The sequence below is a fragment of the Chinchilla lanigera genome, unplaced genomic scaffold (genome assembly GCF_000276665.1).
Source record: "Chinchilla lanigera isolate Chin_1 unplaced genomic scaffold, ChiLan1.0 scaffold00120, whole genome shotgun sequence".
NCBI classification, from domain to species: domain Eukaryota; kingdom Metazoa; phylum Chordata; class Mammalia; order Rodentia; family Chinchillidae; genus Chinchilla; species Chinchilla lanigera.
Genome location: NW_004955521.1, coordinates 4,580,109 through 4,652,197, shown reverse-complemented (window position 1 = coordinate 4,652,197; position 72,089 = coordinate 4,580,109). Strand labels below are relative to the sequence as shown.

At 44.2% G+C, this 72,089-nt stretch overlaps 2 protein-coding genes across 2 annotated transcripts; one reads left to right on the top strand and one right to left on the bottom strand.

Moving 5' to 3' along the window:
• The first annotated feature begins 9,638 nt into the window (after window positions 1-9,638).
• Window positions 9,639-16,864, top strand: LOC102022630 (E3 ubiquitin-protein ligase MARCH3-like). The gene is made up of 2 exons (XM_013507094.1): window positions 9,639-9,912; window positions 15,938-16,864. Exons 1-2 carry the CDS (start codon window positions 9,754-9,756, stop codon window positions 16,094-16,096), a joined length of 318 nt encoding a protein of 105 aa, XP_013362548.1. The 5' UTR covers window positions 9,639-9,753; the 3' UTR covers window positions 16,097-16,864.
• A 23,062-nt stretch (window positions 16,865-39,926) lies between these two features.
• Window positions 39,927-68,507, bottom strand: Lmnb1 (lamin B1). The gene is made up of 10 exons (XM_013507092.1): window positions 68,351-68,507; window positions 67,490-67,615; window positions 64,160-64,330; window positions 62,751-62,876; window positions 56,115-56,335; window positions 54,904-55,129; window positions 52,949-53,053; window positions 51,549-51,668; window positions 44,903-45,010; window positions 39,927-40,750 (listed from the first exon to the last, which is right to left on the bottom strand). The coding sequence occupies exons 2-10, from the start codon at window positions 67,499-67,501 to the stop codon at window positions 40,709-40,711; spliced, it is 1,131 nt and encodes a 376-aa protein (XP_013362546.1). The 5' UTR covers window positions 67,502-67,615; window positions 68,351-68,507; the 3' UTR covers window positions 39,927-40,708.
• Window positions 68,508-72,089: the final 3,582 nt, after the last annotated feature.

Genomic DNA, 72,089 nt, shown 5'->3' with positions numbered 1-72,089 from the left:
TACCGTGGACCCCTTGGGGGTTCTAAGGATTCCAGCATACAAACACCTAAGGCTAAACCATGCAGAGTTTTGTAGACATTGTAGAATTTTAAGCAAGAGAAGTGGCATGATCTCTTGCCACTTTACCGGAACTAGCATCCAAGATAACAGGAATGGAAGAGTCCAGATGAAAGGTGAGGAAACTTGGAAGAGTAATGGCAATAGGGAGAGAGATGTGAGCACAATCAAGATGTATCCTGGAAGAACTGACAGTTCTTACTGATTGATTGGGTACGGCCAGGAGAATGAGGAAGGGAAGAAATAAGGATGATTCGAGGTTTGTTTGTGAACTTCACAGGTGCGGGTGTTGCCACATGCAGTGCGGCGCGATCTGGGAGAGGAGTGGGCTTGCTGGAGGGCTGGGCAGTGAGCTCCGCTGTGGGCACTGTGGCGCAGTACTGTTGCTGCGCACATGGAGCGAGGCCAGGTTTGCTGAGGCCCGAAGAGGGAACGTGCACGCACTCTTCAGCGGAAGCTGATGTTTGGAATGGAAGCGGGAACTAAGTGTTCTGTGGCATTGCCCTGGCCCTTAGCGGGAGTCCTTCACCACTCCCCTCAAAGCCGTGCCTTCCTGGCTGCAGCGAAGGTAACTCCCAGGTTTGGCTCCCCTGGAGGTAAAGGAATTTGATACAGCATTTGGGGGACCCAAAGTGAGGCACAGCTGGAAGCAGTGACCCATCTCCTGCTTGCAAGCCCTTGCTTCATCTCTGCACAGTGCTGCTCCCCAGCTCTAACTGCTGTGGGAAGGACTGAAAATCTCGGAATTGTAGAGGATACAAAACAAGCAGAGGGAAAATGCTTTTAAAAAAGTATTAGGCTTCAGCTTTCAAATACCAGCTCAGTGTAACCTTGAACAAGTGACTTAACCTCACTGAACCCTAATATCCGGATCCAAAATGGAAATAATAATACTGCCCACTATTACTGTATTCAGTAAAACTATCTGGCACATGATACATATTTTTAGTAAACTAGAGTAGTATAAGTTTTAAATGGAGTTTTGGTATCGTGTTTTCTCAGCTATTTCAAGGCAGTTTAAAAAAAGAGTAATTGTAAGTAAAACAGTGCAAAGAACCTTGAATAATTCACTGTATTCCTTGTGCTCTTTCATGATCTGTGGAAAGACAGCTAGTATTCTGTGGTCATTTTCATCTTAGAATAAAAGCTTGAATAGAAGATACAGGTTTTTCATCTTGTAGCAACAAAACAATGTGTAGCTGTTTCCCTTGGGGGGGGGAAAACAATGTGTAAGGAATGCTACTCTAGTGTGGAAGGCTAAAAACAATGAACTCGGCGAGTTGGTGGTTACGCACCAACAAAATTGCTCCTTTCCAATCAATTTAATTAGTGTAACTAATACTGTAAGATGATTTCTGATCAGGGCTACTGTCGCCTGAATTTTTTATTCATTCATTTGCATTAAGCATCTGCTGTTTTCTAGCATTGTTCTTAGGTCAAGACATAAGACTGAAAAAGATCTAAGCCCTTGCCCTCATGGAGCTTTCAGTAAGTGGGCAGGAAAACAGGTAAATGAATGAAATCCTTTCAGAGGGTAGTGTGTGCACTGAAGGAGGTATAACCAGGTCGTGCTCAGGGGTGTCAGCAGCATTCTCAGGGAGAAGGGGCCGACTGGGCTGAGACCTGAGTGACGAGGCCGCCATTCAAGAACGTGGACAAAGCTCGTTCAAGAATATGGGACCAGCCGCAGGGCAAGGTTGAAAAGGAAAGAAGGGTGCATAGCAGACACGGTCAGAAGGGCAGGACGGGAGGAGGTCAGGGTCTAGGCACAGAGTTTGGACTTTGTTCTTACCAAGAAGCAACATGGTCTGATTTATATTCCTGTAAGTTCACTCTTAAGTGCTACTTGGGGACTGGACTGCAGGGTGACCAGAGTGACGGGTCAGGGTGACTCAGGGTGACCAGAGTGCGAAAGGGAGGGGACGACGGTGCCCGGGCCGCAGTGGGGTGGGTGTGGAGAGAGGTGCCCAGGCCGCAGGTGTGTGTTGCGGGTAGGGCCAGCGGGACTTCCTGGCGAGCTGGAGGCTGGGGTGAGACGCGGAACGGAAACAGGATACCTGAGCCACGGAAGAACGTTGCCGTTTACTGATCAGGAGAAGACCTGGAAACAGTGGGTAGTGAGTGACGGGCTAAAAAAAAAGCAAAAAAAATTAAAAATTTTAAAAGGGCTGGGGGTATAGCTCAGTGGCACAGTGCCTGCCTGGCAAACGCAAGGTCCTGAGTTTGATTCCCAGTACCAAAAAAAAGAACAAACAAACAAACAAAAAGAGTTCTTTGTTGGCCATGTCAAGTTTGAGTCCCCCACTAGTGATCTCAGTGGTGGTGTGAGCGGACTGTTGCTTATGCACATCCAGGGCTTTGGAGTGAGGCCAAGCCTGAGCAAATCCTCGGATGCGTTCTCACGTGAGGTGCCTCTTTATGGTTATCTCCAGCATCTTTTAGGTCCCCTGGACTCAGAATCACCTTCTGTGCAACTGCAGCTACCCTGGAAACTCACTGGCAGGCGTGGAGTTCAGGGACTTAAGCCTGGCAGCAGTTGGTTTGCTTTGTTCGGTTCTCTGCTTTGTTTCAGTTAACTGAGAAGCACCATTTTCAGGTCGCATGTTTGGTATTAAATCGTGCAGAGGACCTGTCACTTACTTCCTCGTCATCACACTGCCCCTCTCACGTTCCCGCTCCACGACAGGCAGGGCAGTGCAGTGTAGAACGTGTTGGGCTTCCAGAATAAGAACCAGCTCTAGAACGGCAAGCACTTGGTTAATAACGCTGCAGAGTGTCAGGTTAACAGGGAACACTCAGGCAGGTAAAGCCAGGCAAGTAAGCATTGTGAGACCGTGCTTTCTGTTGAAATTCCAGCTCCATAAATTGGTTATGATTCTCCTTCTCTCAGTTTCTTTGGTTTTTGTGATGGCTTCTCATTAAGGAGATTCATGGGGAAGCTTGCGATGGATGAGAGCTCTTAACCACCAGAGCATAATCTGGTTCTAGTGCAAACTGACCTGCATGGTGTCCTGTCTGCCTTGGGGATTTAAGCCGATTAACTCAGAGTCTGGGAGGCAGAATCTACTGCTGGACTCCCACCTCCAGGCAGGGATTTAACATGTTGATGCTACAATTAGATCAAACCCGGACAACCCATCCGGGTCCCCTCCTGTCTCTCAGGAGCTATTCCTGTTCCCCATTCCCGCACTCCTATTCCCCATTCCTTTTCTCCAATTTTCGTTCTCTTAAAAAATAAGTAAGTAGATATAATTAGATCACCCCATAGTTAACCCACCTTGAAAGCAGCCTCTGGTGCCAGATCACTTTGGATGTGCACTGCAGCCGTTGAACACTGCCGTGTCCTTGTGGCAGAACGCTGCTTTTCGTCCCTCAACCATATGAAGCCCTACACTGCTGACAGTGGGGTTTCCGTTTGGTTGTTTGTTGAACTTATTTCCAATAGTAGATCAACTGCATAGTTCAGGAACAAGTTAACGATTGGAGTAACAGCTCTGCAGAAAAATAGGCAGTGTATTGCCAGGACTTCTGACAGAATGATCTTCGTCTGCTTCATGTATTTGATGGAACTGGAGAACAAGTGGTGGGAAGAATGCCCAGGGCTGCCCGCGGAGTTCCTGGTGGCCACACGGGTGAACCAGCCCAATGAAAGATGCCATACAAATTAGTATTCTCAGTTCTGTTAACTTTGGCCTTTAAAATACAGTTAACTACCAGACATAAGCTGAGGAATAAGTTTAAAGGTTTTCAGGAATGATATTTTAGCTGCAAAAGCTATGCACAAGTGGCAACATAAATTAACGGTGACTCCACTGAGGGAACCATTATAGATAAGTATCCCTTCTTATGCTGATAAGAGCAGGTAAGGTATCCTCTTCTCTCTTCACTCTCCCCTCACCACTCCATTTTTACCAAGAACTAGACTACATAAACCCAAGCCAATCTTATATATATTTATATATATATATATATATTTAACCTCCCGGGCTTCATTTTCCCTATCTATAAAACGGTGATGCCGACAATGGTACCACTTTCCAAAACTACTGAAGAGTAAGTGGATTGTTACGTGTCATGTGTAAGATAATGCTGGGCTGTAGTAAGGGCTGAGGAAGCATAGCCGTTGTCATCTGTTCAGCATTAAGTACCTACTGTGCATCAGAATTGTGCTCGACAGTATGCAGGTGAGGTCCCACAGGAAGACAGACACAGAAACAGGCCGTCTCCCACCTCTGCTGCCCTTTACTGATGGGTGAGGAGGTGAGGCACTACAGCAGAACAGGTACACCACAGTGCATGGTAAGTGTAACCAATATGTGAACAGAAGACAGAAGAACCAGGAATGTAATAGAATGGCAGTTGAGATCAACCTTTTGTCTATTATGAATAGCCAGTATGCACACTAATGTACCTCACATTAAACACCCAGAAATTGAACCGCACTGTGGTTTGGTAAAAGCATTAACAAAAAATAGAATAACAGGCTAAAAACTTGTATAAAACTGTCATGATAACACCCTGGCTAGCAACCATTCAGCTACCTGATGCACTCAATAAAAGAGCAGACTTACCATGTCCCATGTGAGAGTTTGCAAAAACTTTTCACAATGCAAGTGTGTGTGCATGTGTGTGCATGCACACACACACACACATACACCACTGGTGCAAAAAGAAAATGTTAATATGGAAAGCAAAGAGCAAAAAGGCTGGTTTGAATCCCCACTGAGTTATTAAATGCTCTGCTCCCCATTATCCACATCTATGAAATGGAGATCCCAGTAACACCTAGTTACAGGACTCAGTGACATAGTACATAATGAACTCCAAGCTTCCAGCACTGAGCCTGCCCCAGCCACAGCTCAGTAATCGTTTGGTCTTTTTACTGCTTTAGCTTGCTGTCCACTAGCTAAACACACCCACCTCCCCTGATTACTCACATGTCTATCATTGTCATGCTATGTATGTGTGCATGAATGTTTTGTATACAAGTTACATATTTATAGTTACACAAGTAACCCATGATGATTTTAGAAAAATAAAAAGATAAATAACAAAAATATTAAAGACCACTCGTAATTCCACCACCAAGAATAACCACTGTTTTGCCATATTTCCCTCTGGTCTTTGTCTATATAAAGCACTATGTAAACGTAAATGTCTATGTCTGTGTAGATACATTATTACATATACAGGATCATAGTGTGCATTCTGTCCAGTAGAATTTTTTCTGCTGAAAAATATTTCATATCAGTAAATTTAAAATTACATTATCACTTGAATTTACAATGTGATACTCTAATTAAATTCCATAATTTATTTTGACAATTCCATACTGTTGGAAATTTAAGCTATAATCAAGTGTTCTCTTCAGGTATGCAAAATGCTCTAATCAAACAGAACACTCTTAAGGACTCAGCTCTTTTTTCAGGAGACAGCTCAGAGCCAGTCATGCAAACGTGCCTTTCTTGGGAATCTGCAGGGTTCGAGCAGCACAGCCCTGCTGGGTTAACTCTCCTCTGCACACATTCTCAAGGCGAAGATCCTGGAAGGCTTTGACCAGACTTCTCACATGTCAGTTGTTACTTTATGTGGTAGTCAGTTTCACATTACTACAACAAAGTATCTGTGGAAGTGAATTTATTAAAGATGAATGTTTTACATGGACATGAAATAACACCGTCCTAAATAACCAGTGGGTCACAGATGAAATTAAAGAAAAAATTAAACCATATCTACAACTAAACAAGAATGCAGATACAATATACCAGAACTCATGGGAGGTAATGAAAGCTTTTTCCCTCCTAAGAGGGAAATTTACAGCGGTTCATGCTCACATCAGGAAAACAATGAGCACAATTAAACAACTTAATATTGGACCTCAAGCTTTTACAAAAGACCAGGACAAGCCCAAAGCCCATACAGGGAAGGAAATTATGCAGATCAGAGTAGAAATTAACACAATGGAGACTAAGAAAACAATAAAAAAAAAATGAATCAAAGAGTTGGTTCTTTGAAAGAAGAAATGAAATTGATAAACCCTTAGCCAAGCTTATGCAAAAAAAGGAAAGAAAAGACTACAGTTCATGCATTGAGGAATGAAAAGGGTGAAATAACTACAGATCCTGTGGAAATTCAGATCATCAGTACCTACTTTGAAAATCTTTACTCTCATAGGATGGAAAACACAGAAGAAATGGGCAGATTCCTAGATACATATGAATTACCAAGCTGAATCAAGAAAATGTAGAAATTCTGAATAACCCAATATCAGTTAATGAGATTAAAAATGTAATTAAAAACTTACCAACAAAGAAAAGCCCAGGTCCTGATGTATTCATGGCTGAATTCTACAAGAAATTTAGAGATTTAATGCCAATACTCCTCAAACTCTTTAATGAAGTTGAAAGGGAAGCAATACTCCCTAATTCATTCCTGGACGCAAGTGTTACTGTGGTACCAAAACCAGAGAAACACCCACCAAAGAAGAGAACTACAGACCAATCTCCCTGATGCACTTAGATGCAAAGGTACTCAATAAAACACTAGCAAATAGAATGCAGCAAGTCATCAAGAAGACTATATGCCATTACCAAGTTAGATTCATCCCAGGAATGCAGAGATGGTTCACATATGCAAATCAGTAAATGTAATACAACATATCAACAAAGCCAAAGACAAAAATCACATGATTGTCACAATAGATGCAGAAAAAGCTTTTGACAAAGTCTAACACTCATTCGTGATTAAAAAAAAAAAAACCCTACAGAAAATCAGAATAGATGGTCTTTACCCCAACCTGATAGAAGCCATCTATGACAAACCAACAGCCAACATCATACTAAATGGACAAAGCTTTCATTCTAAAATCAGGAACAAGACAAGAATGTACACTATCACCACTCCTATTAAATATAGTTCTGGAAACAGCCAGAGCAATTACACAAGAGAGAGAAATAAAAAGAATAAGGACAGGAAAAGAAGAAGAGAAATTACCATTATTTGCACATGACATGATAGTTTACATAGAAGACCCCAAAAGCTCCACCAAAAGGCTTATAGATTTAATAACCAAATTCAGTAACTTCACTAGATACAAAGTCACCACTCAAAAACCAATAGCATTCCTGTATACAAACAAGAAACTCACTGAGAAAGAAATTAGGGAAACCACACGCTTCACAATAGCATCCAAAAAATGAAATACTTAGGAATCAATCTAACAAAGGAAGTAAAAGATCTATACATTGAATTACAATACTCTGGAAAAGGAGGTTGAAGAGGATTTCAGAAATTGGAAAGATATTCCCTGCTTATGGATAGGAAGAACCAACATAGTAAAAATAGCCATACACCCAAAATTGTTGTACAGATTTAATGCAATCCAGATCAAAATATCATTAGCATAACTCACAGAACTAGAGAAAATTTTCCTAAAATTCATGTGGAACCAGAAGATGCCTAGAATAGCAAAAGCAGTTCTGGGCAACAAAGCAAGGCAGGGGGCACCACAATCCCTGGCTTGAAATTATACTACAAAGCTACTGTGATAAAATCAGCATGGTACTGGCAAAAAAATAGATCTGAGGGTCAGTGGAACAGATTACAAGATGGAGACACAACTTCAAACACACTCAGCCACCTTATCTTGGACAAAGTGTTCACTGGAAAAACATGTTCATTGGAAAGAAGATAGCCTCTTTAATAAATAGTGCTGGAAAAACTGGCTTTCCACATGCTGAAGACTAAAACTACCCATGTCTATCACCATGCACTAAACTAAAGTCAGAATGGATCAAAGATCTAAATATTAAAACAGAAACACTAAATCTACTGGAAGAGAAAGTAGATAGGAATCTTAAAGACATAGGGGTAGGCAGAGACTTAATGAGCAAAACCCAAACTGCATGGGAAATACTCCAAAGAATCAACAACTGGGATCTCATCTTATCAAAAAGCTTTGGCACATCGAAAGAAACCATCAACAGAGTGAAAAGACAACCCATAGAGTAGGAAAAAATTTTAGCCAACAGTACCTCAGACAAAGGACTTCTATCTAGAGCACATAAGGATTTAAAAATATCAGGCCCCTCAGTGATCCAATCCAGGCCATTCAATGATCCAATCCAAAAATGGGTGAGATGAAGAAATACAGGTGGCAAATAAATACATGAGAAAATGTTCAACACCACTGGTCATTGGAGAGATGCAGATTAAAACAAAACTGAGATTCCATCTCACCCTAGAAAAAATGGCTGCCATCAAGAAATTAACCAATAACAAATGCTGTAGGGGCTGTGGGGTAAAAGGAACCCTTCTCCACTGTTTGTGGGAGTGTAGACTGGTGAATCCACTGTGGAAATCAGTGTGGAGATTCCTTAAAAAAAAAACTAAGATTAGAGGTCCCATTCCACCCAGCTACTCCCCTTCTGGGTATCTTCCCAGAAGAGTTAAAAACATAACCACTGTGATATATGTGCACTCATGTGTGTAACAGCACAATTTGTAATAGCTAAATCTTGGAAACAATCCACATGCCTATCCACCGAGGAATGGATAAAGAAGATGTGGTCTTTTATACAATGGAGTACTATAAAGAAGGATAAACTTGAGACTGTTATAGGTAAATGGATGCAACTAGAGACCATACTCATAAGTGAAATAAGTCAGTCTCGCATGTGTAAACATGGTATTGTGTCCCTAGTGTAAGAAACTGAAAGACTAAATAAGAGCCAAAATGTTACAACAGACATTGGGCAATGGGAAGAAACTGTTCAAAAGGAGAAAAAAACTGGGATGGGGAAAAGAGAAAAGAAGGAAGGGAAAAGATAAACGTGTGTGTGTGTGTGTGTGTGTAGTTAAGATGGCTATACTACTAATTTCTATTAGTTCACTGAAAAGAAAAGTTTGTGCTTACATCATTTGATCGATTTTTCCTGCCTATATCTTATAATCTGAGTGATTACTTTGAAGATAACAATAAGCAATGTACTTACCGTTGTTATTCTCTACTATCTTGTTTTAAAATTTTGTAAAATTGTTGTTAGTGTTTTTTCTCTTTAAAATAAAAAGAGAGAGAGAAGAAGTCTTTTCTGGTTCCTGGTTTGACAGTTCAGGCCTCAAACCCAGTCCCATTGTTTCTGTCCTCTGGTGAGGGCAGCACATCATGGCAGCAGTGTGCAACAGAAAATTGAGTAAGCAAGCTGAAAGATCAGACTTGGGTCCCCAGACTCCCTTCAAGGACCAGTCCCCAATGACCTAAGGACCTCCCATGAGGTCCCACTTCCTACAGGCTCACAGCATCTCCTGTACCACCACCCCAGGGAGCAAGCCCTTCGTGTGGTGCTCTAGGGATGCTATCCAAGGTGTGCCACCTTCCAAGAGTAACATCCTTCTGCCTTCACATAGGAGCACTGGGATTCGGATGTCCCTACTAGGGTACTGCAAGCTCTCATTGTTATTATTATGGTGATCATTAGTATTCAGGGGGTGAGGGCATGGGAATGCCTGTATTTGTCCTGTTCTCAGAATAGCTCAGAAGTGCCTCTTCCGGGATCCTGAAGGCAAAGACCACTTTAGAGCAGTGTGTCTTCACTCCACACTGGCACTTAACCTTCTCCTTGCTTTTCTGTCTCCCTTTTCCGGCAGTGGCTGAGAAACCCTGGCCCACAGCATGAGAAGCGGACTCTGTTTGGAGACATGGTGTGCTTCTTGTTCATAACCCCCCTGGCCACCATCTCGGGCTGGCTGTGCCTGCGGGGCGCCGTGGACCACCTGCACTTTAGCAGTCGGCTCGAAGCCGTTGGACTGATTGCACTCACTGTCGCACTCTTCACTATTTACCTCTTCTGGACACTAGTAAGTATGGCCCGTGGCGGGGGTGCAGGCCAGCAGCCACCAGCGAACTCACAGCCGGCAGAGCCTTTCCTCGTGTCAGGGGCACATCTCACCTGCCCAGTAGTGATTTGGGTGTGTGTGTGTGTGTGTGTGTGTGTGTGTGTGTGTGTGTGCGCGCGCGTGCGCCTGAGAGAGAGAGAGAACTGCGAGAAAGAACAGATGGAAAGCGCAGCTCTTCTGAGCAGCCATTGGTGGCGCACGCCTCGGGTGTTTCTCTCCTCTAGTCATGCAGGGCTGCCATCCCTTAGGAGCCGCGGCGGTGTCTTCCTCGTGCTTGTGTTTCTCCCTTTTGCTGGCATTGTAGTATATTATGAATGATGCACTTGGCGGCCGCTGCTGCCACCGCCTGCACAGGTCATGAATCCTCCCTGCTGGTTCTTCTCCCCTGACGTCCTGACGAAGCCTGAAGTCTTTGTCGGATGTGGAGCTGCACTTCGCCTGATGATTATTCCGTGTGTTGGGATATTGACTCTGCTGCCCATAAAAGCACTCATTTATCTAGCTGAGAAGCTGCCACCAAAGAAAAGCCATTCCCTGACAAGTGCTCCTGCTGGATATGAGGAAGAGTTTTTTAAACATTTTTTTTTTTCATTCTTTTAACTTCATGCAGCAAGTTGATCGCTTGGGCCCCCACTGGCAGCACCCACAAAGGGCAGTTGCTCTCTATTTACGCTTCCCTATGGGAGCTGTGGGAAGGGAGGGACATCCCCATGTCCTAGGATATGTTCCAAAGCCAGCCCCCCACCTCCTGGCATAGCTCTCCTGTGCCTGGCTGCTACTGCTCCGAGCATGCTGCATTGCTGCTCAGTAGGTATTTCCTGTCTACAGTGCATTGCTCCATATCACTTAGCACAGCGTCAGCATTCGGAAGCTGCTTCCAGGCCTCACACTTCCTCGCTTCCTCTGTCTCCCAAGCCCTGTTCCATCAGCTGCCGCTCTCAGGACCCTGTTCATTTCTCTCGCTCATCCCAGGGCTCTACCAGCTCTGTCTCTCCCCGCTCCTCGGAGTGTTCAGATAGTCAGGGTACACATTTCAGTCTTAGGAAGAGAGCATGGCTTAAGCGCTGGTAGACTGGCAATACTCTAATGCAAAGCACTTACCTGTGTCTCCTGGCTCATTTCAACATTGTGTTCCGAGGCTAACGAATCCCCGAACGAAACTAGCATTGCCTCCTTTAAAAGTGTGTGCTTCCAACGTGAGTCCTGGCTCACTGTGAATCAAACAGTGAAGCTGGTCCACTGTGATGAGAGAAGGGTGGGAAATAAGAAATTAAATAGTGTAACTACATTTACTCCCCGTCCACTGCCCCGCCCCGGGAAGTCACTTCAGGTCTCTGAGCATCAGTCTCCTGTCTGTGAAGTGGTGACGTGAGGAATGGCCATCTTCCCTAGTGGTGTGTGATTAACGTGAAGGGACACATAAGGAAATACTTTAGAAAATAATAATTAAGTCTAAGTTTTTACCATATTTAGACATTTTCTAGTATGTGCCTTTTCTTAGAAGAGTTCAAGTGATGATGGGTGGGTGAAAGTGAGACCGGCATGCTATGCTTCGGAAATTAATTTAAAGTCCTTTTGAAAACCTGCTTTGTGGAGTGCACATTCACCTAACAAGCAGGAAAGGGGGAGCAGCAAGGAAAGGGGGAAAGGGAGAAAAGGAAAAATAAAACGATGTAGAAAAACTGGGTGAGACCCTCTTTCATCTCCCATCGCAGGAAGATTTGGGTGGAAAAGGCACCTAGACTAGGCTCTTTTAGGAAAATAAAATACTTCATTCCAGAAGTATTTCCAGGAGGCAGTGCTGTACAGTTACAGCACATGTACTTAGAATCCAAAGGGCCGGTGTGTAAGCCCAAGATGTAGCATCCTACTAGCTGTGTGCCTTCAAATAGGACTTAACCTTTTCCCTCATCCTTCCTCTTATACAAAACACGGAGAAAAGCATCCCATGGGTCAGGGTTATTCTGCAGGTTTGCTAGGACAACGCCTGAGAACACATATCCCAGCCGCCAGCACTGTGCTGGCCTGAGCTTTCTGTGGTTTTTCTGCCACCTGACTTCCACCCTCCCCCAGCCTTCTATAAAATGCAGAGTGGCAGGAGGGAAAGAAAGGCATTTCTCCCCTTTGACGAGCGTGAAGACCGTGTTGTGGAGTCAGCTCAGCAATAGGTTACCGAATATAGAATAACTCCTTCCCAGATAAATGCTGTACTGAGCAGCCCTGGCAAGCGCAGTAATTCAGGAGCTGACAGCACTTGGAAACTGCCCTACGGCAGAAACCCATTGTAAACAAGCTGTCAAGCTTAAGGAGAATATGCTGTGAAAATGTCTTAGATAAACAAACACGGTGTCAGTCCAAGCCTGGCTCCTCAGAGCAGCGTTCCTGGAAGGACCTCTGTACCCAGTGCTACAAAGAGGGATACGCATCACGCTGCCCATTTCAAAGTGCCTTCGGACGTGCTCCCTGGCTCGGGGGCCACGAGCTCTGGGAGTCCTGTCCTCTGTACCCTTGTGTGCTCCAGAAGCTCACCCGGGACCCTGGAAGCCAGACCTTCAGCCATGTGCACCCTAGGGGAGTGGTCCTGGGGTGGGGGACCACTGTGTCAGGAATGATTTGAAGGCCACGGACAGCCACAAAGGGAGCTGGCAGAGAGCTGAGTCCATGTTAGTGTGGAAACCCTGAAAGGACGTGGTCTCAGCCCCAGCTCAGGCTGCCAGCCAGGCCCCACAGTGTTGGAAGTCTTTTCATTTACTGTGTCACACTGTAGCCAGGGCCTCACACAAACAAAACGAGTGAGGGGCCCAGCTGCTCGAAGGTGGGCTCCAAGTCCCAGGGCTGATGGTTTCAATTCTTGCTGTGCAGGGATGTGTCCAGGGTGCGTGGCGGAACCCTGGCAGGTGGTTCAGACACCTTCCCCACAGCCTGCAGGCAGCTGCTCCACTGAGCAGTGTTTCTCAGCACCAGTGTCCTCCGACAGTCCTCCTCTGTCTCAGGGAGATGTGAGCTAAAGCGCAGGGAAGGCAATTTACCGAGCCCTGGCCCATCCGTGCTCTTAAGTCGTACCATTGTTTTCCAAGAGAAAGGGCAAAACAGAAAGATGTAGTTAGATTTCCCAAAGCCTACACTGGCTTCACAGCAAACCTTCTCCGTGGCCTCAGTTACCTCCCTGCTGGGGAGAGGTGGGCACTTTCTCTACCATTCAGGTGATGGCAGCTTACTGTAAAGTGACCTTGTACCTGATAGGCTAGTGTCCTGTACAAGAATAAATGAGTTAACTTCAAGAAATTCATCCCATATGGATTAATATTTTAAAAATAATTGTCCTATGCCCTTCTTCCTGTATCCGTAAAACCAAAAATTTAAGATTTACTTGAATTCTTAATGTTACTAGTATTACAGCAGTTTTTAGGCTTCTGTTGCTTTTTCCTCACTGCCTCTTTGCTAAATGAAACCTTGTCTATGGTAGTGCGCTGAGAGGAGGCAGCGTCTTAGAGCGTCTAGAGATGGGCGTGCGTGAATCCAGGACAGCTGCAGCCCTACGGTCTCCTCTGCCCTGTGCTTAACTTCCTTCATTTTCCCGATTAGGAATTGTCCTCAGATGATGCTCTCTTGTTGATTCAGTTTGCCTGTAGACTACGGTAGTTAACAGCAACTAGACAGATGAATAAGATCTCATCTTTTTATCTCCACACACAAAAGTCTTCCTGGCCAAGGGACAGGGAGACCTGCTAAGCCAGTGTCGCCTGGTGCTCCTTGAAGCAGCACTTCTCAGGCTTGGATGTACATGCGAGTCACCTGGGGATCTTCTTAAAAGGCACTCTGATTCCTCGGGTCTGGGTGGGCCCCAGAATTTTTATATTCTAACAAGTTCCCAGGAGATGCGTCCTGCTGCTGCTCCATGGCCACACAGCAGAGCCTTAAAGGAAGTGGCTCAGTCTCTCTCTTTTCAGTTTCCCTGCATCTAACACATTTATATATTTAGCGCACGAAGAATAAGAGACCAAGCACATGAACATGTGTGCAGGACTCTCTGCTAAGTGCTTCATATTCATTATCGTAGATAGCAATATGCATATCTTACAAACAAGGGAACTAAAGCTTGCTGACGACAAACACCCTCACCCAGTCTGCCAAGGGGCCTCCAGCCCTGTGTGCCCGGCCCCAGAGCCCGTGGCCTCTTGTAGCCTCAGCATCTCGGATTGCTGAGGCCGAGTGAGCACCAAGCCTCAGCCTCAGGGAGGGAGGGGCTCTTGATTTAAAATCCAGCTCTCCTGTGGCATTTCCAGACTGCAGACTGCTTTTACCGCCAGAGTTCTTCATTTGTACTTGTCTGCGTTTCACCTCTTGCCTGTTTCGGCTCTGGACAGCAGGCTTTCCAGCCCGCCTCACCTGTTCTTGAGTAGCACGAAGCAGCAGAAGGACAGAATAGATATATGAGAATCAAGTTTAAAAGAAAGAAAGAAAAGAGAAGAGCTAATCCATTGTGGCACATTCAGGGCCTTTTGGAGAAAGCACACCCGTGTTAGTTTAAAAGCTTATATTTTCCTACCCAAATCTCTCTGGAACTTGGCCTGTGGCATGTACTTCTTTGCCTCAGTCATTTGAGCAAGTGGCCTTGAATTACATGATCCTGCTATAAGAGGTAACAAGCCCTTTCTGGTCAAGGTCAGTACGCTACTTGCAGAAACACTGAGCCTAAAGCATTGTGTCAGCCCACTTTCTGACCTCTGTGGACACTCACTGGGGTCTACACAGAGTGCCTGCCCGGAGACAATTGGATAGCCTAGGTAGGGGTGCTGGCTCACTCTGAGTTCATGGGCACCTTCTTTTCCAGCACTTACCTAGATATCTGTAATCTCAAACTGTAATCTACCTCCTTGTTTTTAAAGTACATCTTCAAAAGTATAAACTCTGAATTTCCTGAGCAGGCATCCATTCTTCTGAGCCTCTCCAAAACAAGCAGGCTGAGTGTCTCATTATGATGTATTTACATAAAAATAACAAGCATTGCCAGGCGTGGTGGTGCACGCCTGTAATCTCAGCACTGGGGAGGCTGAGGCAAGAGAATCCTTGCAAGTTTGAGACCAGCCTGAACTGCATAACAACACCCTGTCTCAAAAAAGACCAAAAAAAAGAAAGAAAAAAAAAAAAGCACTTTGGAATGTAGGCATGTCACAACTGACCATAGGATTCACTACTTGTACTGTCAGGTGTTTACATAAATTAAGCTCGAGTTTGAGGAAATCGTTGTGATCAGAATACATAGGATATTCATTCTTTCTTTCTCTCATTCTTTCTTTCTTTCACTCATTCATTTAGCAAACTGTCCTGAGCAACTTCTTAAGTGCCAAGCACTGCCAAGTACGTGCTTGCTGGGCATGCAAAAATGAGTACAGCACGTCTCACTGTCAGGGTGCTCCTAGTGCAGGGAAGAGAAAAACAAGTACGGTGATGTACAGAGATCTCGGTCCCATGCCGACCACCGGATATGGCTTTGCAAGTTGTCCACAGTCTGGTACAAAGGAGTCCTTTGAGTTGTGCAGTATCTAAGCTGCAGGAGAAACACATGAAGTCCTAGAACACCTCTCTGTCCACATAACTGGACAAAGGCCAGTGGTGTATCTGTTGTGTCCTCCTGCCCCCAGCCAGCCTTCTTCAGTATGGATAGTTTGGAGCTCCAAATATTACTACCCAAAAATAAATCCAAACCCAGAAATAACCTCGTTTTCCTGTTCATAGCCTGATTCTGCCTACTGTGTGGCGTGAGCCAGCATACAAGCCCTGCTGTGTTTGTACATGTGGTGCCTGGGCTGGCGCCAACCTCACAGCACTCAACTGCTGGCTAGAACGGTGTTGCCAGGGCTCTGGCCCTGCTGTCCGGCTGCTGGCCCTCTAAAGCTATTTGTAATGACGCCTGTGTCTTGAGTCGACTGTCTACTTCGGCCTATCCACGTACCGTCTCTTTTTCCTCCCCTCCCTCCCCCAGGTGTCATTTAGGTACCACTGTCGATTGTACAATGAATGGCGTCGGACCAATCAGAGGGTGATTCTCCTCATTCCAAAGTCTGTCAACGTACCTTCTAACCAGCAGTCCTTGCTGGGCCTTCACTCGGGCAAGAGGAACTCAAAGGAGACAATTGTTTAATGTTCGTGTGGTTGTGTGGTGGATTTGTTGTTTGGAAGTTTCTGTACTGGGGCCATGTACTGAGCCGCCCGAAGCCCTCCCTTAATCTTGTGGGTCAAAGAACATCCAGATCCGCATTAGCACATCGCCCGAGCAATGAACTCCACCAGAAGAAAGTGAATGCTGTTTTACTTCAAATCATGGATGCTGCAATCATATGATATTTGCTAAGCTGCCAAACATGTTTATTTAGCAGATACTGTATGGAATTTTCCGAACACCTCTTTAACATGTGAGGAGGGTTGTCCTGCTAAGGATGCAGTTCAATTCTTCCTTTTTTACTCTTTCAAAAAAAAAAATATATATATATATATTAAACTTAGATGACAAACAGAATCAAAAAGCCAATGTAAAAACTGGTTTCTTGGTTTGGATGAGTTTTATTTGGGTTAGTTTATTTGTTTCCCAGTTTCTAATGTGGATTCTCCGGGGGTAATTTGATAGCTTGAGTGGTCTTTTTCATCTCTTTCATATCCTTTATTCAAAGAGACAGCATAATGACTGCAGAGTAAGTCATATTTGAAGGATGTTTTGTACTAAACCTCATTTAATTACTCAGTTTTTAAAGGGAAAAAAGGTGTGGCAACTCTCCACACGGTGAGCTGTTTATTTAAATATCATTAAAGAAAAAAATTATGGTGAGAAGCACGCTCCTTCTGACTTGTTTGGTACTGACAGCTGATAGAAGCTATTTTCTAATAATAAATATCCAGTGTGTGAAAGACAAACCCTACTGATTGCAATACTCTTTCTTTTTTAATCATAAAACCTGTGAGCTCTCCAAAGGAGGTTTTAAAAAGGAGAAGCGAAAAGGTTGGTGTTCCCACTCCCATCCCATTTAGCACATGTCTTAATTCCGCATTCATAATGAACTGGAGGATCATTAGACATTTCTAGGAACCTTAGACCTGTTTTGCATATCAATTAGCATTCTCATTGCTCTATTGAATTTCTAGCTTGACAGGTAGATGTGGGGGGGAAAAAAGCCTGTCCTAGAAGCCCTGCACTTAGTCTAAGACCCCTTTGTCTGATTTTTTTTTTAAAAAAGCCCCACACAGCGCCTTGCCTGCCCATGAGCCAGTTCTGTGGCAGGCCCACATAGATCCTTCCTGAGCGCTTCACGTAGCCCTTTCATCGTCTCGGCGTCCAGGGCCGCCCGGCGCCAGCTTTGGTGGCCTCGGAGGAAATGCTGGCTGTCACCCCACCCACACTCACTGGAGGAGCGGGAGCCCAGCTTCTGGGCTTGCTGAAAACACGGATTTCTAGAACATGACCCACATTCTGAGATCCCCTTGCTCCCCCGAACGGGAGCGTGAAAAGTGCAGAAGCGCAGGCAGCGGGCAAGGAGGGTGAGAGCTGGCCTGCGGCTCGGTGAGCCAACGCAGGTGCTCCCTTTGTCGGACTGAGCCCTGGTTCTTGTGCACAGGCGCCCCCCGCGATGCCCAGGGGAGCAACAGCTGTACTGCTCGCCCCTGCAACGCTCAGAAGTGCTTTATGGCTCGTGACAATAGATTTCCTCCCCACCACACTTCACTTCGACACTTCAATTCCAGGAATATACGTCTCGGCCCTTCTGTTTACGTGGCCCTGCTCACCCCTGTGGGCTGTCATTAGCTGCACCACCATCAGCCGTTTCTTAATTGACCTTTTTAAAATGCTGGACACCACTGGCTGCACGCAGCTGTCACACATTAAATTTCCAGAGCCAAGAGTTCAACTTGGTAGTCTGTGAGCTGCAGCCCAGTAATATACTTGATAAATGACGCGTCCACCCAGCCTGGCCCCTGATCTGCCAGTTGAACGAGCGACCCCTCGCAACCCAAGGGCACAGCCTTCACTAGAGGACCATACTCCTCCTCTTCCCTGCCCCTTCCACAAATTGGGAATCTGGATTGGGGGGATCAGCCGGTCATCAGGGATGTGTGAATCTGCCTTCTGAGAATTCCTGTCTTGGGTCAGGAGATGAGGCACGATGACACTGGCTATCAAGGTCCCAGGCAGCTCTTGGGCTCCTGTGCTGGGAAGGGTAGCCCTAGTGCGGCACCCATGCTGTATCTTTTTACCCCAGATTCACATCCCCACCTTGGGAGGGGAGCGCAGTCCAAGCTGAAAGAAGGCTGTGCGGGGGTCAGGACCCGCCCAGCGCTGGCAGCCAAGCACCGCTTCAGGCTTCCTTTCCCAGGCCATGTGTTTGCACCTCCCCATGAGAGGCTGTGGTCTCCATCAGCAGCACAGCCCATCTGGGGTTCTGCCACCCCCTGAATGACACTCATCCCCTTATCTCCTATCCCTGATGTCGTTCAAGGTCACAGAGTCTAGGGAACCACAGCATAGGCGCGAGGACACCCGGCCAGGAGACACGGGTAGATGGGCGGGCCTGCAACTCAGGCTCTGCTCCCCGTCCCCGAGGTGTGGCGTGGAAGGGGCTGGTCCTCCTTGCGGAAGGGTGTCCTTTGCTAGTTGGCAGGAAGGTGCCGTGCAAGCTACCAGCTGCCTGCTAACTTGGGTTCTTCCTTCACATCTTTGTTTTTGAAAGGTCAAGAGTGACACAGACAAAAGGACCAGGGGTGGGAGCAGGTGAAGGGTCCGAGTGGCTCGCTGTGTTTCTGCCCCTGACTTTTTACACTCCTCGTTGTGCGTCCATCCTAACCATTTTTCATGGGAATGTCACAGAGACAGATGTGTGTCATGGTGAAACCAGAGATGGAATTAACTAAAACAAGCCCTGTGCGCTCTGCCGGCCCAGCGTGTGCATGTGTCTCTGACAGAGGACAGAGGACAGAGGACAGAGGACACAGAGCATCCACAGATTCTGCAGCTCCACAGAGAACCAGGCAGACTCTCCAATGAGCTGTAAAATCCAATTAAGGAAAAATAAATGGCATAATTTGGAAGTTACATTAATGTGTCTTTTGTCATCCTGGTCCCCTCCTTGCCACAAGTAATGGGGCTCTACCACAGATTTTCACATTCGGCTGGGCTGTAGCCACAGTCATATCATTTTCCGTGAAAGAACTCATCTGGGGCATGGTGAAGACAAAGCAGAAAATGGAAGAGAAACCGCAGTGCAGCCAACCGGGTACTTCGGAGAGCAGCCGGCCGCAGGGCCCATTTCCTCTGGGGGCCCCTGTTTCCCTCTGGACACCGTCCTCAGTCCAGCTCTGGGTGCGTGCCTGCAGCACACCTCTGTCCCTCACTCGGAACTGTCCAAGACCATCAGAACCGAGGAGGGGAGAGAGCTGGGAATGAGCTCAGCTTCATTCCAGAGTGCCCAGAAGCTGCCTAAAGATCGCCCACGCAATTTGTAGTTCCCAGTGCTAGACGAGAGTGTGGAGCTGCTGTCCAGAAGCCTCAAGTGGGTTGGGATTCAGGCCATTGGCAGCGACAGGGCTAGGGATTATTTCAGAAGAAGCAGTAGGGACCACAGTGACACCATCCTAGTAGGCAGCCTCATGAAGCCTGGTGCTGCCGAGGCCGTAGCCATAAGTCGCCGTCCAGGTTGGGGACGGGCAGCTGCGAGCTCTCGGTGTGTCAGCTGTGCAGAAATGCATGGGCTGCCACCCGCCTGTTTTGGCCTTACAGTAGTCTCAGCGTCAGGAAGTTGGCTTTGTGACACTCTGCCTTGGCTGTTTCAGTCCTTCTGGTGTGATTCTGGCTCTGCTTCCCAATGCAAGAGGAATGCATGAAAACCAGCTATGGGGTCAGACCATGAGTTCAGATGCTGGCTCTGCAGTGTCCTCCTGCCAGTGGTGGGAAAGTGATCCCCCTCCGAGCCTCACTTTTTGCCTCTGCAAAGTGGAGATACAGCTCCCTCAGCCGTCCTTATAAGACCCGCAAGGCCAGCTCCCTGCGATGCTGTGCGCTCCCCTTTCTCACCATCCGCTCTGTTGCTACCATCTGGGTTACTCTGTCCTAGCCTGAAACTCAATGAATACTTTTGATAATTCATTTGAAAGACCATAAACAAATAGTTTTAAATTCTTTTCAGAAAGAAGAGTGGCTAATTTCAAACAATCAATAGATATTTATCGAGCATTGTATGTGGGAGCAAAAAGAACTGTAGAAGACTCTTCTGAAGACTGAAATTATTGACCTGTTTGAAATCTTTGCATTCTATGTAGATTTTATTTTTCCTTGAATTTCCTGATACTGGAGTGTATGGCTAATTGAGAATTCATTACAGATAAAAATCTGCTAGTTCTGAGTCTAGTGCTACAGAAAAGAACAAATATAGCCCGTCAGCTGTCTGAGTTCCCAGGAACGAGGGACTCGTGAGCCGCTAAGACCATTCAGCGAGGGCCTTCCTGGAGGCTCTGCCTCTATGCGGGGACAGCAGAAGGACAGTCGGGTTGGGGAGCCTGCTCCGTTTGGGACACGCATGTCTGGAATACACTTTTCACCTTCCAGGGTCAGAGTTTCCCCAGCAGAGGCGATATTTAATCATAACCCAGATTTCAAGTGGTATATGGCCTGGCACCTTATAGACATTTGTAGGATGAAAGAGAACAGGGGCCTGCCCAGCCTGTATATATTGTATATATATATATTCACGTGGTATCATATACCACGTGAATATCTGGGTGCAAAGAATTAAGTTAATCATGTATTTTGGTCCATAACACTATTGCTTCTCGATCACTCGCTCCCTCCTCTCTGCAGGGAGAGAGGGTTGGGCATAAATTTTTTATTTCACCAGCTTTAGCTTGCACACCAGTGACGTTCCCATGTCCCGGGCTCCTGGATGCTGGTTAACCCCGCTCACGTGGATTTGTTTCAGGGTGTTACCATGGGGGCGTCCATCAGTGTATGCTCCTGTATGTAATCAAAGAGCAGTTTTTCCCTGGTTTGTCATAAAGACACCACAGGGGGGATGGATGGGCTCTCGATGAAGAGATGCGGGCAGGCGTGGAGGCCGCAGTGAGGCCCCCGCTGCCCCTGGGGTGCGCTGCCCTCTGGGACCTAGGTCGCTCAGCTGTCTGGAGGCGGTGGCCACTGCCTCTGACCATCGGGCTGGGCAGGCCCCTATTCTCTTTCATCCTACAAATGTCTATAAGGTGCCAGGCCATATACCACTTGAAATTTTCCCTTGTAATCCTCTTAGCAACTTTAATCTGTGGCCCTAAACACAAAGCTCCGTGGCCTACAGCAGCACCGTATCTCCCATCCCTCTTCCCGGGTCTTACACACCCACGCATGGCACACGGGACGCATCTGTCCGCACGGCAGCGCAGCTTTACCAGCTTTACTGAGGCTTTTCCAGTGCCACTCCGGCACCCACCAGACACCCTTAGCCGGGTTTGTACCTCCGGGGCGTGCACATCCCGGAGCAGCAACTTCTCTGCAGCCTATTGGTCAAAGCAGGCACAGGCCCCGCCTCTCCTGGGCGGAGCCTCACGCAGACGGGCAGGGGCAGGACAGTCTGCCTGCAGATTTCGTAGCTCAGCCACAATCCTGTTTATGGGCGGGACAGTTTAACTAGAGAAGCGGTCGCTTGCCTGCGGCCCGGAGACAGCCGGGCTGGGACTCAGAGCCACGCGGGAACCGTGCTCCTGACCACTGCGCCGGGACGCCCGGGAGCCTCGCTTTCAAGACCTCCTTTCCTTGATCTCCAAACTTCTTCCTTCCTGAGGCACGCAGTCTGCTCGGTGCCTGACCTGAGTGTGTACCTCTGGACACTGTTTTGGGGGGAATCTTAAACTTTCTCTTCTTTTCACTTAGTACGTTTTTAAGAGCTCTCACTGCTTCTCAGGGCTACGGTGACCTATTTTACACTTCTGTTCCCTTGAAGCTGTAACCTGCAGGTCCCGGGCCAGCCAGCGGGGGTGACTCTGGACCAGTGTCCTTCAGGGCTGCAGGGTTATGGATGCTGGCATGTTTCACTTCAGTCTTTGTATTCCCGGGGTGATAACTCGATACCCACCGAGAGCGGTCAGCTTCCCCACTTCTCCATACGCTTTCCAACACTAGCTGCTGTTTATGTGTTCATTTTCAACCTGATCGTGTAATCCTGTGTCCTAGTACTTACATCTCTTCAGATTTACATTGTCTGCTTCTGGCTGAGTTCCTTGCCTTGGTTTTGTTTCCTTGGTCACTTTGATGTGCTGAAGTCTTCTCTCTCCTCTCAATTCTGGCTTAAATGTACCTACAGCGCACTTTGCTGAATACAACCGTTTCACTTTGATGTAAGCAATTCTAGGTTTTGTATGGTGGTTCTGTCTCATTCCAAAATCACAAAGCTTTTCCTCACATTTTCTTCCTTTAGCTTTATAGTGTAATCTTTCGCCCTCAGGCCTTTAATTCTTCTTAGTGTACTCTGCATTTCCCCACGGGGGCGGGGGGGGGGGGCAATTTCCGTCACCATCTGCGGAAGTCTCCCCTCACTCTTGCTGGTGCACGGCCCCCTGCATCTTCCCGTCCCCGGGAACAGGGTCGTCTGGGGTACTCGGCTAGGGCTGTGGTCCGCGTGTCTGTCCCTGCATTACCACACTGGGGCCTATGGCTTCGTAGTACATCGCAATATACAGAGGAACAAACACCCCTAACTTCACTCTTTTTTTCAAATTGACTTAGTGATATGTGATGGAGCTTTGTGTGTGTGTGTAGAAAGTTTAGAATTGGCAAGTGATTTAAAGGTTTGGATGGCATTTTTATTGGAATTGAAGCAAATCTGTATATTCATTTCAGAAAATTGGTGTCCTTACAGTTTTTAGTGATCCCAAATAATGACTATAGCATATCACCATTCACTCAGCTGTGTTTTGTGTTCTGTAACAGCCTTAATCCTTGTCCATAAAATGTTTGTGTGTCCATGTTAGCTTGCTTTCTGTTTATTTGTTTATTTGTTTGTTTGTTTATTTGTGGTACTGGGGATTGACCCTAGGACCCTCACACCGAGTTACACCCTTGGCCTTTTTGGATTTTCTATTTTGAGACAGGACCTTGCTAAGTTGTCCAAGTTGGACTCCATGTGGTCTTTCTGCCTCAGTTACCCGGAGTGTTGGGATTGCAGGCGTGTGCCACCACATTTGGCTGCTTTCCAAGTGTTTCAGAGTTGGCGCTGCTGTTGCAGATGGTACCCCGTTTTCTAGCTGGTTGACGCTGTGTGGAGGAGCACTGGCCACGCTGCGCCTTGGCTCACTGTGGCTTCTCACCTGCAGAACCAAGCACTGCAGCCTGTCAGCAGGGGTCTGCGGGCTTCCCGGGCAGCACTGTGGCCAAAAGAATATGGCGTTTGCTCACATTTTTCTTATGCAGCTGCATTTAATTATCCTACTTCCTGATTCTAATATTCTGACTTCTTAAAACATTATTAAATAACACTTCATTATAATACATTTCATTAATGACATGGAGAACTTTGTGTGAAAGTCTATTTTAATTCAGTGCAGTAAGATTCACTAATATTGCACCCTTCTTTCATTCCTGGATAAATTCTAATAAGATGTTGTATATCTGTCTACGTATATTGAAAACCAAGAGTTCATATGGACGTGGGCAATCCCAATCCCAGAGGTGGACCTTGTTTTATTCCCATTTCTGTATTTCTGTCTCCCTTTCCTGATGTGAGGGTCTTGGCTTTCTTGTTCGGCTTTAGTTCCATATTAATCAATCCCTCTGCATGTCAGCAGCCCTCCTCCCTCCACAGGCACCGTGCCCCCCTTGGCATGGAGTTGTCCTTGCTGCGTGGGTTCCAACACCCATGCCAGGCCACCTCCCCGGACACCTCCTCCAATGAGTGCCCCTCACCTTCACTCAATCCAGTGCTCTCCCTTCTCCATGTGGTGTTCTGCATCTCTGTAGTCTTGCTTTCATTCTTTTGTCTTGCCGGTATGGAGGAGTGGTATATTCAGTAATTTTTAAAAAAACTTTTATAATTTTGATTTACTCCTAAACATGGGCTTCCTTTTAACCCTGAACTAGTCTGGCAAGTTTTCTCATAATCAAAATGTTTCATTTGAGAATTCATACATATTAAGTTTTAAATTTTTAGTAGCAGTAGTACATATATGCAGTACGTAGTGATTATGTTCAGCACAGGGAGTTAATACATGCACACAAAACATCGTAACTCTTTTCATATGTCCTTTCCATTCCTTCCCTTCCTCTCCTCCACCTCTTGGTCCCCTACCCTTTTGCAAAAGTTCTAGCTCCCTATTTCCTATTATCTATCTTTTATTTTGCTTTTTAAATTATTTATGTTTTGGGTTTCTCATATAGGAGAAAACGTGTTTATTTAACCTTGTGTGTCTGATTTATTTCATTCAAGTAGGGGTCTTAAAGTGCACCCATTTTCCTAAAAACGACTCAAATTTATCCTTTATAGCAGAGTAGCACTCTGTTGTATAACAATGTTACATTTTCTTTATCCATTCATTGGTTGATGGATATATAGGGCACTTCCAAGATTTAGCTCTTATAAATGGCTGCTATAAACATAAGTATGCATGTATCATTGTAACATGATGTCTTTACCTTTAGGGGGAAGATACCTAGAAGGTGAACAGCTGGGTCAAATAAAATCAATTATTACTTTTTTGGAGAATCTCCAAACTGATTTTTATAATGTTTGTACTAGTTTCTAGCCCCACCAACAATGTAGCAGTGTTCATTTCCCTTCAAGCCTAGCCAGTACTTGTTATTATATGTTTCTTTATGATAGCCATTCTCTCACAAGATAAAATCTCAGTGTTGTTTTAATTTGCATTTCTCTAATGGCCGGGGATATTAAACATTTTTTGATGTTTACTGTCATTTGCACTCCTTCTTTTGAGAAGTGTCCTATCATTTCAGTTGCCTATTTTTTAATTTGGTCTTTTATATTAAGGCATCTGATTTTTTTTTTTAGTTCTTTATATATTCTAGTATTAGTCCTCCGTTGGAGGAGTAGCAGGCAAAATTTTTCTCTCATTTGGTAGGTTGCCTCTTCACTGTTGGTTGTTTTCTTTGCTGTGCAGAAGATTTTTAATTTGATATGATCCCATTTGTTGATTCTTGATGTTATTTCTTGTGTAACTAAGGTTTTGTTCAGAAAGTCCTTGCCAATGCCTATGTCTTCATTTACCTATTTTATATTCCAGTAGATTGTGTTTCTGTTTTAATATTTAGATCTTGGATCCATTTTGATTTTCATTTAGTAGATTGTGAAATATATGGGTCTAGATTCACTCTTTCCCATGTGGATGCCCAGTTTTCCCAGCACCATTTGGTAAAGAGACTACATGTCCTCCAGCACACATTTTTCTCCTCTTTGTCAAAAATCAGATGCTGAATGTGCCTGGGATTCTGCTTATGGTTCACCCTGCCTGGTGTGTTCATTCCATTAGACTTTTTGGCACCATTGACATCATTGTCTCTTTCTAGGATATCCTTAAGAATTTTCTGAAATGCTGGTTTGATGGTTATTAACTTCTTAACCTATTTTTTCTTTTTTTCATGGAAAGACTTTCTTTCTCCATCAATTTTGAAAGGTAGTTTTGCAGTGTGTATCAGTCTAGGTTGGAAGTTGTTTTCTTTTAGGACTTGAAACACTGGCTTCAAGCTCTTTGGGCCTTTAAGGATTGTATTGAATAGTCTGTTGTAATTCTAATGGGTTTACCTGTGTAAGTGATTTGTTGCTTTTCTCTAAAGCTTTTACAATTCTGTCCTTGTGCTAGATATCTGGGATTTTGACTATAATGTGTCAAGGAGAAATTCTTTCCTGATAGTGGTTCCTTGGGATTCTATATGCCTTGTTTATCTGTATGCTAAATTCCTTTCCCATCCTTTAAAGTTTTCTGCTATGATTTCTGCAAACAGATTTATTATGCCATTCGTTCCATGTTCTAATTTTTTACTAACTTCAAATAATTTTACTTCAGTCTTCTTTGCATTATCCAGCAAAGATCCATGTTCTCTTGTTTTTTACAAGGTGTCTCTGAGTATATGGTATATGCAGTACCTGCACCAGACCTATCTTCTAGTGCCATCATTCTGTCCTCACATCAGTCACTTCTGCTGCCCATACTTTCAAAGGAATTTTTATCTACTGAATTTCTGTTTGATACATTTTCAAGGGCTCCTATTGTTTGCTAAACTGCTCATTCATGTTCTGCATTTCTTTTTTAGCTCAGCTACCTTTTTATTACTTTCTTCTATAAGCTCACTAGTCATTTTGTTTATTAAGTCCATTATTTGTTTAGTTATGTTATCTGTGAGCTTGCTGAGTGTTGTGGCTTGTATCTAGGTGTTTCCCCAAAAACCTCACGTGGTCACAGGTGAGGATTTTTGGAGGTGGCTGGATCTAGGGTGTGTGATGCTGAGATTAAGGATGTGATGCTGGGATTAGTAGTGCGATGCTAGGATTAAGGGTGCCCCACCCTGGGTGTGAGTGCTACCTACCCTAAGGGCAGGAAGCCTGGATGGAATATAAAGGACAAACAGGGTTGCTGCCACCACTTGCTGCTTTGCTGCCTTCTGCCTACTCTGCCTACTCTGCTCTGCCATGCCCCTCTGCCATGCCATCCTGCCTTGGAGCCAGTTGACTACAGACTAAAACCTCTACAAAGTGTGAGCTGAAATAAACCTTCCCTCCTTTAACTCTGGGTGTTGGATATTTTGTCTTGGCAGCAACAAAAGTAATTAAGACACCAAGCATCTTATTGATCTTTTTTTTGTCTCCTCTTTTATCATTTCATATAATTCATCTGCTTAGCTTTTGATATCCTCCCAGTGGATCAAAATTGAAAGAGTTGGGACTTTTTGGAGGCATTTTATTGCCTTGTCTTCTGTTTCTACTGTTTTATTTCATTTGTGCTGAGGGCTGTGGGGTCATTATAGTGGAAACTTTGTTCTCAGTGGGGAGATCTCTTTAGTTAGTGTCTGCTTTTCAGTGCTGTACTCCAGGCATGGCTAACTATGTGAGACAAAGACTTTTGCCCCTGTCCCAGGATCCAAACACCTTTATTAATTTGAGGAGGGGTCTAGCACTCGGTTCTCTGAAAATAAACTGTAGTATTGTTGATATACAAAGTCAAACCAGATATTGCTATACAATAAAAACCAATTGATAGCAATAAATATGCCACCTGGGAAATATAAACAAATCAGCATCAGTAATAGAGTCAAAGACAAACAGGATATTGACTACCATAACAACCAATAAACACCACCGCTATACCACATTAATAGATGAAATCTGTAATTATAATATAGACATAAAGACAAGTCAAATATTGACATACAATAAATATCTACTAAATACAACTATACCACCATTAATAATGGAAAATAATTCAAACTATAGCATAGAGTCAACTAAATATCTAAAGATGCATAAGGCTTAATAATACTACACTAGACCCTTGACTTATGGACTCAATTCATTTGCAAGGGCTGGTTGTAACTCAAGTTGGTTACAAGTCAAGACTATTTTTGCCATAAGAAATAATGGAAATACCCATAATGTGCTCCAAACCTCCCATAGCACCCCTTAACTAACCTTTTCATAATAAAAAGTGTTGTATAATGTGTGTAATTTGCCAGAAACACCAATAATTTTCCTAGTATACTCATCAAAAAGTTATACAATGTGCCTAGTTTACCAGAAACAACACTTTCATACTATTCAAGTTGACATCTTTGGCTTGCAGGAAGGAAAGATGAAATGAAAGGTGGTTACTGTTTGGCAGGAGAGTCCCCTTCCTGAAGAACATCAGGAATCTGGCTCTCTGGTGTCTTTTCTCTCCTTGGGAAAGTCTGTAGCCCACAAGGGCCTGCTTCTGAGTCACTGGGTCTAAATATTTTCATAACTAAAAACTGGTCTAAGGTTGTCTATTTCTCTATTTTCTTTAACACTGTTCTTTTTTATTGCTTTTCTCACCTTGCCTTCCTTTCTTAGCTTCTTTTCTAGCTTTCTCAGAGCCATGTTGATAGCAGTAATTATAGTGATTACATAAAACACAGACTGAAATCACATCCACAAACCGCACATCTGGGCTCAGACTGATGCTTATGTTCACTTGCATATGCCTTTCTGGCACCGAGAGTCTTTGTTTACAACCACATGGCTAATGACATTTGGGTTGTAACTCAAGATTTTCTCATAAGTGAAACCTAAAATTCCAACTGTGACCCAAGTTGTTCCATGGAAAACTGGTCCCTCAAGGGTCCACCGTACTAGGAGAAATAAAGGGCAGTGGGGAAGGGGAAAATAAGAGTAAAAATTGAAAAATAAAAGATGAGAATGAGAAAAGTGAGATAAAGTATCCTATTAAGTAGTAAAATAAAACTCAGAATTAGATAAAAGAAACACAAAGAACAAAAAAACACATAGCAAAATAATAAAAAAAAAAAAAAAGATAAGTCCCCAAATCCCCCAAAACAAACCAATAAAAAGAGAAATGAGTAAAACATTTTTTTTTCTGTCTTTTTGAATGAGTGAGGTTTCTTTTCAGGGTCCACTGTATTGGAACCTACCAGATATGGGGAAAGATACACTAAGACCTATTTTGCTGGTGTGTGTGTGTGCGCGCGCGCACATGTGCTGAATCCTGCCCAACTCTTCCTGCTGCACATGGTTTTGCAATGGTGTCTGCCCTGTATTCACTCCAGCCACTCCCAGCTTCTACATCCCTCTGCGCACACCAAGTCACGGGTTTCACCACCTACCTTCTCAGCCTGAAGGTTCATGCCTTCCCCGCCACCCCGCTTCAGAGGCTCTCTGTCCATGCACCCCAAACTGTGGAAACCATCCAAGCCAGGGCATTTCCCTGATCACATTAGCAGATGGAGAAAACAGATCACTGAGCTGTGTTGGATGTAGGCTCTGGGCAGGACAATTGAGCAGTTTGGTGGATTTAATGCCAGATCGTTTCTTCCAAAAACACAGAACTTTTTGGCTTCTCAACTTGGAGGCTAGGACCTTCATGTCCTTCCTAGTCTGAGTTTGAACTTCTTGAGGGGTCTTTGTCTTTGACTATCTCTTGTAGCCATTTACTACCCAGTTATTGTGATAGGGTGACACCAGAAACCCTGAGGTGTATTTATTCTGTAGCTCAGATGTAAATATCTTACCCTTGCCCCAAATGGCACCTGATTAAACACTCAAATATGGTGGCGCTGGAGTGGATTTCTTTTCCAGCTCTGACCCTGCAGGAGTCACTGCTGATGCATAATGTTTTTGTGGCTTACAGTAACTGTGAGCTCTTCTTGGGGCTAGCACTGCTGACCCAATCCACCAGCAGCTGCTATCTGTTTACCTTGTGTTAGCAGAGACTGCTCCCCTTCCTCCAAAGCATGGATTAGACTCTCCAGACTGCTTCATTCTTTTCCCTGCATTGTGCTGTCCCTCCAGCTTCTCTGTAGTCTCTAATTTTCCTGTCAGTCCCTTCCCAATTCCCAGAAATCTACTTTTTTTCTTCACCAAGTTGTGTTCCAGGTGTCCCAATTCTAGATCCCAGAGAGGCTGTGTTTTACTGCCAGTCTTTACTCCACCACTGTAAACCTACTACCTTATTTTGTGTCTTGTTTTTCCCTGTGATCTCAAACTCTCCTACGGATCTTGACTACCTTGCCTGGTGATGTGGATTCATAGTGGTAGGGGCCATATTCCTAGTGGGTCAGCAGAGAGGGTGGGGCCACATGAATTCAACCACTCTCCACCTGCCACACCTTAGTACGTGACTCTGCCTCCAGGAGACCCTGCGCACACCTGTATACTGGTCAGTACTTTCTAGGTATCATCTCCCTGAACTGTAATCAGCTTGCCTTAGAGAAGCAGGGGGCTGGGGAAGGGGAAATCCCACAGAGCTGGCATATCTACTGCACACATTGTGTGCACCTATCCAAGTGTGCATGGAATGTAGCCTCGTCTTCCACACTGCTCTGGGGGCACTGGGCTGGCACTGCAACTTTGTTTTGGAGGTGCGATTCTTCTATCATGAAGCACTGCACAGGAGAGAAAAAAGGACATGACTGTCCTCCCCAGACCCTCCCGTTATGGTTTGTGTATCACAGAGGTGGTGCTCACAGCCAGGGCCTTAGCGAGGTGATTAGATCAAGGCATGTGAGAATCACCGGTGGATTAGCTCACTGATGAGTCTGTAGCAAAATGTGAGGTTGGGAGGTGAAGCTGGAGGAGGGGGTGACTGGAAAGGCCTATCTTCCCTCCTCCTTGATTACTGCCATACCATGAGCCGCTTCTCCTCTGCCATGCTGCCCCGCCGTGGAGCCACCTGACTATGGACTGAAACCTCTACAAACTGTGAGCCAAGAGAAACCTCTCTTCTCTTTAAATTGTGGATTTTGGATATTGTGTCTCATGACAAGAAAGTAACTAAGACACTGCCCTCCCACCCCAGGTGTGGCGTCCCACTCAGCTCTAGCTCATGTTTTCTGCAGCCCAAGTGCCCTTGTTTTTTCTTTATTTTTTCTTCTTGGATCCACCGATCGTTTCCTCACTCATTCAGTCCTTCCAGGGTTGAACAGAGCAGGAAGCATAAGGTCAAGATGAATCTGCCATACTATCTTCCATCAGCACATCTCAAAAGGCCCTGCTGAGTGCCCGGGGTTGCTGTGGGGATTAGGACACAGGAAGAAACCATTGGCCTTGGCTTTGATACCAGGGCCCCATCCAGCCACCTCCTCCTGCTTCAGAGTGGACATCTGGGCCAGGTTTCACTGGGGAAAGGGTTGGATTTGCTGGAAATGAGTGTTGAAGCTGTTATTTCTGGAGACGAAAGTTTTCAAGACGAAAATCTTCCTATTGTGGTTCTGGGTAGCCTCACCAGGCTGTCTGGCTCTTGGGAACTCTGTTCATTGCAAAGAGTAAGGAAATGCTTGGTAGGCAGTCCTGCTCTGGGTGGGTCTGTTCTGTATAAAAACCACTGTCACAAGTGCTGCCCACTCACCTCCGTTATACAACGCCAGAAAGGAGGCAGCCGTGGTCTCCACCCCGCTCCAAATAAGTAACTGTGAAGGCATGTGAGCTGTTTACTGTGATAGCACTCAAAGGCTGCTAACATTAGGTTTTTATTTAAGTCAGTCTCGATATTTGTGGACAACATCTGGAAACTCCTACGAGGTACCACAGAGCAGCCAGCACTGTGGGGACCACTGATGATGTCCCGTGATGTGGGTCACATCACTTTTACAGTATAATGATGAACTGTGTTCCCGCCCTTCTGGAAGCCCGGACAGGCTTTTCTGCACTTCACTATTAACTTTGTTAACGTGAAAAATGCTACCAGGCTTTGTCTGTTACTGACCCTCCTTCCCACTGCCCCACCTAGTAGAGCAGGACTGACCACATCTGGTGCCTCCAGTTTGGCACCTGAGCGTGCTGGGCATATGGGCTTCATCCACAGAGTACCACAGGGTAAGCTCCTGCCCCTGCAGGGCTTGCCCTCTACAGAGCCTCTCAGCTGCTGGGCCCAGGAGGGCAGGCAAACCCGGCCGTAGGTGGGGAGGTGGGTGAAGAAGCGTCTATGGAAGTGATCTAAGACTGTGCCATCATGCATGGGGCGGGGGTCCTGTTGTGTGTGAGAGCCCCAGACTCCAGTCTGTGGGCCCTGTCTGCAATAAAATCAGCAGTGCAGAGTCAGGAGGGCCGCCAGTGAGAAGAGGTCCCCTGAGGGCAGGTACCATTCTGGAAAGGGTTGTGTGGCGGTTGCTGGACTCTCAGGACTTTCAAACACGGACTGTTAGGAGAAGGGGGTTCTATTATTAACTCACCTGGTGCAACGTGCAGTGGCATTTGCTCAGGCCCACATGCAGGTCTCAGGTTCCCTCTCTGTGTGAATTTCATAAGCATCCCTATTTATGCAGACGAGTCTTGCAAAACCAGGCATACCTGGTTGTGGTCTTAACTCTATCACTTTCCCACTAAAAAGAACCAGGTGTCTGTCCTAGGGGAAGATCCGACTCTAGGTCAGGCACAGGAAGGCAGAGGAAGAAGCTGGAATGCACACTGCAAACTAAGGAACATGACTGGGGCACGTCCAAATGACACAGGATGCGGCTGGGAGGCTCCCACCCGCGCAGGGTGGGACAAAGGAACCCTGGAAAGGATGACAACTGCGCTGCGCTGTTACGCATAGTTGGTGTTAAACTCTTCAGCCTGTGTGATCTTTTTTCTTTCGCAGTACTGGGGATGGAATTCAAGGGCATCACACTGAACTACGTCCCCAGCCCATTTCCATTTCTGATTTTGAGCTCTGTCCAGGCTGGACTTGATCCTCCTGCTTCAGCTTCCCAGAGTGCCAGGGAACACCCCCACCCACTTACAATGACACTTTAAGGAACCTCACCAATCACTATTAGAGCTGCTAAACAACTGAATAATCCTGATACCTGCTTGTGTGCATGATCCTTTGCGGTGTTATTTAAGGAATACTCTTTAGAGAAGAATTACACCTAACAAATACAGAAATAATGATAAAATCTATGTGAAATCATTACCTACCTAATTATCATTAACAGATGTGGATGGAAAACTTGAAAACGAAGAATTAGACCTTAACACCTCTAGCCGCAGAGCTACCTTAACATCACAAAAAAGGGGAAAGCTTACTGTGACATCATGTGTCTGGTCCTGACACCAGGACTGGAAATCCATGGAAACACATGAGATATTCTTGCCAAAAAATCCTGATCATATGAGCTACCCATTTGCAGGAGGGGAAAGGACCAACTGTTAGATGACACCCTAGCAGTTCCTCAACAGCAGTGCTATTACTGGCCCAGCAGCAAACGTGTGGACTTGGGATCCTCATTCAGACAAATATTAAAAAAACAACAGCATGAAATTACCAGGGAAATTTGAACTGTACATTTAGAGTACTGAGGAACTGTTACAGACAGAAGAGAGTGTCTTAGATAGAACAGCAGCTGTCTTCTAAAGGTTCCTATCGCTGAGTCCGAAGCATTTGCAAAGAAGTCTGTTAGAAAGACACGAGGCGGAGACGCTGGTCAGGATACAAAGTGCCTCACGGCGAGTGCATCCATCTCAGTGCCGTGTGCGCCTGAGGGTCGCCATGAGAGCGCATCTTCAGTGTTCCTGCTGTGAGACAGAGCGACCACAGTGGTCCCTTGGTTCATGAGCTTGTTTCCATGATTCTGGTCACAAACCGAGTAACAGAAAAGAACGACTCCTGGGACAGGTCAGCCCAATTTGCTATGACTATCAGCCAAAGTGAAGCCCTCTGACCTTCAGGGCCTCCCTCGGCCCCTCCCCACACTGCCAGCTGCCCGCACCACACAAGGAAAAGGTGCCACGACAGGGATGTGGGAGAAGAGAAAGGCGCGGCAGCCCAGGGAGCGGCTGGGGAGGAGTGGCCACGGCCCTCCAGACCCGAGCATTGCTGAGCAGAGGTCACATCTCTCCCCACAACTCCAGCCGCTCTTCTCAACACGCATGAGTCACAAGCACAGACGTCTGCCATAGGACGCAAGAGGGGGCAGCACACCTGGTCACACTGCCGTCTCTTCTGGCACTGAGCACCCCCAGGCCCCAACGGCAGCCCCCCGGAACCCCATCAGTTCCCCAGGCTGCCTCAGAGCCCGCAGCGCTGCGCACTGACTGGTTTCCCGAATCTGACTACCCAGCCCTTCCGTCCGCCAGCCGCTTCCTCCCGAGTCTGCTGAACACCTGTGAAGAGCACGGCGGCCGCGGGCACCAGTGAAGGAGCCGATCTCGTTACTGGAGCTCATGGTTCAGGTGCCAAGCAGGACGAAAGGCACTGCCATTCCTGCCGTCCCGTATTTCACAGTTTGGTGTCTTCCAACTTTTTCTCACACATGGTGGCAAAAGCTGCGGCAGACCCAGTCGTTTCTGCGGAGCAGCCCAGGGGAGGAGAGAGCCGGGAGGGCCCTTGTCGGGTCACTCCAGGCTTGGCCTGTCGGCGAGTCAGTCCCGCTTCAGGTGAAGGTTCGCTCATTTGTTTAAACGCAAGCTTGACATAAAACTACAGCCATCATCAAGGACAGGCAAGACGGCGGCACGTCAGTTCTAGGCATCGAGCAGAGCCGGCACTTGGCCTGTCGGGCAGGAGCGCGGTTCCCCATGGTGGGCGGGCAGCTCCGTGCAGCCCCACGCAGACCATGCGCCCTGGGCAGGGCGGCCAGGAGGCGAGGGCTGGCCGTTTCCGTGTGTTCAGGCCCCAGGGCCAAACCCAGACTCGTTCCAAACTGTTTCTCATCTGAACCCTGGGCACAAGGGGGACCTGCACAAGTCGTTGATGTCTCCAGGTAGCAATGTGACCAACCTGTCACAAGTATTGGCAGTGTTCACAAATGCCTCTTTCCTGCCAGAAATGTGGAGACCCAACAGGGACGGTGGACCTTCACCCAGTGGAGATAAGCTATATAATCAAATATTTAAAGCAAAGGGAAGTGAAATTACCTTGAAACATGTTTGGAATATGAGCTGCGCATACTGGCTCACACCTGTAATCCCAGCACTCAGGAGGGAGGCTGAGGCAGGAGCACTGCTGTTGAGTGTGAGGTCAGCCTTGGCTACAAACTGAGATCAAGACCAGCCTGAAGTGCATAGTGAAATCCTGTCTCAAAAAGACCCAAAAGGAAGTTTGGAATAATTATGTACAATAGAGACTAACCAGAAGCGGGGGCATTCCTCTAAAATGGAAAAGTCCAGGTGCCCTTTCCTAAGCATCTAATTGGAAAATAGTTGTCATTCTTCATGTAATAGTCAATTTTCAAAAGATGAAAAGCAGATCTTGCTACTATTCATCAGATTTACTATTGTTCTAACATATTTCTCATTGGGTGAGGGTAGCAACGCAGATGGGCTATGATTCCCACTCAGTGAATTACTTAATTGATGTTTCTTGAATTAATGTTTGTATTCATGAAATAAGTATGGCACTTTCAGTATTCTCAATGACTTCCCTTATTTAACCACCCAATTAACTAACTCAAGGAGAAATGTTAACTCTAACCAACACCACACCCACTTGTAGACTACACAAACCACAGGAATTAAAGCCATATTGTAATAAAATCTCACCTAACTTCCCGTCTTATTTCCTAGCCAAAAACTTTGAAGTGAATCCATCTAAATTTCTATTTATTTACAACCTACTATACTGGTATGATCTTCTCATGTGATCTAATTTAGTTCTCCCTTCAACTCTGGGGAACAGGACTGAGTCTGAACTTACAGGCAAGGAACCGGAGATGCAGCAAAGTCAGCTTTTGTCAGGCACATGCCGCTAAGTGACAGCAACTTACCGCCATTAACTGCTGCTCTTACGGGCTTCCATCGGCAGAGCTGGTTCAAAGGCAGAAACAATGCTGTGATTCATTCAGTTTCATGAAGCCGATCTGCGGAACAGCCTATCTGTCTGGGAAAGTACAAATCCGGAATATAACATGCCTATTGTTTGGCATGTTTTAAAAAATGGTCAATTCTGTTATTAAAATTTTTTTTCCCTCCTTTCTGATCAGAGCCGAATCAACAATGCCAATAATTCTCCTTGTTCGTAGCCTCCCCCACCCCCGTGAGGATAGCTGGGATGTGCTCGCACAGCCTCTGGATCCTTTTCAACAACTCCCTTATAAACACATTGCTTCACTGGGGCTCAAACCGCTTTCAAATCACTGGGCGCTCCAACCTCTGTTTAGCTCATGCAAAAGTGAGATCGCCTGGAATCTTTAATGGGACACCAAGTACCTCCCTGATGTCAGGGACAGCGCGTCTGGAACTAGCGAGCGGGGCAAACGTCACCTCCAGGGCTGCGGTTTTGCCTTGAGAGCCAACTATTTTCAACAAAAGCAAAGGACTAAGGCCAGGCAAGAACTTGGGCTGTGGAAAACTGACTCCTTCTTCCGCCCCTAAGCCCACCTGCAGGGTGACGGGTTCAAATCAGCAGAAACACACAGAAGCATTTTCTAAAGCACCATGCAAGTCATATTCATGAATTTGCCATTAGCTTGATGGACATTAGAAACCACAGACTTAAAATAGGGATCTGGGGCTTGTCTAGCAGTTGGAGTGGTTCCCACCCATATCTGACAATGAATTACACCATTTTCGTTAATAAATTGGCTATGTAAATTATTCCCATATCCGACAATGAACTGCACCATTTTCGTTAATAAATTGGCTATGTAAATTATTTTCTGACTGCTGCCCAGGATAGAAGAGGCACAGCTGTCAAAGATGGAACTAGAAAAGAACTGGCTCTTGTATCTTGGTGTTCTGTCGCCCTGCTAGGCCATGCTTGGCAAAACTGAATCTTCCTGTGAGTAGTTTCTAAAGGAATGAAGTACTGGATAAATGGCACCCCAGGGTCTGTTATCCCACCTACAGCAAGGACAACACTACTTCCCCAGGGCACTAGCCTGAGCTTCTCGGTAACCTGTAATGTGCCAAGCCCGACAGAGCAGGGCACCCGGCCTCATGAACTTCCACTGGGAAGTCAGTGCCCCAGCTCTCCTCTCCTTCTCGGTGGTCTGAGGCTGCTTTCCCACCCACCGTGAGGACCTGGGTTTCATGTGTAAGGGGCCATCACAACAGCTCTCACAGAATGACCACAGGGCCACACTGCCACAGGCCACCCTGCTTTTCTTCCCTTTTCCAGTGTTCCCCCAGGTGCAGGTCACAAGCAAGTACCCCATTAGACCTTCTGCAGGATTTCTGCTGACGTCACCTGGCTCACATCAGGGCTTCTCCTCCGGCAGCCAGACCCTTCTGCACAGAGGGGTCCTTCCCGGAAAGGCCTGTAATCACAAGCACTCTTTACTGGGGACTAGAGCAGCTCCTCTCAGGTTAGAGGCCAGGCCCACAATGTCTTTGTGATATAGAACAAATACTAGGGTCTAAGTCAAAAAGCAGCACTTGCCGGGCATGATGGCACACACCTCCAATCCTAGCACTCAGGTGGCTGAGGCAGGAGGATCACCGAGTTTGAGGCCAGCCTGGGTACATAGTGAGTTTAAGGCCAGCCTGAACTATACTGTGAGACCGTCTCAGAAAACAAAACAAATTAAAAAAGCAATGCATATTAAAGAGCAGTATGAGCCAGAAGGCTCCTTGGCTCAAAAATGGAGAATACACTCTGGGAAGCTGAGGCAAGGTCACAAGTGCGAGCCCAGCCTGGACAGCTAAGCAAGACCATGTCTCAAAGCCTAGAACAAAGGCCCGAGGTTCAATCCCCAGTACAGCCAAGAAAAAAAAAAACAGAGAACGGAGAAAAAATAAAGGGAAATACCCTAGACAATGAACAAGGCATCTGACAATCGCTCTTGGCCATGAGGCTAGAAAGCCAGTCCTGTGCCACAAGGACAATGTTCAGCATGATGAGACCCCCGTGCCCCTCCAGGGAGCACTGTGCCCAAAATGAAGTTCTGTGACGCAGGACTATACGCACACACGCGCACATGTGATCAGCCCAAACCAGAGAACACGACCCAGACGAGTCACAAAACGTAAAACCCAACACCAGCAAGGGTCCCTCTCCCGTTATACCTGCACGAGTGCGGTCTGTCCCCGGAGCCGGTCCCTGGAGAAAGGCAGGAGACAGGAGCTGCTCCAGCAGCAGAGAAAGGGCCACCGGCTGTGAGCAAGTGGGTCATGAAATAAAGCTTAAAAGTTAGTGGGGATTTACTGTAAATCACAGAAATCAGCACCGAAGTTTCAGCACACGACACAGACACAGAGAACTCTTCAGCGCACAGCTTGCTGCTCGTCTGCAGTAACAGAGCCAAACTCGTATAAAACCACTGAGCTGGACAGGCGCTGCACTCTTCTAGGGGCAGACTTGGCTGGCGTTTGCACTGAGATCCAACTCGGATCTGTGGAGGAAGCTCTCACACAGTAAATCCAGGTGAGCATGTGTTTTATTGTTAGAAAGTAATTATGCCAGTGGACAAGCTGTGTCCTCACACTGAGAGGTGCTCTTCTCTCTGGAGAAAGGACCGCAGAGGACACACACCGTGTGTCACAGGTGAAAGAAAAGGCACCGCTGTGGAAGGGGGAAGCAGAAGGCCGGGAGGATTTCACACCTGCGTCCAGCATGCGTCTCCTCGGCCCTGCGCAGCTCTACGCCCTCCCGCTGAGCCCCAAACACCAGGCGGCCTCCGCTCCCCGCGCCGCTGCCCACTAACCAGCAATTTCCTCACGTCAGGCTCCCATCACGCTTAAAATGACTGCTATACGTTCTGCCTGTATTTTGTCTAAATATTTTACTTATTCCTATTACTTGGCTCTGGAAGTCAAATTACTAAGGCAGCCAGACAGAAAGAACACACAATCCTAGCTACTGCCTCCTTCATTTCTTCATTCTCTTAGTGAGTGCGGAAGAACTGCCCCAATGCCTAAGTTCTAGGCGTGTGAGACCCAGAGAAAGCTGGTGACGGCATGAGTGCTTACACGGCGTACAGAGCAACAGCAAGGACTTCTCTTTCCATGTTCAGTAAGAGTGAACTTTCAGTTAAAAGAAGATGCAGTGACCTTCTTGGTTTGCACAGCAAATTAGCAAGTATTTACATGTTGTTTATACCGTGCCATCAGCTCCAGGAAATAGTAGGTATGACCAAGGTCAAAGTAGGTAAAGATGATTCAGCATCCACTGAGCTTGTAGAAAAACAAAGAGCAGCTCTTGAAAGGTATCTTCAAAGAACAGTAAAACATCCAACTTTACTACAGGTTCCTGACTGAAGGCAATTCAAATTTCAACGGAGTACATACTGTTCTACTGTACTACAGCTGCTGAATTTAATGCCTAATTAAAGTGTTGATTTTTATTACCCAATTTACCTAGCAGTAAAGCACCTAGAGTGTCTTTTGGTGACAAGAACCCCATCTTGTGGCAAAATGTCTCAAAACCAAGTCTGGCTGTCCACCGTACTGCCTCTCTCATTCGGAAGATGAATTTGTGTTGAGCAGTTACCATTTTATCTGCTTCACCAGACAGGACTTCCAACCCAGCATTTCTCTTGCGTCTGTGACAGCACCAAAGTGTGCAGTAAATCTGCGGAGCATAGTAATTTGGGACTGCTGTGCGTTATTTTCAAGTGAAAGCTGGCAGTCTTCACAGCTTCCTGGGGAATATTGTAAGAGGAAAGCAAACATGGGCTCTGGGTGGGCTCCTGAAATACCATGAGTGTGGAGGAGGCTCCAGACGAACACTGCTTCCCGCAAATAAGCTCATTCCGCCAAGGCAATCGCGAGACAGGCCCTGCCCAGTCCACAGCCGTGGACGCCCCAACTGTAGACAAACATAACAAGGCCACCCCCAAGCGCACACTTGTCCTCTGTATCACTCACAGCCACTTGAAAGGCAGCTTTGAATGAATTTATTTTAAAGAACAGCAGATTCTAAAATATTCTTTTCATCTTTCCTTTAATATAAATGTCTTCCCACAACCCCTACTTGGATTCCCTGAAAAAACCTTCAAGGCCCAATTATTAATTAGCGAGAAAATACGAAACACTGAACATATCTTGTTCAAACACACTAGCTACTATTGTTAACTGCTGGTGCTATTACTGACAAAAGTAGCACAGGGGGAGGTGGCAAAATACCTTATCTTTGTCAACTATCAAAGCCTTAAAGAAAAGTCCAGTTCAGATAAGCCATACTGCTGGGCACGGCAGCACACACCTGTAATCCCAGCACTTGGGAGGCTGAGGCAAGAGGACTACCCAGAGCTCAAGCCCAGCCTGAACTACACTCGGGGCCCTGCTCTTTCCCCCAAGCAAAAAAACCAGCCACATTATTTTTCAACAATAGCAAAACTGAAACTTTTCTCCTGTCAAAATTTTAAGGTTCTAAGGGTTAAAAAGGACAGTAGATTAATATTAAAAGAACTTTTTATTTGTTAATGTCACATAAGAAATGTAAGCATGTTACACTATCTTAAAAAACACGACTAATGCATTTTCATAGAGAAACCCTTCCCTCGCCCCACCACCCCTGCCCGGCCCCACTGCCCTCATGAGTTAAGATTCTAAGAGGAATAACCATGGAACAGCTTTGCGGAGTCCTTCATCCAGAGTGCTTACATGATGATTAGGTTAATATTGCCTTCTTACAAAATTTCTCTTTTCTTTTCTATTTAAAAAACAGAACGAAACAAAATTTGTAACCTTGATTGCTTATTACAAAAAAATTCAGTACAAAAGTTCAATATATTGAAAAATGCTTTCCCCGCCCTCACAGCACCGTTATATAGAGCAGAAAAGACTCAAGAGCAGATTGCCAATCTAGATGGAGCAATCTTCAACTTATAGCCAGACACATAGTGGTTTATTTATCCCCCTTCTCATAAGAACTTAAAAAAACAGAAAACACGTACACACTTACAAAAAAAGCCAAAAAATTTGAGGGACCCTTTCCGAACAGCACAGTTAGTTCAGTGTCAATAATTCACATCTTGCAACAAAGTGTATGGATAGGATTTGTTTTACAAAACTTTCAGTGTCAAAAAGGAAATTAAGGCCATCAGATTCGCAGCTTAAAAATTCACATAAAGGAAATATAAAAATACTCTGTGCTTCTGAGAAGGATCTGCACTGTATACAGGTAAGAATTACCACACTTCTTTATACTGAGGAAGACAGCTGCCTTGCGAAGTTTACATAATTGCACAGCTTCTATTGGACGCTCTTGGGGCTCCCTGATGAGAAAAACAGAAAAAACAAATGATTTCTAAGAAAATGGATCACAGTATTCTAAAATAAGACAAAATCCTTTAACCAGAGGGACATTGCACACCCACATCACTAACTTATCACTTCTCCGTATCCTTTTAAAACCTTTTGTCAAGGACTTCTTCCCTAGAATGCTCCAGCAAATCCCAAAGTAGTTTCTCAGCTCTGCGCTGCTGCATAAGGCAAGAGAAGGTAAGAGGGGAGGGGAAGGGAGAGGAAAGAGCTCGATCCAGGTCCCGAATCAACTGAATGGAACTTTCTCATTTAACTAGTGAAGGCTCTCTCTCTACATGACTTAAAGTAGTTCTAATACACAGCTGAATTCAGAAATCACTGTTCTACGACCTCCCTTTCTTCTCTGAAATATCAGGACAAGTGGACTCCAGTTTGAACAAGGAGATTAGAGCACCTGGTTTGCTACATCCAGAATTCTACTCCCAGCCCATGTGCATTAGATTTGTCCTCAAATGAAGTCACAGACTCAACTGTTCATTTTTTTATGACCCATTAACTCCTTACAACCTCATAATATGACCTGTGACTCACCACTGATCAGATTACAAAGGTTTCTTGAAAGTGACCAAAAAAATTCTAATCAATTCAAGAGGCCACTGGATTCATCCTCCAACATAGTCAGAACTGCGGTTTTGTCCTCCCATCTTCCTGCTTTTAAACTTTGCTATCCTTATTTTCTATGATCACACAGGATTAAAAACGTCATAGTTGGCTTTTTTTGTAAGTGTGTACGTGTTTTCTGTTTTTTTAAGTTCTTATGAGAAGGGGGATAAATAAACCACTATGGATAAATAAACCACTAAGGCATCTTTGGCTTTTTCCCTTGTCTTGAGCCTTTAAGTTTACAATATTCATCGATGAACTTCCATTTATAATTTTCCTGAGTGCAATCTCCCTTCAAAGGTCAACCCTGGATCCAGCTAGCCCAGTGACACTCTAAAATTTGAGTCTCGACCTTTCTACCTCATCCTCCCAACTACATAGAAGCATTCCAGACTGTCAGCCTCACCTTCGTTTCTCCCTCACATAAACTTGACCCTACAACTGTATGGACAGATACACTTAGTGCGTGCTTCTTGACACAGCCCCTAGGGAACTGAAGCTCATCATAAATCCTTCACCACTCCATCCATTGAGAGGTGGAGACTATTCATCCTCACCTTGATTTTTGACTGGCTCTATGGCTTACTTTAGCTGAGAGAACATGGAAGAGACACTGTGCCAACTTTCACTGTAGCTTTTAAAGGACTAGGTCCTCTCCATTTTCACCCTCTTAGCCAGCTGCTGTGATGCAAAACACCCAGCTTGGGCTAAACTGCTTAACCAAGGGAAGCCGCCCAGAAAGAGTCCTACAGGGTATTACATCCAGCCCTAGACAAGAGCCCAGCTGAATAACGGCATGAGCTTTTACCTCCACCAGGCACAGAAGAAACACCCAGCTGAGCCTAGTCAAACCACAGAACCACGGGACTAAATCACTGTTTTGAAGCCACTAAGTTTGGAGTAGGCTATCAATAATGTGGAAACAGATACTTCACTCAGAATATCATCATCTGCTTTTTCCGTAATACTCAACTTCCTATCCTTCAAAATCCTGGACAAGCATCACTGCTCAAGTTCTCAACTGCACTGGTGATCTGAAGAGCCTTCTCCAGCTTCTTCCAAAGCTCATGTGGATCACTTGTCCAGCACTTTCACTCTTGATCTTAGCCAAAGGGCTGAGAAGCAATTCCAGCACCTTTAGATATCTATAATGTGATTTTTACTTCTAGTCATTATGGTATCTGTTATTAAGGGCAGGAAATGGATCATGTGTTGTTTTTTTTCATTCTTTGTATCCAGTTTACTTACTCACAAATTCTTGTGCATTGTAAATACAAAAACATGAGGCATTCATTAGGCAAACAACTGAGATTATAATACAGTAATGTAGATGTCTCCTCTTACATACAGCTGTACTGATGGAGGACTGCGATCCTCAGTCTCAACCCCTTCCTGGTTGGATGTAGATGGATCCACAGGGCACTGCTGGCTGCCCACCTCACAGGCCCCCTGTTGCTCTCCTCTGAGATAGAGGCTTTGCCTCACTACTCCTTAATCATTTTGCCTAGACTCTTCTCTTCCCGTAACAAAACGGCAGGACACCCCTGCCCCTAAGCAGTGGGCCCGCTGCATTAGCTCAGCTGCCCAGAACCAGACAGTTCCCATGGGGCTGGGTTGGGCATGTTACTGTGCAGTTGTCTGTACTTTCTTCTTGAGTGTTGAAACGCAGCATGTTTAGTTTTCTATCTTCTGGGTCATTATAGTGGCAGCTTTCAGGTCTTAACTTCCTGGTCGGAAGACTTAAATCTTTGATCCCCAGCTCCTTCCTTTTCCTCGCAGGAAACCCTGATGGAGCATGCAAAGTGCCCTCTAGCGGCCCTCTGTGGCATCTCAGTAAAAGCCTAGTGGAGGTTCCCACAGCACCTAGACATTAAATGCAAGCCTCCAGTCTGCGCAGTGGGCGGTGAAGAGGGCCAGGAAAGTGGGTGAAGGATCTTTTAACATTACTATTTCTCTTGGAAGAAAAGTCTCAGCTTAGACTGTCTAGTCCACTTTCCCTAGTTCATTTTCATGTGAAGTTGGACTGACGAACCTGCAACTTGAGACCTGAGAGTACCTTGTTTTCAGTTGAGATTCCATCTTTGTACTGACAAACTCCCTCTGTAAGGCTATCAAATCTTAAAGGCTTTCTCTTGTTCCTAAAGGTTTTCTTGGCTGTTTAATTACTTTAATTAAGTACAGTTTGCAGTATATAATGACTATGTCCATCGTGAGGAGGTGACATATGTACTACTTATCTTAATTCTTTTATGTCCCCTCCCCTTCCTCTCTCTTCTGCCTTGTGCTTGTTTCTTTTAAAGCCAAGCACTAGAAAGTATTCTGTTCTTAAATACTGCACCAAATGGTCTGAGAAGGCATCCAGATTTAAGAAAGCAAACTCATTCTACTTCATATAACCTACCCCAAATGATGCTCAGCCTTGGGCATTAAAACACATAAAAATATTTATTTAGCACAGGACTGAGTACTCACTCACTAGACCGAGGCAGGAGGATTCCAAGTTCAAGCCCAGTCTAGGAACTTCAGTGAGACTCTGTCTCAAAATAAAATTTTTAAAAAGGAATGGAAGTGTAGCTCAAATGAGGCCCTATCTTCTGTCCCTAGACCACAAAAAAAAAAAAAAAAAAAAAAAAAAAAAAAAAAAAAAAAAAAAGAGGACTAAGGCTAGTGAAGCAAAGTGAACTTGGATTATAAACCTGGAGACAAGGATGAACTCTTACAGGGTAAGGAGAGAAACTCTGATTAATGATCAGACTCAAGTGGCCTGAGAACATAAACTGAAAGCTCATGAGTCATTAATAATTCTAATTAAAACCAAATTTGGAGTTTCTTTATTTCAAGAACTCTCAAAAGCCTAACCATCAGCTAAAATCTGTCTTACAATTAGATAATAATTAGGAACTTAATATAGCAAGAATTTGTTTCATATTGAAGCTGAATAGTACCCTTTGGTGGGCTTTTCTGACAGTGCTGGAATTGAACCCCAGGCCCTCACACTGAACTGTATATCCCCAGGCCTTTGTAAATTTTGAGACAGGGCCTTGCTAAACTGCCCAGGTTGGACTCTAATTTGTAATCCTCCTGCCTCTCCCTCTGAAAGTGCTGGGCTTACAGGCATGCACCACCAGGCCTAGCTCTCCTTGGTGTTCAATTTAAATGCAAACACACTTTTGCTCTGAGTACCTAAGCTTGTCAGTCACAGAATCCAACAGAATGGAAGTTTCTGGGCCTGCAGTCCAACCCATATACACTAACATAAGCCATATGCATGTCCCATGACAATATGTACATTACAAGTGAAGCGTGACAGAATGAGAAAAAAGAAGAAAAAATACTAACACTTTCCAGGAGTAACCTACCTTGAACAATCAGTTTGGAAGGACATACTCACCTGATAAGATCACTGCTCTGATTCATCAGCTAATGAGGCGAGGGTTCCCCCACCCACAGGACAGGTTTCTGTGTAATTCTTTTAATAAAAATGAAAAGTAAAGTAATACCTGCTGGTGGAAAAGCTCTTCCTCAACAACCACTCCCGACGGCTCCTCCTCCTCCTCCTCCTCCTCAGGTATGCTTGTTTTAAAGACTGTACTTCTTTGTGCAACCTCCTGAAAATATGGTCATTTATATTAAAAACCACACTTAAAATCACGTGACTACAGGGGAGTGGGACCTTTTCTTTGTTAGGAAATAGCATTCCTGTATCAGGGATTTTTTTTTTTTTTTTTTTTTTTAAATTAAAGGCATACCATCAGTATCTTTAGCTACTGGAATTTTACATAATTAGCAGCAGTTCTTAGACCTTTAATTTCCCCTGCAGGGGAGCTACTGGTAACCAATTTGAAAAACCTGCTGAGAAGCTTCCAATGCTTTTCATCCCATTCTGTTACTAAGAATTCTGTGCAATGGTCTGGCACACTAAATTCTTTATAACACTCAACATGAATTCAGCATGAAGATCTTAGCGCCCAGCGAAGAGTAAGTGCTAAATCAATGCTGAACAAAATGAAGCTGGAGGCCAAATGCTGCGCTCTCAGGGCCAGGGTGGCAACGCGCAGACCGTGCAGTGAGATGAGGACAGGCCCCTTTCATTCCAAAGAAATGGAATCGAACAGAGTAACACTAATTACTAACAACATGCCAGTGAGGTCCCAATGTATCCTGTACCAAAGAGACGATCTATCATTCACGAGAGTACAACAGAAGACTATTTCCGTTTTCTAACAAAAGGCTCAAATACAGATTCCTTTCCTGGAGAGAATGCTGATGTGGTACAAATGCAGCAGTGTTTTTGTTTGAGCACAGCCTAACCTGATGACCTGGTAGCTAAATAAGTGTGTCCTAGAAAGTGCTGCAGAGCATCTAATTTTATTCTGTATCCTGACTAAGGTCACTCAAGAAGGCTAACTCCACCGCAGAAGACAGTAAAATTACTTCAGCAAAAGTCTATCTGAGACTTAACACAGAACAGCCAGTCGTCTAAAATGAAAGAGGGAAAAGAGGCTTCTTCAATCTGACCTGTTTCCAAGGATACGTTTTGTAAATAAAAGTAGGAGGACGGAACTTCGTGGGGATTTTGATTCTGTTGCAGGACTGGGAGGATGAGGCATCTTGAGTCTCTTGGCTAGAAACTTCAGTTCCGTGAAAGCAGTCTGCAGCCACTGCACAAGAACCCATCTATCTTAACTGAGTTTACAGTAACAAAAAAAGCATGTGACTCCTTCGATCCATTACAATTCACTAAATCAAGATATCAACTAGAGGACAGCAGCTTATACATAAGAAAAAGAGACACTCAAAAGCTCTGAGGACATCCATCCAACTTCCCTGCACTCATCTTAAGCTGAGGGAGAGTCGAGGCATCCTGTAGACCTTCCCGTCCCATGGCTCCTGGCCGTGTCCCTGTCTTGAACGCGGCCTGGCGCTGAAGGTTCAAGGTGCAACTGAAGACTGTGACCCTCAGTGAACAGCTCAGAAAGCAGCACCCTGTCTAAATTAAATATGAACTACTTCAACACTGCTTTCAAACATAAGCCTGCTGGTAAGCACCTTTCACCTGTAAACATTTAGAAAAACAATCTAATGCAGAAAGCCTGCATGGAAAATGAATGAGCTAGACAGTGTCTAAAAATCTGGACAGAGAAATAAACCACCACTTAGAACCAACACACTGGGAGGTTTAGATCCAGAAGATTACTATTAATCAAGATGCTAATAGGACTCTTACTCCCAGACACATACACACAAAAGTCCTCAGCAAAGTACTCAAACTTAATCAAGTACCCTGAAATATATACTTAAACAGTCTTGCATGGCAGGTTTTACTCCCCCATTAAATGCGTTACTGGACTTCACATGCTCAAAGCCTTGGGCACTAGCAGCACCCTACTTTGTTCAGTGCTGTGCCGAGGCCAGCTGGCACCAGCTGACTGAACTCCTCTCTGCAGTTCTGTGTTCTTCACACGCTGGAAGCCTACAATTAGCCCCAGTTAGAATATTTCCACCACAGAAATCAGCAATGCTATATACATCAAGGCCATTTTTTGTAGATGAAAAGTCAACTGCTATATATCTCCATACGCATAAATAATCATTTACACACACAAAAGCTGTACTTATGTCTCTATTCTACTTTTTTTAATAACCCAGCACCCCACCCCTTGTGCCTGCATTATCAGTCCCCAGTTTTATCAGGGTGCACTTCCCCCATCACGGAACATGTATGTGTTATAAGGAACCATATACAACCCACAGAAGAAGGGGTTCCCAAACTCTTGGGCAATCCTCCTGTTAAAGCGGGTGTGTGACTCAAGTTGGTACAGTAAGAGAAAAGCCAGGGATGGGAAGCCCATGGAGGAGGACACCCTTTCCCACAAAAAGAATGGGAATGATGTCCCTCACGGAGCAGCCTGCGGCTATCCTGCACCTACAAGGGAGGCAACCCTGGAAGGAGAAACAGAACAAGGCCTTGGGTGGCTGGGGAAATAGCTTAGTGGCATAAGCACCTGTCTGGCAAGCACAAGGTCCTGAGTTCGATTCCCGGTACCAAAACCAAACAAACAAAAACAAAACAAAACAAAAAAACCCAAGGCCTTGGGGACTCTGTGGGCCACTGGATCAAGTTTATCTTTAAATGTTTGATTATGTGAACCAAAAAGTCCTCTATTACTTTAAAGCCAGTTTAACTGGGTTTTTTCACACTCCCAATCCCCCAGCAAAAAGAAAAACATAAAAAAAACTAAACTGACTTAAGCCAATTGCCTGTAATCTTACAAAAATGTAATCATTAGAAATAACTGTTGGGGGCTGGGGATTTAGCTCAGTGGCAAAGCGCCTGCCTGGCAAGCGCAAGGTCATGAGTTCGGTTCCCGGTACCGGAGAAAAAAAAAAAAAAAAGAAATAACTGTAGACTGCCACTAATATGATCTGGTACCTACTAACAAAAAATGTGGTCTTACAGAATTAAATAAGTGCCAAAAATATTTGAAGATCAAAGAAATAAGATCTGTATTAATATTTTCATTTGTGAGAGAAGTCATTTAATATAGAAGTAATGGCAAAGAATGGACAAAACCAAATAACGTTCAGTGTTTGAATTATGAAGGGAAGTGTAAGCTTTAGGTGTGTTGCGGCTTCTATCTAGATGTTTCCCCAAAGCCTCATGCGGCCACAGCTGGGGCTTTGGGGAGGTGGCTGGGTCTCGGGTGTACCATATGGATTGGGCTGTGATACTGTGATTAAGGGTTATGGAGCAGCCCGCTAACTGGTTTGTCATAGTTCTGGGCGTGGTAATGGGAAAGCCCACTTTGGGCATGGGTGGCACCACCCAAAAGGCTTGCAGCCTGGACGGGATAAACGGGAAAGGGAGGCTGCTGCGGTTGCTTGCTGCCTTCTGCCGGCCTTGCCATGGCCTGTTTCTCCTCCGGGATGCCCCTGTGCCAGCCTCCCTGCCTTAAGAGCCAGCTGACTGTGCACTGCAACTCCTGTAAACTGTGAGCCACAACAAACCTCTCTGTCCTTAATGCTGCTTATGGAGCGTTCTTTCTCAGCCATGAGAAAGTAAGACAAGGCAGCTTGACTGAAATGCCGACAGTGATAGTGCTTTAAGACACATTCTAAGTATCCTACACAACTGCTCTAATTTGGACCAACTATTTCAGAGGCGGGGAAATGGTATGGTGACTGGACTCCCAAAGCCTATTTAATCTCTCTGTATTTCTACTCAAAATGCTTTGGATCTGAGCAAAATCATCATTCGTAACGATGTTTTAAGGCATATATTCCGGTAATTTCACTCATCAGGGAAACCTAATAACGTAAAAGCTACAGTTAATTCCAGCACCTGGGTGGCGGCACCCACCACAGCTGAGCAGGTTTCCCAAATGCTTCCTTGAGGCAGGAAGTACGCAGGGGCTGCAGCAGCGAAGAGCCAGCCACCCGAAGTCTGTGAATTACTGAAGGCATCTATCTGTACCTGACCCTGACAGCCGACACTGTATTGAAGTGAACTTTTAGATCTGCCCCAAAATCGCAACTGTTCTGAGGTCTCCAGTGAAAAAAATCAGTCGCCATTTCATTTTCATTCTGAGATTAAGGGCACTCCTCATTTAGCAGACAATAAATCCCTCACTCAGAGCAATCCATCGTCAGATGTTTACAGTGAGGGCAGGAGGGAAGTGGGCAGGGAACAGATTTGTTACGCAAACACCTCAGAACCCCGTAACAAATACCGTGATTTGCCTTTCTCCTCTCAGAACTTAGGTGAAGGTCCAGTCCAACTGCACGCCTGTTCGTGCCAGGCACAAGGTCCAGATGGGTCAGGACAGTCCCCGCCCCCAGCACGCCCCTCCAGCGACGGCACTCTGGCACACTGAGCCCCGACCAACCCGGAGTCTGCCGGCTCCCGCGGTGGAGGAGGGCCCGGGAAGACGCTGACTGGCCCTGCTGGCCGCTGGCCCCTGCACACTCCACTGCGGCTCTCCCAGTAGCACACCCAGGGCTGCTCCTGCTCCTTCTCTGGCTGCACCTCTTCCCTTCTCTGCTCGAACTTACTCCTAGAAGTATATTTTCCGGGGTTTAACCCTGGACCCCCTTCTCCAGTGACAAGCTCCTTCTAGTCAGTCCGTGAACTTCAGATCCTGCGTGTGCAATGTGGAGCCCCAACGCCTCTGCCTGGGGCTTCCAGTCACTGCTCAACAGCCTCCAGACGTCTGCACTTGGACACCTCACGGCCTCTCCAACTTCCCGTGGCAGAAGCCCCTTACCCAGCTCTTCAACCCTTCTCCTGCGGGCCTGTTCCTCCTGCAGCTTCCTCAGTGCAGGACCAGTCAGTCACCCAAGCAAACAAACGAAAGGTCAAAGTAATCCTTGCCTCTCTAGCGCCCCTCAGAGTTACCTTACCATCACTGCATCCTATCAAGTCTGCCTTCGCTGTACTCTTCAACTGGCTTACTTCTCTTCTACCTAGAGAACCATCTCACAGCCCGTGACTCTCCTCAGTTGCTTGGCCTCTGCCTGATTTTGTACCCCTAACAACCTGCCCAGCAGTGAAAGTTCTCTCTTCATCCTGTTTATCTTAACACGCTCCCTAAAAACCATCCAGCAACCTCACTCCTATCCCATCTCTGCTAGTCACGGCTCCCTTTCCTACAAAAGAAAGAACCTGCTGCTGCCTTAGGACCTTTGCACCTGCTGTCCCCTCTGTTGGGGAAGACTTTCTTCCCATTCTCTCAACTGCTGACTCTCATCTTTCAGGTTTAGCCTCAGGTATCACCTCCTCAAGGCTGACTTCCCTGACCACTCTGTGTAAGACAGATCTCTTCCGTGACTCTTTGAGACACCATAGCTTACCGTTGGATTGCATTTTTTCAGGAATTCTCTTATGCCTTTATCTTATCTGCCAGTTTCCTCCAGGTTCGTGACTCACAACAACAGAAAGCAGGCGTGGCTTCTTTCCTTCTGTATTCCCCCCATAAAGCAGCTGACATACAACAGGAGTACCTAGACTTTCCAAACGGGTAGCCCTGCACTTACAATACGGTCAGCCTCCCTACGTGTCTGCAGCCCAGCATTCCCACTCAGACTGAGGTGCATGCCTGGTGCCAGCCATGAGGCTGGGTGAGCAGATGCAAATGGGAGAACTCGGGGGCAAGGCGCACACTGGGGCTGCCAGGCAAGCCAGCGAGAGCTCTCACGGCAGACGAGGAGGGAAGGCGAACCTCGCGATAATGAAGAGCAATGTAAGAGGCACAAGCACAGAGCACAAGTCCCATGACGGGCTCATGGCAACAGCAACAGAGAAGAGACTGCTCAGTTCTAAACAGAGGCTCAGTGGCATTTTGCACAGCACCAGGGTAACATTATAAACGAGGAAGAGACCTGATAAAGCCAAGCTTTACCAGCTTCAAAGCAGCTAACTGGAAATGGTACCTCTAAGACTAGTATTGCTAAGGATTTGTACATGTGCACACAAGAGGGAAGGTTCTTCAGCAAGAACCCTAAGCATGACACGTTAATGCATACACCAGAAAAGAGATACACTCCACCCCACCAGCTCACCGCTGCCAGAGCACTCAGCTCGGAAGGAGGCCGATCACAGAAGCCTGTACTAGACAGGTGCACAGTGCCAAGCGCTGAGCACTTCCCACGGACCACCTCATTTATGTTGTCTGTACTGGTAGCTATTTTTAAATGAGAAAGCTCAGAGAAGTGAAGTTGCTCAAAGTCAAAGCCAATGTGCAGTAGAGACAAATTATCTGGACACAGACAATGGGCCTCTGGAACCTATCGACTCTGTGATCAAGGTTTATTCCTAAAACTTGTAGTTATGACTCATTTTTTATTTGTTTGTTTTTTGTGTTTTTGAGACAAGGTCTCGCTATGCAGTTCAGGCCACCCTTGAGCTAACTTTGCAGTCCAGGCTGGCCTCAGACTCGCAATGATCCTCCTGCCTCAGCCTCCCAAATTCTGGGATTACAGGCATGCACCACTGCGCCCGGCTATCACTTATTTTGATTTACTCATTAGCAGCCTTGCTCTGATTTAAGCAGTTGCTTCACATATCAATTTGTCTGAGAAGAAATCATACTTGTACGACAAACTTTCAAGTGAATTTGCCATTGTACTGATACCAATAAATGACCATACCTCTCCCTGAGAATTTTTCAATATAACCTTCACATCCTCGCCAGTGCCCCAAGAGTTCTGGTTCTTCCAGATGAGGTCAGTGGGAGGACTGGCTGTGACACCAGCATTTGCAGCCCAAATCTGGAAAAGAGAAGGAACATCATTAACATACCCAGAACCCAGCACCTTCACACCAACACGATGAAATCTGAGCTCGAGTTCTAAAAGATTGAGGACCCTGCCCCCATCTTCAGAACTGCTGTTACGGAGCTCCCAGAGCTTTGGAGGCCTCACTTCCCCAGCTGATACGTTACCTTGCTGGCATCCTAATTACTCTACACAGCAACTGAACTTGAGAAAGTTTTCTTACTTTTGCCATCCAAAAATGAGGCAGAAATGGTACAAATGGGTAGGATCACTGTAAGAGCAGGGGTTGGCGATGTACCCAGGGGATGGGCCCACGCAGTGAACTGCCTTAGTGTTCTGTTCTTCTGTAGGCCATCCTTCTGTAGCCATCCTTCAAGTGAAGCCCTCTGGGCCCCTTCTAGTGTCCCCCAGCTGCCAACAGCAGGAAGAGACCTTCTGCACCAGACAGCATGCCTACAATATTCTTATAAAAACTGCTAACTGTCCAGCCAGAAAAAGTGTCACAATGTCCTTGGGTGTGAGTCTGGAAAGAATGTAGGAAATGGGTAAATCACCCATTGTTCAAAGGAAAATGTAATTTCTTCCCCAAAAAGGCCAAACAAAAAAAAGTAACTTCCTTTTTCAACACAGAAATTCTGCCTTATTTCTAAAATATTTATCGGCAGAAAACAATAGGTAAAGAAAATATTATAGTAAGAAAACCTATGTTTAAATCCTGGACAAATCACAACTCCGTGAGCCTCAACTCCTCAATTATATGGTTATGTCTGCTTCTGATCTTCTACAAAGATGTTAGGGGATCCGTCACGGAGGGGCGGGTGCTTAAAATGCAGGCCATACACCGAGCCTAGAGACAGACAGCTAAGGCCGAGGCAGGGCCTGGACACCAAATTATTACTCATAATCTTAAAGTTCATCAAGGCTACTAGTGACTGCTGCTTGAACCAATGCTCGTGTTACATTCCTAACAGTTTTTCAAGCCAAGCACTAGCTCCTGAATTAAACTAGGGTACCAGTATCAGTCAAGAGACAGCTATTTTATACCCACCAGAAAAGACAAGATTAAACAAAAATTCAAAGGCTCATTCTTTCACCACTCTCAATAAGACAGAATTTTTAAAATCCGTGATAGCACTTATGATGCCTTAATAATGCAAAAGATGTTTTAATGTCCATTTCTAAGATGCTTCTCTGCAGGCCAAAAAATTTTTAAACTACTTTATCTGTTATTTGCAACAATAAAATTAAGCTAAATGATGACTAAACCCACTTACTGTAACGGTCTGGCCTGCCTTCAGCACGTATCTTGAGGTATATTTGTAACTGACTGATGTGTCTCCAATTTTTCTGATCATCTCCCAGCCTCCCATTGGTTGATCCTATTCACAGAGCAAAATATAACAAGGTTACTTTAAATATAAATGAAGTTAAGGAATAATTTAATACATGAGTCCATGAGGCTTTTAAACTAAGATAGCTCTACGGTTGTCTTTCTATGATCCTTATTTTCCTACTATAAAAAGAAAATACAATTCTGTCATTCAGTAAAATAATAACTTCAACAATGCCACAGTTTGGTAAGGTACTTAATTTTAAACAGGACAAAGCTAGAAGAACAGAGGTGTGAACTAAACCAAGTTAGTCACACTCACTGCCAGATCAGGCAAGTCTTTCAAATTTGCAACACAATCTTGCTGTTACAATCACAATCGTAAACACCTAGTATTTGATAACTTTAAGCTTTTAAGAGATAATTAATAGCTTAGAAACAAAATAAATCTGTCCTTTGTTCCTCGTATCTGTGTTCTTCTGTCCACATTTAGCTCTTTCATCTCCAAGTATTCGGGTTCAAAACCCAGCTAACGATACAGTGAGTCAGACCTAGTTGACAGTTATCAACTCCAGCCCCGATCCAATGAGGAAAGGTGCAGAAGGGTACAACAATCCGCTACACTGATCTGTATCCAGCCTGAACCCAAAGACAAAAGGAAGCCGGGGCTAAGGGTCAGCTCCGGGACAGTCCCGCACCTGGCCACTCCACCTTCGGAGACACGGGGAATGCTAAGCACAGTGCAGGAGAAGCTACCCTCCTCTTAAAGTTGTGACCAAGAGGCCTTGGAGTCAAGACATCTCTTTTTTTTTTTTTAATTTTAAAGAGAAAAAGAAGGATAATATAGTAATAGGGGGGCTTACCGAATTATAGACAAAGTAGTAGGAAATTACCAATGGTTGTTGTTTTACATATTGTTATCTACAAGATAGTTTCTCAGGAAAACAAATAGACAAATAATAGTGAGTTACAGACAAAGGTGGTAGGTTATTAGCAATGGTTGTTATACTATACTTTGTAGCTTCAAAGTGGTTTCTATAGAAAATAAATAGAGCTATACATGAGTGACCAATTGAATATTCATTGACTACTCTCAGTGGTGGTTGTAGGAAACACATAAAGACATCTCTTTAGTACTGGAAATGCTAGTGCTCTTTTGAGCTTTCAAATTCTACCTATGCTCATGACAGCTGAAATATTTATAAGAACAGGAGTGACTTTCACAATAACTTTTAGCAGACCTTAAACACTCGAGGAGGTGACATCCATCCGGCTGTGCAGGTGACTACGTTTGTGTCAGAACTGTCTCACGCTCCCAAAGCCCCTCCAGGGGCCACTACGTTCTGAAAGCCCCGCTCCAAACTTCAGAAATCCCTGTGGTGATTATCTTATGTTCACTTTTAAGCAAATTACTTCAAACAGGGCTTCATACTACTTTTGACACAAATCAAATCTAACATTTCTTTATTCATTTAGACAAAAATACCCTTTAACCTATGAGGCCGGGTTCACAGGTCCTTCTTTCATAAAGCATTCATGAATGCCTGTGAAAGAATATTCACCATCTTCACAGAATCCTTCTAAACCCTTGCACATCTCTGGCTGTGCAGCAGGAAGTGATGCCTCAACCTTGGGAAGGCCACAGTGACAAAATGACCAAACGCACTCAGGCCCTGGACTGCAAGAGGAAGGTTAATGAAGAAAATCTTCAAATCACAAGGGCACCACACCTCTTCCTCTGCCTATTTTAATTGTTACTTTATTTCATGAATTTAAATAAAAAGGGAACCCTTATTCTGTGAAAACTTACTAAATCCAAATACAAGCGAGGTGCTATTACAACTGCATCACAGCACAGCAAACTGCAAATGCCGCTGGGCAACTCGAGCCAGACCTCACCTGCTCGGAGGTATTCTTCAGGCGGATGAACTTGCCGTCAACATCGATCTCCTCGATGCACACGCTCCCGGTGGCCGAGGCGGAGTGGGCGATGCTCACACTGCTGCTGGCCTCTGACTCCTCCACATCCACCCTCTTCCGCTTTCCCCTCGTGGTGCGCACGCTGCGGCTGGAGGACGCGCGCGACACCGTCACCCTGGAGGACGGGCTCGGAGAGAGCTTCAGCCTGGAGGGAAAGGAAGCACTCTGCTTAGGAAACACAAATGCTTGCCCTTCTTACCTAAAGGGTTTCTTTAGGGGGGAGGGGGGCGGTCCTTGCTATATAATTCAGGTTGGTCTTAAACTCACTATGTAGCCCAGGCTGGCCTTGAACTCATAGTGATCCTCCCGCCTCCGCCTCCAGAATGCTGGGATTACAGATGTGCACATGCCTGGCGTTTAATTTTCTTTAAAAGGTTTACATCTTGCACAGACATTTCTAAAGTAAGACATTACCATCTGGTAGAAAATGTGATAAACTAAGAAAACATTTATTGATTCTAATGCTCCCTCCACTGATCTTGTTTTAAAATATAGTAGTAATCTGAATGGTTTCTCTAAGCAAACAGTAATGTAACCATAAGTAAAGAACTTGGAAACCAAGAGAATCATTTTCTCTACTTCCTTCTCCACAGATAATCACTGTTTTATTTAGTACACTTCTTTCTCTTTTCAAACCTGTATTTTCTTATAGTTACAATGTACATAGTATTAAAAGTGATTAGCTTTCTGGCTTTTGCCTTCATTTTTGCTGTGCTGGAAATTAAGCCCATGGTACTGCAATGCTAGGCAAGTGCTCTACCTCTGAGCCACATCAGCACTTCTTTCCTAAGAGCATGTATTAAAAGAGTACGCTAACCAGATCTGAAATTTAAGTAAGTATACAGTCTCTTTCAGCAAATTTGGTATTCTCTAACATGTCAGATTACCAAAACATTTACAATCCCAAGAGCCCATCCAGACTAACTCTAATATTTAAACTAAAACTCCTTGATCAACATTTTCTGTTGCAGTAGAAACACTACCACCTTTATAGCTTGCTGTTTTAAGCAATGAAAGAAAATGTTCAGCATTGCCTTGATTATTAAAAATTTCTTATTTTTCCTTAAATTAAAGGAGTGGAGGTAAAAAAAAAAAAGTCGGTAAGATCAGGTAACTCCTCAAGGGCTCACCTCTCTTCTTCGCCTTCTAAGAGTTTCCTGTAAGCACTGATCTCCATGTCCAGTGCTAGTTTCACGTCAAGAAGTTGTTCATAATCGTTCAGCTGCTGCTGCATCTGATCCCTTATTTCGGCCATCTCTCTCTCTTTGTCAGACAGCATGCGGCGAGAGTTGTCCCGTTCTTTGGCGAGTAAGTCCTCCAGCTCCTGAATCCTCTCCAAACATGCTCTAGACTTCAGATTCAAAGAAACACACTTACTTCCTAGGAACATTCCAACATAAGCACAAGGCTGCTATTTTAAACCACTTCCTAGACTGAAAAACAGAGACCTATGAATCTCTAAACCATTAGAATTCAAAAACATATTAAGATGTTAATAACCAAAATTCTTAAAATACAAACCACAGCTCTTAGGAGACTTTGGCTAACTAAAGGCTAAAAACAGAAATAAACCACAAATTAAGTTTGTAAATATCCATGTAATTTTTTTCTGTACTTCACCAAATAAATTTTAAACTGTATTTGTGGTAAATAAAGGTCAGGTCTGGTTTCCCTACAAGGCTGTCACTTCAAAAGTATAAATTAAATAGAAAATTAAAAAGATAGGAAAACACATTCACAAAACAAGGACGGATGAAAGCATGTTTTGGAGACCTGCTGAGGGATATTTAGAACCAAAGAGAAGGGGTTCTGGTTTTCTTCTTCTTTTTTTGTCTTTTTGAGACAGGGTCTCGCTATGCAGTTCAGGCTGCCTTTGAGCTCACTTTGTAGCCCAGGCTGGTCTCAAACTCATAACGATCCTCCTGCCTCAGCCTCCCGAGTGCTAGGATTACAGGCATGCACCACCATGCCCAGCTAGGGGCTCTGGTTTTCATGTGGAAGCCACCACCATGTGTCCCTTTCAGATTGCTGTGCTTGTCCATGTTTCATCAGGCACACAAGGACACATGATATAGGATGATGTAAAATATTACTGTAAATACAGAAACTTTATGTAGTATTTGGTATAAAAAAATCAAAAATCGCATTCTACACCAGAAAGTTCATATTAGAGACCTTGTGGCTTGCTGCATAATTATTCTTCTGCTTTTCTCCATGACAGAATTCACCTCAGTAGTCTCAGAATATGACAAAGGTAATCAATTCAGACTGATGGAGGGAAGGAAGCGCTGGCCCTTAGAATCACAAGTCGCTCCATCATTGGAGGGGAAAGGACACCTAACTTACTATGTGAACATTAAATCCAAACAGCTTCAGATAAAAAAGAAACCACACATTATAATAAATACTGGGCTCCTATTGGTAAATTTATTCCTCGCAGGGGCATAGGTATGAAATTTTTAAACTGTTTTAGATAACACTGTGTGGCTCATGAAATAAGTGAACTGGTAGGACAAACCAGGTTTCTCGTTCATATAGAGAAGTTATGGGCAGCTTAGAAAGCCAAAGGTGAACCTGGTGATGCCAGATTCACAATAGTCACACATCTGCTTGAACTCAGCTTAATATAAGAACATGTAGCCCCTCCCCTCTCTCCTCCCCCTTTCCATTCTCCCGCCTTCCTCCCCGACGCCCCCGTCTCCTTTCCTCTCTCTTACTTCTCGTCTTTCCCCCACATTCTCTCTCCTCTTTCAAAGAAAAAGAAAAACATATGTGTGTACACATGGACCACATTACACACATATATTACGTACAGAGTTCTATTCCTTGTGAGGGGGTCCAGAAGCAATGATACCTCAATACCAATGAACCCAAATCCAAATTTCTACATAACTCTAATGAAAAGAACCAGGACTTAAGAAAAACGGGTAATTCTAGGGCTGGGTAGAAAAATTACATGGTAAGCTTGGAGCATCTTAACAGTATCAGGCAGCAAGGAGCTGCTCAAAAAGCAAGGTACACAGTGGTAAACTTGGCAGTATTCCAAAAGAGGCGATGATCTGAGCCAATAAAATAATATAGTACTGGATTATAACCAAAACTATAAAATACATGCCCATAAATCCATTATCACATAAACAAGTAAATAAATGGGGTAATCTTCACAGAAAAATTCCACTAAATAAAGATCTCCCCCAGCCGGGCATGGTGGTGCACACCTGTAATCCTAGCACTTGGGAGGCTGAGGCAAGAGGACTGTTGCGAGTTCGAGACCAGCCTGGGCTACAAAGTGAGTTCAAGGTCAGCCTGAACTGCACAGCGAGACCCTGTCTCAAAAAGACAAAAACAAAAACAAAAGATCTACCCCCATCAAGTGGATTTTAATTCCTGCCCTTCACACTTGAGGGTAGGTTGGATTTAGTGACTTGCTTTCCAAGAACAGAGTCTGAAAGGGGAAAAATGCTAACTCTACTGACAGTGAAGAAAATCTGGCAAATATAATCGCAACGACACTTTGCCAGAAATTATTGTGTAGTCCTGGATACCACATGACAGGACAGGCACTTAACACCCAAAGCCCCAGACTAATTATATGAAAAGCACTAGAGAAACCCAAATTCCATAACAGTCTCTGGGACACCTGGCCACTCCTCAAGACGCAAGGTCATGAAAAAACAAAGAAACCCAAGACACCGTCAAAGTAGCCCAGGGGACAGTAGGGAAGCAGGTGGCACCCGGGGAAAGAAAGATGGCAACGGAAAAACTGGTATAATCCGGAGTCCGGAGTCTCGGTTATAGTTACGGATTACTGTACGTTTCTCAAATACCCCATGGGAGCCTCAGACGCTAAGAAGGGAGAAAGTGGACCGGCACACATGAACTCCATCTGCACTTCTGCTCCAGACTCACCTAAAATCTTAAGTTAGGCTAAAATAAAAAGATCACTTAAAATATTCCTCAATCAATTAAGTTCCTGAGGAACACCTGACATTCTGCATCAGAAACAAGCATTCCTCTTCAGACACTGTAACAGCCCTTGTGCCTCAGAGAGCTTGCAATTAACCACACTTGCAAAAACCATACTATAAACAAGGAAATCCACTCCTCTCCTACGCCTTTCTGTTCTGAACACTCTTACTTCAAAATGCCTTCTCTTTAACCTCCTCAGTCTGTTCCAGATGTGGGAGATAAGACAACAAAGAGGGCCTCGAAAAGACAGCCGGGAAGACAAGCTGTTCAGCATTCCCACGTAGCCTCTAAGCCCAGGCTTCCAAACGCAGAGTGCATGTCTCTATACTTGACTGCCTTTGATGTTGCTGATTCTTTAAAAGGTAAAAATCAAAACCAAGGTATAAAAAACTGTTAAAGTTACTCTGAATCACCCTCCTAAATAGAAGTATTTTAAGATGCTGCATTTATGTTTGCTGTATAGTGATTCACAAGAAACAGCGCATAAGAAGTTAGACGGAAAGCTTTCCAAGTCTGCACTGACCACCGTGAGACTTGGCAATGGTGACCACCTTCACTAGCATTTATAGAATGAAGACATGAGGGCCGGGCGCGGTGGTGCACACCTGTAACCCCAGAACCCAGGAGGCTGAGGCAGGAGGATTGCTGAGAATTTAAGGCCAGCCTGGACTACATAGTGAGCTCAATGCCAGTCTGAACTGCATAGAGAGACACTGTCTCAAAAAGTAAATTTAAAAAAAAAAATGAAATAAAATGAAGACATTAAACTAAGTTATCTCTAAGATGCTGCCTCTATTGTTAAGTCGGTAAGTGCTAGTGGTCTGCAATTGCTTTTTTTTAATAATTTGTAACATAGTTTATTGTGATCTAAGGGGCAATAAAAGTTGCTAGAGTCTGGGTACTAGAAAAACAAAAATCAGGTTCATGTTTGAGCAGTAGTGCTTGAACTGAAGGCCTTGTACATGGCAGGCAAGAGTTCTAGCACAGTTACAACACCAGTCCATTCTTGTTTTGAAACAGGGTCTTGCGAAATTGGTCTGGCTAGCCTCAAGTATGAGATATCCTTGTACCTCAGAGGTGCTTTCTGAAGTGTAACCGTTAAACTCTTCCTCCTCAAGGCAAGCAGACTCTGGCCAACCAATTAATTGGGCCCAAGTTGAGGGGTGGATCTAGGAATGCTATAAGCAATGTATGAAATTCCTAATTCTAAAACAATTAAGGGGTCTGGGGATTTAGCTCAGCAGCACAGCGCCTGCCTGGTAAGCGCAATGTCATCAGTTCAATTCCCGGTACCGGAAAAAAATAAAAATAAAACAATTAAGGTCAATGTCAATCTTAAGTAAAATTTAAGAAGTATAATTTACATACTTCTTCACTAACATGAATCACATAACCAAAAGGAAACTCTTATGGCTTAACAGGTAGCATGAGGAAACTTCTATGACTCAACAAGAAATACTGTACTATTGCATGACAGAAAGTATTAAGATCATCTTTTTCTTTTTAATGTCTTTTCTAAGGCTAAAGCTTACTCACTAATAAAATTATATCCTTCATCATAAAATCTGCTATCAATAATGAATAGAAGAAAAAAAATTCCCTCTACCCAGAAAAATTAAAAGCTATTTTGGCTGAAGGGAATATTTCTCTCTTCTATTTGCTAAGAAATACACTCAGGGACAAGTCTAACACTGTTTAAAACCCACAATATGAGGGGCTGGGGATTTAGCTCAGCGGCAAAGCGCCTGCCTGACAAGAGCAAGGTCGTGAGTTCGGTTCCCGATACCGGAGAAAAACCAAAAAAAAAAAAAAAAAAAAACCCACAATATGAGGATAAAAACCAATAAGGATGGGAATAGAATTAACAACCAACAGGGAAAAGACCCTGAGCCTACGTCAGAAGACCTAACTACTAAGTTTCAGAGCCAACCCCTATTTAACCACAGACAAGTCTATAAAAATGAAGATTGACCTCAAGCTCAACCAAGTATGATCAAATGAATTAAGCCTCAGACAAGTAAGTGAAAGAGATAGGGACAACTAACAGTAAAGGAGAGGTAATAATTAAAATATGGATCATCAAATGGAGAAAGCAGTCAGTATTAACTCAGCATAAGACCAGAAAAGCCTATTTCTAGAAAGTATATTAAAAAACAGTGCTATGGAATAAACATGCCCCTCGGAAATTCACACATTGAACCCAAACTTCCATCATGATGGTATTAAGAGACGTGGCCACCGGAGCTCACCCGTCCTCCCGTCACTGAGGACACGACAAGAAGGCATCGCCCGGAAGCAGGAAGCACCCCCATCATAGCCCCACTCCGGCAGTGCCCTGGCTTTGGACTTCACAGCCTCCCGAATTGTAAGAAATGCGTTTCTGCTCTCACTGCTACCAAGTCTATATTTTAACAGCAGCCCCGAAAGGACTCAGACAGATGGTACAACAGAAAACAAAGTATCTGTTAAATTCCTAAAAGGAAACCTTTGAAGAGAATGAGGTACAAATGGAAAACTGGGAACGAGAAGAGAAACTCATTTATTAGCTTGTAATCTCTGGGTAAGTGACTGCACTTCCAGCTCAGTTCTTCCCTGAAAACAAAGTATTATTGGGATAAAACAGTTGTAAATTTTTATAATTTTTTTAAATTTTATATTCTGATTCAGTATTCATAAGCAATATAAAACTTACAGTTAACTAATTCTTTTATACCAGCCTGTTTTATGTGATCCATTTTGTTTTCTAAATTTGTACAATAAATGATGCCTGTTTTGCGATTAGAAAAAAATTTACTAAAAAGAAAATGAAAATGAAAAGCAAAGTCAAGAACGAATTAACATACAGTTCATTCTTACGTGGAAAATACAAAACAAGATTTTCACCTTGAAGGAAAACAAAAGTTGAAGTATCACTTCCCAATTACTTCCCAAGTAATTAAATTGAGCAGTAAATTTCAAAGCAATGCTGACTATTTGCATGGCTGTATGTACTTTGTACCCATACTGACCTCACCCCAGACCAGTGATGGCAAACCCATGGCACGCATGTTCCTGGTTTTTGAGACAAGACATGTTAATATATGAGTTGTTTTTCCTAAACTAACACCTCAGTATTCAGGTTGTGATAAGTTAGTAGGTTTTGGATTGCCGTCCGGACATCAGTCTCTAAAAGCTTCGCCATCACTGTCCCAGACTGACAGACCTGAAGCTATGCACCGATTTGAAGTTGTACCTAGAACACAACACCATGTACTGACAGGCTACCACTCAACACAATCAGCAGTGCAATCATCTGCCACTTAGGTGTACCAAGGAAACCCCCAAATTCCTAATAAATACAGAAATTAATGCTGTATCCCAAGAACCTAATTACTAGGTATTTCAAGCACAAAGGGAATTTGTCTAGAAACACAAAGCATTTATCACCCACAATGAATTCTTCCAAATCTTCCTTCATGTTGTTTTCTACACATGACAACGATGGGTCAGGAAGAGCCCTCTGCAGAGACGAGGCTGACAGACACCGTGGAAAACCTGAGGCTGAGGGCAATTCCAGTAAACAAAGAGCCCCATTCACCCCTGAGCTCTGCTCAATACGAGTAACAGCATCTGCTCAGAGGATGCTTATGCAATGCAAAGTGAAAAAAATCTGGGAAAGCCCTGTGAAAACTAGAGTGCCAAAAAATATCACCTGTGACAAACAGTGGGCGGAGTGACAGGCAGAGCAGGTAGAGGATTCTGGTCAAGGGGGCCTCCCAGTTTAACTCGACTCTGCCTACGGGAAGGGGTTTTCTTACCTCTTTCTGAAGACTAGAAAGCTGAGACGAGAGGCTCTCGATTCTCATGCGACTTTCCATCAGCTCTTCTCTGGCGCTGTTGACAGTGGAAGTGTTCATCTCTGAGGACAGTCTCGCATTCTCAAGCTGAAAAAAGCAGCAGACATGGCCTTATCTTTAAATTAGAGCCAAGGAGGAAGCATGATTCACCCCAAAGCATTTCAGACTTAAGTCCTGCTGGTAACAGGCTGATGAAACACAGGAAAAGCACCACGAAGTGCGATGACGTGTGAATTACCTTGTCGCCACTTTCAGATTTATTTTCTAAAATACAAACTTTAACAATGTTAACATAATTGGGATTTTACCCAAAGTGTATCACTTCAATATTTCAACTGCTGAACCTGTGATGCCTAGAATAATACTCTAAAAGGAAAATGAGCTACAGCAACTGGACGGTGGGGATACTGTAAGAAGACATTACATGTGTCCCTAACCCAGCAAATCTAGTACAGAATAGATTCCTTCAAACAAGATAGAAATTCAGAAGCAAAAATAGCTCCTCAAATACACACAAAACGCTACTCCTCCAAATACCCACACTCTACTGTGTGTACGTGTGCTGGGCACACGTTCTTATGTTCCTTCCCCACCTCCCTTGAAAGCCATAGTTGGTGACTGACCTTCACTGCAGCTCCGTCCCCACCTGGCTCGCTGCCCCGTGTTTAGTGACAGACAACTGCAGGGACCCCGACGGGATGTCCAACCTTCACAAGCCAATCACTGCTTCACACAGCGGCTGAAACTCAACATGGACGGCTTGAAGCCGTGCAATGGAAATTACATTCACTAACTCTATGACCCTGATTTTCTAAGTCTTCCACTAATAATTCTTATTACTTAAATTATGTAATATTTAACAGGAGGTTAAACTCACCAGCAAAGCCTAGATGTGTGTACAGTCTGGCAATACAAGTAATGTTCTTATACTTTTCAAATGAGTACCAATGACAAAGAAAGAAATAATTAGGGACTTTCCCTTTGGCTCTTACACAAAAATACCCAAGTGTGGTAGTCACAATCTACACACCAGGACAGCCTGGAGTCAGAACTGAGAAGCAACATAATATTCCATGGATATGTGGGGCAGCATGTCACTACCTTCTGTGAAAAAAGTATTTCAGACGCTTTGTCCTAACTATACAGTATGACTGGCCAATGGGACAAAAAAGATAAGCCTTTAATAAGAATGAAAGTGGAATAACCCTATTTTCCTATCATTTCTAATAATATCTTTATAGAAAGCTGCATTTTTAAAAAAATCCATCCATTTTCCATTTTCACAGAGACTAACGGAATCATTTAATAAAACAGAACAGAACATCACTTCCTGGTGCTCACAGTGGTGAGGCTGTCAAGGGAGCGCTCACCTTGGCATGGTACGTCTGCTCCAGCTCCTCCTTGTACAGCCGCACTTGGGCATCGTGCTGCTCTCTCATCTCGTGCAGGGCCTGCGCCAGCTTGTACTCATACTCAATCTGACGTCCGGAGTCCACTTCCACCAAGCGCGTCTCATGCTTCCTTCTGGTCTCATTAATCTCCTGCAGGGAGAAAAATGATGTCAACCAGAACAAGTTACTCTCCTTGGCTGCGCTGGTGCAAGTCTGAGTGCTGTCGGGCCATGTGAAGCTTTACACACTTTTGCCTGTCCCAGGAAGTGTGAATACACTATTGCCTCTTAGTTTTCATGTGAGGATATTTCTGAGACGGAATTAATGACAGAAACAATAGTAACCAGACCTCTGGGTGTTTTCTCTTGGTTTTGTTTTTTTTTTTTTTCCCCAAGAATGTGCATACTTTATCTCTCTGAAGGCAAGAAATGGCCTCAATGTACTAAAGTGCCATGTTATCGTAAGTAACTAGAAGGGTACTGCATTAAACACTCCCCAGCTACTGCCTACCCTACCTCTTGATAGTCCTAAGGAAACCTCTAAAAAAGATACATGTGGATTTTGCAGACAACTTCAAATCTACAAGATTCTCTTTCTTTTTTTTTTTTTTTTTGCTTAAAATGGGGTCTCACTACTATAGTTCAGTATGACCTTGAATTCACTATGTAGCCCAGGCTGGCCTTGAAATCACAGTAATCCTCCTGCCTCAGCTTCCCAAGTGGTGGGATTACAGGTGTGTGCCACCATGCTCAGCTCTTTATAAGATTTTCTTAAAATGTGAAATCTGAGGCTAAGAAAACAAGTCCGAGAATAAAATTTTCACCTTAGGTTCTTGCCAGGAAGAATGCAACAGATATTTTTAATGGCAATAATTAAGCCACAAGAGGGGTGTATAACTCTGTGAAATCCTCTGTGTATCTTGGTGCATGTGTTTTTTCATACATTCTCTCATCTTTCTTTTAATCATTGCAGAAGAAAATGCACTTGACAGAATCAGATAAATCAGAAAACCATGGTTCAAATCCTGGTTCTCCTATGAATTTCCCAGAGCTCATTCTGTTTAATGAAGCAAATGGCTCTTGTATCACTTTAGTTTAATAAATACTGAGCCCTTGCTACCAGCGTGCCCTTTGTCTACCTCCCTTGTTCTTCTTTTTTCCTTAACTGTTCACAAAACAGAAGTTAGGCATACTCACTGAGAGTGTCCTCATTGTGGGAAAAAGATAATTAAGAGGAATATCTCAAAATCATTCTCAAAAAGGCAAAAATCAACCCTTCAGAAATGCTATCCACTGTAAAAATATTACTTTCTACTGTTAGCATTTTTCAATTATTATTTTATATAGAAACAATGACTTTACAAAGAAAAACATACCCTTGGTTTTCTACACACAACATCAATAGTAACAGAGCAGGGACAAAACAAAACAAAACAAAAATATACGTCAACTCCATATAACATGTGTGCTTTGCTCATTCCTGTAATCCCAGCACTGAGAAAGTGGAGGTAGAAGGATTGAGAATTCAACACCAGCCTGGGCTACAAAAGATGTTTAAGGCCAGCCTGGATTATACAGCGAGAGCCTGTCTCAAAACAATAAACCAGGCATGGTGGCGCACATCTGTCATCCCAGCACTCGGGAGGCTGAGGCACGAGGACCGCTGGGCGTTTGAGGCCAGCCTGGGCTACATAATGAGTGCAAGGCCAGCCTAGAATACACAGCCAAACCTTGTCTCCAAAAACACAAAACAAAAGTCTCCTTTCATAAAGTCATATTTGTTAACTATTATGCAACAGTATGTGATACAAGTTATCAGATGCAGTATTTCACTTTGATACTGCTCACTCCTTCGAAGAAAAGTAGCAGTAACAATCTTTTGTTTTAAATAATAAAAAACTGATTTCTTGTCCAATGCTCTGGACACCAACAATGCCTATTTTAGGTAAACAGTAATAAAAATGATCAGATTTCTATTAATTATATTTCCCCCAATTATAAAAAAAGTTTAACTGCAACAATGAATTCCTACTTTTCAACTCATTGTTAGTCACTATTTTCAAAATTATACAACTTCTAAAAATTATTACAACATTTATGAGCACACTCTTCTCCCTGGGTGAACACTAGTCCCCTTCAATTTTAGAGAACACACATGCCCTCCTCCTGTGTGGCAACAGCTGCAGTGCTGCTTCCTCAATCTCCACAGCGGAAACTATAATCGCTATGTTCAGTTTTACACGCGCACCTATAAAGGCCGTGACCCCGGCGTCCGCTGCCTCTTCACATTCTCACCCCAGCATCCTCTGCTTGCCATGCTGTGTTAAGGGGCTGCTCTATCACGACCACCAGAAGGCAATGGTGGCCCGTCTGTGACTGGCTCATCGAAGACAACATGGCTTTGCGGTGGTCTTGTCTCTGTCTGTCTGCCTGCCTCCCTCTCTGGCGTATCATGAGCCACTCTGCGCAGAGCATGTGCCAAGGAGCTGATTCCTCCCGTCAACACTCCCATGACTGAAAGCCAGGGCAGTTTCTACAGCTCAGGTGAAAGCTTAAATGTAACCTTGAGAGATCCGGAAATAGAACCATCCTTTAAGCAGCTTTCAGCTTCCTGACCTACAGAAACGAACGCTGAGCTGAGCAGAGTGGCACACATCTGTAATCCCAGAGCTCTAGGAGGCTGAGGCACGAGTACTGCGTGTCCAAGCCCACCTGTGCAACTTAGTGACTCAGCAAGACTGTTTCAGAATAAAAAGAAAAGGTCAGGGTAAGTGGTTCAAAGCAGAGGCTCAAGAAACCAATCCATCAGTCAATCAACCAACCAGCTCTGTGGCTCTGGTCAGAGGTGGCAAACCTATGCCACAGGTGTTATTTTTCTTTAAGACAAAAGATGTTAAAGCATGAATTGTTTTTTCTAAACTAAAACCTCAGTATTCAGCTTTAACTGCAGTGTTCCTGATAAATAAACAGATCCAGGGTTGCAGTTTGGGAACCAGCTTCTACAAGGTTCGCCACCACTGCTCTAAGTTAATCACGTCAGGCAAGGTGGCTAACGCAACATGTAACCATGGTGACAGCAACTCCCGATGACCAAGTCTTTCTCAGTCAGATGAAATGAAATTTTATGTTTACGGTATTAGAGTTACAGACGTACCTTGAACAGCTGATTTGCAAGCTTTCTCCTAACCCCAAATCTTATCATCTCTACCTGATACATTTCTTATGGGAAAGAATCATAAATAAAATATATTTATAACTTATCCTCTTGTGAATATCTTTTCCTTCAAAAAGTAAAATTATATACAATTACCTCTTCATACATGTTTTTACGAAACTCCAAGTCCTCAGTAAGGCTCTGACAACGGTTCTCCAAATCCACTTTGAGCAAAGTTTCATCTGCTAACTGTTTTTTGGCAGCAGCTAAGGAGGCTTCCAACTATTACAAGGAAAAAGAATTGTAATAAAATTTATACAGATGTCATTTAGCAATGAATTTGATATGTATGTACCGAATCAAGCAACAGTTCCTATATATTTATCCATGTATGACTCCTCATTTTAACCTTATCACAGAACTGTGTTCTTTTATTGGTCTCCTGCACAGGATACCACTAGCAGGTCACCTATCAAACTGGTAAGTGCCAACAGGGGGAACCGACGAGACCTATCACTAATGTTTTGCAAAACAATAGTTTTTAGCTAATCACTTTCATTTCTTCTGTGTTCGAGAGAACAGCATTATGAAATCTCTTTTCCGGGGCTGGGGATTTAGCTCAGCGGCAAAAGCGCCTGCCTAGCAAGCGCAAGGTCGTGAGTTCGGTTCCCGGTACCGGAGAAAAACCAAAAAAAAAAAAAAAAAAAAAAAAAACAAAAAAAAAGAAATCTCTTTTCCACCTCACATTTTGATGCAATAATGAAAGAGACTGAGAGTAAGAGACAGTAAGTATTTGCACAAGGGAGAAAGAATACATAATACAGATAGCATGACTGAGAAAGTGATCATATTTTGTAGGTTAGCTACCTCAAGACTTCTTCAGGCAAGCCACCAAAAAAAGGCTTAAATAAAAATTTCCCAAAAAAATAAAAATAAAATCAATCACTCAGGTGAACCATAGCGTAAGAGAGATGGCAATTAACCTGCCCAATATAGTGAAGAAGTATCTTGCCTTACCTGAGCAATCTGATCCTTCAGATCCTCCAAATCTCCTTCTAAACTTTTTTTGTCACCAAGTGCAGTAGCCAGAGCTGCATCTTTAGAGTTCAATGCTGCTTCATATTCTCGAAGCTTAATCTGGGCTCCATTAAGATCAGATTCTTTCTTAGCATAACTGTAATATAATTGAAAAAGGGCACAGACATCAAATCATACCTCTGACTTCAGGCCTTTTCCTTGCCTGTGCAAGAGAGAAAAGAAGCCGCTTAAGTAAGGGCTACCCAAACCTACTAAAACCACAGATCTACAGTTTGGGGTAGATAACAACATTCTCTTTCTATGTCACATGCTTATTAATGGCTAAAGATCAAAGAGGTCCAATGTAAGTTATTTCTGAATGAGAGTGTATTTCTTGCCCTGGTTCTATGAAGAGGCACACTGAGAAAAGGTATGTCTAAAGAAATGGAAGTTTACTTTTAAATGCAATGAACATTATAGATCACGATGTACAGAAGATATATGTCAAATATACAATGAGATTAAATATAATAGAACTAGAATTATTTTAAGTAATTTTATAACTTAATGATACATCATACAGAAATCCTCTTAAAAAATTGACCCCAAGAAGCTTGCTAGCACCTTTCATTTCTTAAGAGAGGATTTAAGATTTTCTAAACTACAAGAGCCTCTCTAATATCTTGCAGAAAAATGGTCAGTTTATATTATTAACTACCAAAAAGGAAGTGTTAATTGAGATTTACTTTTCTCTAAATGTTACTTTTCATTAAATGGAGCTATTATAAAATTAAAGTTCCTTTAGTTTGTCCAACAATTATCATGAAGCACAGTATCTCTCTTGTTCAAATAATTCCGCTATAATTCATCACCTGGGGAAAGCTTTACTACTATCACAGTTCTCAGCATGTGCTCTGACTTAAAACTGTTACTGTAGAAGAATATTTTTGCTACTGGCATTTGAGGATGGGCTAAGAGAAGTCTTTAACAGCAATTTTTAAGTAGTTCTGTAATATTAAAATACAATGAAGAAATTATCTGACCAAATGTTAAGAAAATATAACTTAAAAAGATCTGTTATCACTCATTTTGGTATCATAATCCAACTGTAACATCATAGCAAAAATTTCCCTCTAAAGCCTGTCTTTTAAAGGCCACAAGATGGCAGGCTTTAGCTGAGAACATGTGTATGTGAGGTGAGGGAATCAACTGTTACCAAAAAAAGGAATTCCATGCAGTCACAATTTACAGTTAAATGGCTTGTCCATGAGTTCAGTCTCTTCACATGAAATTAAGCTTTCTGAGGAGCCACTATTTTATCCCACTGACCAAAGTTATAATGGGACACAAAGCATATGATTTAATATAAAATTACTATTGTGTAGACCATTACACAATACTTAGAAAAGCTACTGACTCTAATTATCTGGGCTGAGGATATAGTTCAGTGGTAGAGGACTTGTCCACCATATTCAAAGGCCTGGGTTTCATCCCAGCATCAACCAAAAAAAAAAAAAAAAAAAAACCCTCTACTAAGCCATTTAGTGTTTAAATCTCAGATCATAATGTGGTGCTACTCTAAGTGGTACTACGTGGCTATTTGTGGCTATACTTAAATAAATCAAGAAACAAACTCTTTGAGAGTAAAATCCACACTTAGTACTCCTTTATTTTCTATATAGAAAGCTTACAGATAATGCCCATCATGCTTGGGACACATACAGCCCTGGGTGTGATTCCCAGCACACAAAACAAAACAAAACAAAACAAAACCCCAAACACATACCTCCCCAAAAAGCCCTTCCTGCTTTTTTCATCCAACATAAAATACCATGTCTTTTTCCAAGAAGAAAAAAGTAACTGTGACTGCTCTATAACCTCTGTAATTCATTCCCAAATATTCTCCCTATCTCCTGCCGGATGACCTGCCAACACCACGGGGCACGCAATGTGTTAACATTGTGGATTTGTTGCTGTTTTTGAGACAGGGTGTCACTGTGTGCAGGAGTTCAGGCTGCCAGTGAACTCACTATGTAGCCCAGGCCGGCCTCCCAGTGACCCTCCTGCCTCAGTCTCCCGAGTGCTGGGAATACAGTTGAGTGCCACACAGTCGGCAGTATGTTGAACACATTTTACTAATTTTCTAACTTTATTATTATTTTTCATTAATGAAGTATGACGTGGAAGGTCCAAGCGTAGCTACCGCACCTGATCCAGGGCAGAAACCTGCAGAACTTCCATCCTAAAACATACTCATACTAACGTGCTGCAGCTGTCACTTACGTGGAGAACTGCAACTGGCAATGCCCTGGGAAAGACTGCAGTTTAGCTAGGAGTCCAAAATGATTAAGAGCTATCACTTAGGGGCTGGGGATATATGGCTCAGTAGCATAAATGCCTGCCTGGCAAGCCCAAGGTTGAGAGTTTGATCCCTGGTAGCGCCAAAAAAAAAAAAAAAAAAGCTATTACTTAAAAGCCGGGCGTGGTGTCCCAGCACTCAGGAGGCTGAGGCAGGAGGATCACTGCAAGTTCGAGGCAGCCTGGGCTACAAAGTGAACTCAAGGGCAGCCTGAAGTGCAGAGCGAGACCCTGTCTCAAACACACACACACACACACACACACACACACACACACACACACACACACAGAGCTATCACTTAAGGTGTGGGAATACACTTTTGATTGTATTTCCTGCTTGGATTTGCTCAGTGTTATTGATCTGTCTGGCTAAACTATCTGTACCTCCAGACAGAGAGACCTTCCAGTGTTTTCATTTAAATTCAATTATGTGAATCTAATGCTGATCATATGCACATGCCTGAAATAAGCTGTAAAATATACCCATTTCCTTTAGATGTTTTACACAAGAACCAAAATTCTAAACAAGCCAGAAAAACAAGTAGTTTTACCTATCGTAGTTAACACTTTATCTTAATTAAGAATTTCCTTAACAAAGTTAGCTTTTATTTCTATAAGCTCAAATTTCACTAGTATCAAGCTATGAGATCTAATCAATGCTCTGACCATTGAAGAAGTAATTAGCTAGAAAATACACAGATACATTCCTGTTCATATTCTATACTAGTGACTCAAGAGTTAACAGATAGCTTTTTTAGGGATATACTATAGATGTATTTTCCCCAGTAGAACTAGCACTATTAACTTTCTGGACCACATTCCTCTGGCCTCCTGAGGCCTGTAGGGACTAACCCATATGCAGTTGGTGCTTCAGTTACTATACTGCACGCAGATGGTTCTGAACATCTGACTACCTCTTACCACCAGTGTTATCATATATCTCCACCGCTTTCACCATCTTGGTTTTTCAACCTACCACCACTTTGACAGTGACTTGTTTTAGGATCAGCATTTAAATCTTGGCTTCTACACTGAGGTATCTGGCTCTGGAACTCAATGCTGGAACTTCACTCAACATCTACACTATAAATCCTGATTGGATAATGCAGTCTCCCAGGCCCTGTGTTCCCTACGTATGGACAACTCTAGACCAGTATTATATAGTAGAGATTGGACAGATCAATAGACTTATATAGTATAGTAAGATTGTTATTATACTATATAAGAAAGTAGAGAATCAGAAAATGCACCCAGTTTCAAAAAGCTAAAAACACTCAATGGAGCTCTTAAGGAAACATATCATACTAAAACTCACACATAATAAGATGCAGAAAATCATTCAAGGTCTAGTAAGTATAGATAATGACTACTTAAAAATTAA

Coding starts and splice junctions, on each gene's coding strand:
- LOC102022630 (XM_013507094.1), top strand. CDS start 9,754: ATGGTGTGCTTCTTGTTCATAACCCCCCTGGCCACCATCTCGGGCTGG. Junction 9,913..15,937: donor TTTACCTCTTCTGGACACTA/GTAAGTATGGCC, acceptor TCCCTCCCCCAG/GTGTCATTTAGGTACCACTG.
- Lmnb1 (XM_013507092.1), bottom strand. Junction 56,336..62,750: donor TTTCTAGTCTTCAGAAAGAG/GTAAGAAAACCC, acceptor TTGAATCTGAAG/TCTAGAGCATGTTTGGAGAG. Junction 53,054..54,903: donor TGAAGAATACCTCCGAGCAG/GTGAGGTCTGGC, acceptor CTCTGTGAATAG/GATCAACCAATGGGAGGCTG.